General features: G+C 35.0%; 3 protein-coding genes, 1 long non-coding RNA gene and 1 pseudogene across 4 annotated transcripts in view; 3 read left to right on the top strand and 2 right to left on the bottom strand.

Moving 5' to 3' along the window:
• The window catches only part of LOC120177157 (mediator of RNA polymerase II transcription subunit 19a-like), a 4,851-nt gene extending 1,719 nt beyond the window's left edge, over positions 1-3,132 (bottom strand). The window contains exons 1-4 of the mRNA XM_039183383.1: positions 2,757-3,132; positions 1,637-1,758; positions 332-621; positions 1-147 (exon numbers count right to left, since the gene is read on the bottom strand). The exon at positions 1-147 is cut by the window's left edge and continues 87 nt beyond it. Coding sequence (XP_039039314.1) covers positions 1-147; positions 332-621; positions 1,637-1,667 — 468 coding nt within the window. The 5' untranslated portion in view covers positions 1,668-1,758; positions 2,757-3,132. The remainder of the gene's footprint in view (positions 148-331; positions 622-1,636; positions 1,759-2,756) is intronic.
• A 34,693-nt stretch (positions 3,133-37,825) lies between these two features.
• Positions 37,826-40,978, top strand: LOC120177278 (GPN-loop GTPase 3-like). The gene is made up of 9 exons (XM_039183485.1): positions 37,826-37,870; positions 37,945-38,053; positions 38,133-38,214; positions 38,790-38,875; positions 39,044-39,147; positions 39,264-39,394; positions 39,470-39,566; positions 39,851-39,900; positions 40,646-40,978. The coding sequence occupies exons 1-9, from the start codon at positions 37,826-37,828 to the stop codon at positions 40,692-40,694; spliced, it is 753 nt and encodes a 250-aa protein (XP_039039416.1). The 3' UTR covers positions 40,695-40,978.
• A 1,178-nt stretch (positions 40,979-42,156) lies between these two features.
• Positions 42,157-44,566, top strand: LOC120177261. Its single transcript, XR_005521398.1, has 3 exons — positions 42,157-42,351; positions 44,088-44,163; positions 44,475-44,566. It is a non-coding gene; the product is annotated as an uncharacterized LOC120177261 (long non-coding RNA).
• A 742-nt stretch (positions 44,567-45,308) lies between these two features.
• Positions 45,309-46,450, top strand: LOC120177277 (annotated as a pseudogene).
• Positions 46,451-50,334: 3,884 nt separating this feature from the next.
• LOC120177203 (peroxisomal membrane protein 13-like) lies at positions 50,335-58,832 on the bottom strand. The gene is made up of 5 exons (XM_039183424.1): positions 58,751-58,832; positions 58,219-58,455; positions 57,837-58,108; positions 50,875-50,967; positions 50,335-50,715 (listed from the first exon to the last, which is right to left on the bottom strand). The coding sequence occupies exons 1-5, from the start codon at positions 58,773-58,775 to the stop codon at positions 50,518-50,520; spliced, it is 825 nt and encodes a 274-aa protein (XP_039039355.1). The 5' UTR covers positions 58,776-58,832; the 3' UTR covers positions 50,335-50,517.
• Positions 58,833-72,089: the final 13,257 nt, after the last annotated feature.

The following is a 72,089-nucleotide window of genomic DNA, read 5'->3' as shown; positions in this document are numbered from 1 at the left end:
TCGATCTTTATCTTTATGACGGTGCTTGTGCTTCTTATGCTCTTTATCCTTCTCCTTATCTCTGTCTTTGTGCTTTTTATGCTTCCTCTCTTTATCTTTGGCTTCACTCTTTGATTTTCCAGCAATGGTAGGAATCCCTTTTTCATTCTATCAAATAAGCAATTGGTAAGAAATCTGACCGAAGTGCTGACTATCGAAGAAAATATCGTCAATAAGAAGGGGGTACACACTGTATGACCATTAAACTTTTACCGTTTTACTAAACATTGACATGCCGAGGACTTCCATTTAGCTTAAATAAAAACAAATCTCAAAGTAGTAAATTTCTTACGGCTGACAATTCAACAGGAGTAGTTTCTCTCAGGAGGAAAGCCTCCTTAAGAATATCTAGATCAAAAGGCTGAATGTAGGTATTAGCTTCTCTGTTATGAGATGCATTCTGAATAAGCTGGTCCAACTGCATCCTTTCTCCTTTTCTAATTTCAATGTCTCCCACCACATGATGAAGATAGTGTGTGTCTGAAATGGACAAAGGAAGAGGTCTCTTGCAGAAGAAGTCATGGTGAGGCAACAGCTTATAATGGCTTATAAGATCAACAGCACCAGTAAGTTCCTTTGGTCCTAAATTTATTCATATAAGAAGTTTCTCGTCAGTTGAAAATTACAATAATAAAAATTCAACAGCAAACAACTGGAATTTCAGTAAACTAACTTGAAGCTTTCAATCCAAAATCTAAAAAAGATAAGTGACTGATAATCATTTTAGGTGGCCTATGGATTTTCTGCAAGTAATACAACCGATGGAACATGGATCATGTATGACTTTTGCATCATTTTGAGTAACATAGTTAGCAAGTAAAGGAAAGCGGATCTTATGCTGGTATTAGGTAATTATTTATAAATGAAATGAATTTAGTAATGGAATACTTATGAAGATGGTTTTCAGTTTGAAAAATTATATAAAAGATGGTTTTAGGTGTAAATACATGGCAGTGATTAAAAGATACAACCAAGCAAAATAATCATCATGTATGAAGTTAATGGTTTAGACTTATACAATATTGAACAAATCCTGATGGTGCCATATCATAATGATAGTGACTGATATATTAAAGCAATGTCGTCAAACAAATTTCCTTTTACGGGAAAAGCATATAGTCCACAAACTTTACAGATTTAACATATCACATACATGGTGAAAAGGAAAAGGTTTACAAGTATATGTGTCAGAAGCAACCCACTACAACAATTAAGATTCTTAATTCTTTTCCTATGGTTTCCTTATTCGGGTAGAAGGGAAGATGCTTGTTAGTCTACTTTTTAACAACTGCTGTTTAATGGAAATAGAAAATGATAACCAAAACTTGGAAGAACAATAGGTAAGATCATCAAGATATGAATGATCTCCCAGTGATGAGTGCATTTGTTTCCTGAGGGAATACCAGCTCTTGAACCTAGAACTTGGAAGTTAAATGCCAGAGCAATTAACCTACAAGGATAAGAGGGAGCCAATACCATGGAAAAGTATTATGATTGATACAAAGCTAACAGAAAATCCAAAATCTTGTGTTAACCAAACAAATGCAATGAGAACAACAAGATACAATAATAAAGCAACACTTTCAACACATTGTACCTCTTCCAAAATTTTTGCCTTCAGGATCCATAAGCTATCGATTCATGAAACATATATCATCATCAACTGAAAATTTGAAGCCAAATTCAAGGAAAACATCAATGAGCATCAGGGCAAAACATCTGCGAAGGCAAAAAAACCTTTTCAAGTTCATCATTCAGTGTAAAATCTCCAATTCTGACATTTTAGAATTGAAATGCATAATGCCTATACGAAGCACACTTCTTTTTCAAACTGTTCCCTTTTTGTTCCATGCTAGCAACTTACAACTTTTAATTTCTACAGTCAACTTTCACATAGAATCTACGGTTTCTTCAACATAGTATTTTTTTTTTGCCATCGGAATTCGCACAAGTGCCAAAAGATAAATGATTTTGTTACAGAAAAAAATGTTGTTCCCAATTAGATGGAGTCAAGTGAAAGCTGCCTTTAGGAGGCCTATTTAAATAGACAAATTTTTGGTGAAACAAAGGCAGACAACTAGTTTTTCCTAGGAAAAAACTCCTCATATTTCAACAATTTAACAGCCGACATAATGCACAATAGGGCAAACTATATGTCATGAAAATCAGATAAACGCCAACTAGGTAACCAAACAACCCTCGCATTTTAGATAAATCTGGATTAATATTTACATTGAACCACAGAAAACATTCATTGCCTCAAACAGAAATCTAAGCAAAGCTTCATGGTGGATTTAATGGGAGGCAACAGACCAACATCTCCGAAAACCATATTTCACGTTTGAATTTATAAAAAGACCACAGTATTAAGTTCTCAAGAAGCCAATTCAATAGCATATTCCACTTCTAAAACAAATTCTAAATACATCGTGAACATCAATTTACAAAAGTTTCCAAGTGATGGCTATACTTGCAAAAGCTGAAATTAATCTCATATATTATGGAATACTTTACCGCCACATAGCATCAGTTTATTTTAATTATAAAAGGTTTAGAGTTTAGTTGTCGTAAACTTCTTATTTCGACTACTTTTCTCCTCGGAATCTCCATAGCTATACAAATTTCCAAGATAAATAAAAATAAACAGGAACAGTTCTAATTCTAGAAAAGAAGAATCAGGGGAGAAAACCTCATTTTTACGTAAAAACCCAGAATACCTCTAACATGGATTCGCACTGAGGTACTTCTCCAGATCAGAACAAAGAAAAAGACAAAAATCTCAAGCACCTTCCTCTTCTTCTATTCAAGTCAATTCTTCGCGGTCAAGTAAAAGAAACCCTAAAAATCAGAATGAGGGAAATTTTAAACAAGGAAAAGGTTGAGCAATCGATCATGCAATAAAACCAGGGAGAAGGGTTGAAATGGAAGGGAAGTTGAGCGGTAGTGAAGAGTGTAGAAGGGCAGAATCGGTAGATCGGAGAAAGTTTGAGAGAGTTCTGGAACAAGGCAAAGAATAGAACTCGTTACTTTTTAGGGTTTGGAAGGGGGGACGAACGACGACGAAGACACAGATTTTCGTGTTACCTCTCACGGTCTTCGGTTCCGCAGCTTCTCTGGGTATCGGGGTGTATAAGTAATTATCTGTTTTTTATTAGGGTAAACTACATAAATGTTTACTAAAGTTTTAGTAAGTTTTCGTTTTTCTACTGAAGTTATAAAAGTAACACATTGGTTATTAACATTATCGATTTGTAATAAATCGATCACTTACCATTAACAATTGCTACTGGGGTAACGAAATGATGACATGACATGTTAAACAGATGACCTAGAATGTTTTACCACACATTTGACTCCCCAAAACATTTGATTGATTTTTTCTCTATTATTCTTCATTCACTATGCAACCACCACCGTGAAGAGGAGTATTGCAAAACTCACCGATGCAACAGCTTATGACCAGTGACACTTTGAAGTTTTGCGTCCAACTTTAACTAAGTTGGTCATAATAAAAATCTCATCCTTCAACTTTTCGTACTTGATTGTTTCTATCGAGGCATAGAATAAAGGACTGAAGAGGTAATCTTATTCATTTTGGTACATTTACTGTACTCTCTTATCTTTTATATCACTGGTTCCCTTACTCTCCCTTTCTAGTACTTCTTTGATATCCTTCAGCTTTACTTAAACTTTGTCTATAGCTTCTTTCATAGTCATTGCAGAGACCAGGCCACAATAGTCGAGCTCAGATCTATTTTAACTGTAACACCCCAACCCGTACCCGACCCGAATACGAGTCCGAGGTGTCACATTGACTTTTCAAATCTGGACACTTAAAGAAAATACCCCGGGTAATTTAAAACTTTGTTTAAAACAAAATACTTTAATTTACATCAGAGAGACCACAAAATACAAGTTTGATCAGAGTATTCATAATTAACGACTTATTACATGCCAACACTCTATACACGCCAAAATACATACTTGTTGATTACTTCTGATATGATCTTCAAGTAATAATACTATCCTTGCTACTTCTATTCTTACTCTTCACGTTTCTTGGTACCTACGTGTAAATCACTTACACGCTAAGTCATAGACTTAGTGAGGCAATAAATAAACATTTAACAACAAATTCATGAATGTGCATTCTTATCATTTGATCATGACATTTCAACATGCATGTATCTATCACATGATAACATATATAAGCATGTCAAGCACATGTAACACTTACCTTCTTGTGCCACTTTCACTTTAATTTATCTTTCAATTGTATTGCCCATGTATATTATTGAGAATAGAGGTATGTGAGTTCATTGAGGTTGTGCACAAATGCTGTCACCACAGCTCGTATAAATTCCCTCATGGGGCACCGAACATTAGTTCAGTATTCGTCCCGAATGACTGCTATATATGTCCCGTAGGACCACTACGTCCCGAAGGACTACGTCCCGAAGGACTACGTCCCGAAGGACTACGTCCCGAAGGACTACAGAACCCTCGACTCTTGGCATGCCAACTATACCTATAGCTCTCGTATCATATACTATGGGCATTTATGATGAATACATTTCTCATCACTTGTTCTTTCTCTTCTGTCACATACCACATGTATGTGTAACCATGTATTTCATATCATATCACATGTATCACATTTTGCATATTCATATGTCATTTCATATATTCACATAGTTTTTCTCATTTCACATGGTCATGTCTCATAGCATAATCATGTGCATGTATATCATGTAACATTTATAATAATCTATACACATTTCATGTATTCATGCACATATAAAAATCATGAAATCAAATAATAATTTAGGAGTCACTTCTTACCGTAGTAACTCCATCACTGGCTCATCGCAAGCCAATGTTCGTTCAATAATATAAGTACAATAAAAATTGCACTCACCTTAGCCTTGTTTGATTTGAATCAATTCTAATCCTTTGATTATTCCAGAACTTGTTTAGGCTCAATATCTACATAAATATAACATTTCAAAACAACTATCAGAAGCCTAAACCTTAAACTTGATGTTAACAACTTAAGCCAGATTATTGAACCTAATTTCATTTTTCCTTTAGGGGGAATCGATTCCCCCCCCCCAGGGGAATCGATACCCCCTGGACATTCTGGAAAAATTTCATCCAAGAGGGGGAATCGATTCCCTTCATAGGGTATCGGTTCCCTCTAACCAGAATTGGTATTTTAACCCCGAAAATCATCAATTCTTCACTTAATTCTTCTATTTTAAACCCCTATCATGTCATTAAATTCAACTACCATTACTTAAACCAACTTATATCCATGAAAATCATCTATAACTTCAAAATCCTATCCTTCATATGAAATTCAAGAATCATACTCAAATTTCAATATGTTCTAAATACAATTCTAACACTTCATATTCCTTAATTAGGATGATGACAAGTCAAATTTAACTTTAAATTCAACTTATCAACTCTTTTCCATGATTTCATATAAAAACTCATTTTCTTTAATCTCTTATAACTTCTTCATCTTTTGATTATAAGACAACTTAAGCTTTCCTTAAGCTTAGTTATCATCTAATGATCAAAACCTAATCTTTAATTTAACAAATAACCAACAATTTAGAAAACCTTACCTTTGCCCTGCACGTTGGAGAAGAAGAAAAGAAGAAGAAAGAGTTTTCAGAAACTCTTTCCCCAACTCACATTTATCTCTTAATAAAGAGATAAAAAATATCTTTCATGCTAAATGACCATTTTGCCCTTTAATTCCTTTGATAATTACTAATAACTTTCAGGAAATATTTCCGAACAAATCATTGGACTGTACAAATATCCTACTTAAATCACCAAACTCTGAAATTTTACAATTTAGTCACTAACCCGTATTTTGGAATGTTACATTAACATCGAAGAAAGGGGGTGAATTATGACGCATTCGAAGATCTAAAATAAACTCAACAAATTCTTTATAAGAGCTTGTATCAATTCTTCCTTTTTTTTATTAGAATTTAATGTTGTTAAAATGTTTTGCAACTTCCATGGTGTGCTCTTAATGTAACATCCTAATCTGATCCGACTCAAAGTCTGGAGGATTCGAATGTCACACAAAACTACCAAAGTGGCTAACCATTTTTTTTTTGAAATCAATAACCATACCTATCATTTAAAATCAATAGGTAAAATACACTAATAAAATACTTTTATAAAATTGGAGGTCCATGACACATAATTTAAATAAAATAATACAACTCGAGTTTACAATCTAAAATGGACAAGTAAGGGTCCTATGAATACACATGTCAATTACAAGTAACTAAACAGTACTCTATGAGGAATATTGAAAGACATGCTACGACGATACTCCTCGAACGGCTCGATATACTAACCTGTGAATAGAAACATTCGAATGTTGAGCTTACAAATCCCAGTAGTATAATCGATAATTTAGAGCAGCATATGAATCACATAAACATAAGCATGCTAGAAGACATGGTAATAAGCAGTAGATACAAGCATGATCCTAATCAAGTGCTACCTACTTAAGGCTTGACAGTTCTACCTCTTTAGAGTAAGTCTCACGCTTCCCTTAGTCTCTACTAAGGGCCTCGCTATAAGTAAGCGTATACCAGACCTCTAACCTCAGTATAATCCTACTATGCATCATCATGCAACATACAATGGTAGTACCCGATATCACAAGGATGCCAGGTACAACTATAAAACAACAAGTAAGCATCATGGTGTAGCTCGAGGTCACATAGCATCACAGAACTCACACCCCTATTTGCTTACTAGAGGTACCTTAGGAGAGACTTGGATCACACAAAATCAGCATCTTCCAAGTACTTCAAGCGAGGTCCAGGTCATACAACACCTCCAAAATACCTTAGGCTAGGCCCGAGTCACACATCATCGACACTTTGTTTGGCTAGTCTACTCCGTAGAGTACTTGGGACGCCTTTGGGTCACGTAACATCAGAGCCTACGTCCACCTAGCGTTTAAAGTGCCCTCACACTAATTTGGATATATCAAGATATTTCTCAAACAATTGGACGATCCTCATATATACACAAGTAACTCGAGTGTCCTCATCGTTTCCCGAGTGGCAAACAAAGGCATAAGTTTTATCGAATCTTATCTTATAAGGTTCTTATGGTTATCACACATATACTATTAGTATCAGTTATAACACCAGTAGGGGAGATAACTCCCTGACTTACTACTATTTCGTTTGTTCTCTCTCTTAGAACGTTATACAAGGGCTTAATAATATTTTGGTGTTTTATGCCTTCAAGGAAATTCATATTCATCGTTATTATCTTACTATATTACAACTAGACCAACACTTGATTTGAGGATTAGTTCGTTGACAATGAGTCCCTAGTAGCTCTTGTCACATTTGTCATCGATTCGCCCTTAAACCGGTAGGGTAACTTACACATCTTTGATTATAGAAGTTCATGTGGTATTCATTTTCCTCTATCACTCTAGTCACGTTGTTCATCGTCTCACATGTTGGCATATCTTTCAGAATGATCCTTCATTCAAGATTACTCAATGCATGTTCGATTTAAGATACTCGGAAGTGGTTCATCTAGTATGGTTACTTTGGTTGTAACCCACTCCTATGAGTGGTTTCCTAGCCCATTTGGCCATTTATGTCCCTCACGAACTAAGTTCCACCATTTCGGATAATCCTTAGCTCTTATGGTCCTTAACAAGGTTAATTCTAACCATCCAAAAGGGGTAATATTGATACTCTACTTGTAGTATTGATACTCCTATGAGTACTAGTACCAAAAATAACTAATGGATTATAAATTTTACCCCTATTATTGATATCGTTACCCTTAGTATTGATACCAGGGATGCGATATCGATACTTCCACTTAGAGTATTGATACTCCCATTATAAAATGCCAAAAAAATCAACCTAGTTCAACTGGTATCGATACTATTTATCCAATATCGATACCCTAACCATAAAACCTAAAAAATAGGCTCAGAAAACACTTAAAAATCCTTCCAAACACTTTAGTTTGGTCCCAAATCAACTTCTAAAACTTTAAAGGTTTGTTTAAGGTCATTTAACACTATAAAACACAAACTTTACTCTAAAAGCGTCATCTAAAACAAGAATCAAGTAAAACCCCAAATATGCTTAAATACCCAAATCCCCAATAATAACTCTCCAAAAGAGTTATCATTTAAGATATTTTTACCTAGGTTGAGCTTGAACTTTAGTATTTTTATGATCATATTAAGACCAATTTTATATATTTTTCATGATTTGCATTATGAGAGTAAGTTGGTGGAAGTTGGTTTGATTTTAATGTTTTATGCTGAAATTTAGTACTATGATATTGGGGGATTAATTGAAACCACATGTAATGCATGATACAATGTGGTGCCAGATTGCTTAGCAAATTGTGTAGTAATCGGTGACTCATCAAGTGATTTGAGGAATACTCTAGAATGAATAACTGGAAGAGGGCAGCTATCAAGGGATCTAGAACCACCTGAAATGTGGAGAAAAATCATTGGTTGAGGGCCTATTCCCTTTATTTATAAATAGGAGAGCACCTTGAACCATTATCAACATCGAAATTCATTCACATTCATATTTCTCTCCACCACATTTGATCTACAATGACAGCCTAAGTCTTTTGCAAAGAGTGCACTAGCAGTAGTGGAGTAGTCGTGTAGTAATGGTGACCGATCGAGGTTCAACCTTACACTTGTGTTATTGACTTGAGAAGGGAAATACACTTTGCTAAAGTTGAATGATTAATTTTCTATTTTTAGTTCGTACCGAACATAAAGTGTTTGGTGAATATCTTAACTTATGGTTTTTTCTTTAAACTATATGTTTATGAGTTGAATTTTAATTAGATGTTATTAGAGATAATTTGCATCTTAAAATGTATATTATCTTGGTAATTTTTAGAGATATAGATTATTGAGATTGCATGCTACTAGTCCTAGCATTGGTGTTTATGAGAGTAAACAATTTCATATAGAGATATATGATGCCAAGTGTTATGCTTTGTTAACCAATTAATATAAGGCTTTAATGAGAATTAAATTTGTTAGGTTAAGGGTTAATTGTTGCATAACTCATAAATATATTACTACAACTCATAAATATATTGCTACAACATATTTATTCTACCAGCAACCAAGTAAAACAACACTATAGGTCCATCGGTCTGATTGCTCTATTATTTGCTGCAGTATTATCTTGATTGTTTTATTTTTCTACATGTTTGTTAGTTTACCAAACCAATCAATTTTCCTTCACTTAACTCTTTTTCAACTTGTTTTGCTCTCTATAGGATTCTACACTCATAGTTCTTTTAAGCTACCACTTTATTACTTGAACGATACATATACTTACGTAATTACTATATCATCTTATATAGTATCAAGTTTTTAGCACTGTTGTCGGGGAACATCAATTTTGCATTATAGTTAGTTTTATTATATACTTATTTTTTTTCTTTTTATATGTACTTTTTCATCTTTATTAGTTTTGTTGGTTTATGTTCCGTGGTGACAATGAGATAGAGCCTTTTGATTTAGAAATAGAATGAAAAATCCGTCACTATCAAAGAAAAGCTATGAGAATCAATCAAACATGAATGTTGGAAATAGTAACAATGCTCTACCTCCGCTATAACATGAAAATAACGATGAGATGCCAACTAGAGCTAGAATCAATCAGCAATAATTTTATAACCAGGATGACCGCATTCGGCCTATTCGAGAGCACGTGGTGCTAACACTTGATGATTTACATCTTGGCATTGTATGACCAGCAATACATGCTACAATTTTGAGTGAAAACCAATGATGTTTCAAATGCTACAATCCATGAGGCAATATAATGGTTCATTTATCAAAGATCCTCGAGCACATCTTCGAGCATTTATGGAAGTATGTGAGTCATTTATTCAGCAAGGAGTTCCTGAAGAGGAACTAAAGCTGAAGTTGTTCCTTTATTCGTTGAGAAATAAAGCTAGAGCATGGTTGAATTTGCTACTACCTAGTGCTATAGCATCCTAGAACAAGCTAGCATAAAAGTTTTTGGTGCGATTTAATCTACCAAATATGAATGTGAAGCTGTGAAATGACTTGATATCTTTTAAGCAATTAGAATATGAGAATTTGTATGAGGCATGAGAGAAATTCAAAGACTTGTTACGAAAAGTACAATGCATGGATTCTCACATTGGACGCAAATGGAAATGTTCTACAATGGGTTGAACATGCAAACTCATATGGTGGTGGATGCTTTGGCCAATGTAATGTTACTGGATAAGACACACAATGAAGCTTATGATATTCTATAGAGAATATCAAATAATGATTACCAATATCTCAATACGAGGAACATGTTTGGAAGACGCAATGTTGCAGCAGTGGATTCTGACGCTTTCAATTTCATGGTCTCTTAAATCTCAGCATTAACAGATATGGTCAAAAAGCTACAAAAGCCAGGGATTATTTATGAGGTAAAAACCACATCTAGTCTTTCTTGTGTTTATTATGAAGATAATCACAACTATGAAGAGTGCCCTCAATGTAACATCCTCAATATCGAGCTAGTGACTTAAAGGTGAATTTTGAAAGTATTATGTTCAATTTCGAAATAAGTTAAAAAGTTCAGAATTTTAATTGGAGAATTTTGAGGTTGGATTTAATAGTAAATTTTGAAAGTAATAAGGGTATTATGGTCTTTTCTAAGAGAAGATTTTTATTTCTCTTTTAAGGGATATAAAACGTGGGAAATGAGGGAAATGAGTTTCCAGAGTTTTCTTATTCTCCTTTCTTCTTCATGCATGGAAGCCAATAGCTAAGGTGAGAATTTTTATTAGTTGATTATTATTTGAATTCTAAGTTTGTTTTGATTATTTGGAAAGTAAGAAAGCTTAAGGAAGTCTAAAGATAAGTAAAAACTCAAAGATGAAGATGTTAGAAGAGATTAAAGAATATGGGGTTTTAAGTGAAATTTTGAATAAGAAGGTTTAAACGAATTTGGAGGATGAATTTGACTTGTCATCTATAAGAATAAGAAGTTAGAAGCGTTATAATTAAGTTTAGATAACATGGAAACTTTGGTATGATTATTGATTTCCATAAGAAAGATGGAATTTTGAGGTTATAGATGAGATAAATGAATATTAATGAGTTTAAGTATGTATATGTAAGTTAGGAATATGAAAGGGGATGAAAGATGAAGCGTTTGAATTGAATCAAGTGGATTTTCGAGCTCAAAAATGATTTTTGGGCTAGGGGGAATCGGTACCCATTCAAAGGGGTATCGATACCCTGTCAAACGAGCAGAATTCCAGAATGTCATGAGGGTATCGATACCCCCTAAAGGAAAATGGAAATGTTGATTTCTTAAAGTCGTTTAAGCTATTAGTATCAAGTTATAAGGTTAGATTTTGATAAATTGCCTTAAATTGTATATTTGTGTAGATACCGAGCATAAATCAGTTTCGGAACATTTGGAAAATAAGATCGATCAAGGGAAATATGAGAGATCAGTATTAACTTAGTGAGGCCCAGGTGAGTGCATCTTATTTTATAGGATTATAAGGAAATTGGACTTGTGATAAGTCTATTTCTGATAGTTGTTTTATTATGCATGAAGTGTTGATTATAAGTAGGTGAATGACATGAAATGTAGGTATGATTGATTATATGAGCTGATATGTTCTTGTATGTGTTATAATTTATATAAGTATAAAGAATAAGTCCTATGATAAGATCTACGTAATATATAGAATGGAAAATATATGTTTATGAAGAGTTATAAGAGAACCTACATAAATCATATGATAAAGGGAGTATAGGATTATGAAATAAAATATGTAAAAATAAAAGAATATGATGAAAGTGAATCCACGAGAAACGATAGAAACTAGGTAATTATGTGGAAAAGTTATATGAATAATGGGATTATGAGTGTACATAGTGGTATAATTAATTATGAGAATTTAATATAATAGCGTTAAATGATTTAATGTGAATTGAAAGAAACTAAATAAGATTGAGTTATAGAATGAAATGAGAATAATGTATCAATTAGGAAACTTGAATATGGAGTGATATGAGAAAATTATAGTAGTTATATGAAATTGAATTAAGTAAATTGATTAATTTGTATATAAAAGAAATAATAGAAGTAATATATATGTTTATCAGTATAATATAGGTTATGTAATATAAGTGCATACCAAGAAATAAAGAATAAGATAGATGATGCGATGTAAATTATATTATGAATTAGTGATATATGAATGTGATATAAATATGTAATAAAACTTATGTGTTGTATGATAAATATGAACATATGAGAAGAAGAGATAAGATAAGTGACTTGTGATAGGAACTATATGACCATAAATTATGTAAATAGGAATACTTTAAGTGATATGTATCTATGAATATTTGGATATGTATATAAGCGATGTGATATATGAGGTCATATGAAATATTATATTATATGACTATGTGAGTATATGAAAAAGAATGTAAGTACATGTGAATTATATAGAAATGATTTATGTAAACATGTTTGATATGTATTACATGTATGTGAATATAAGAGAATAGAACATAAACCATATGAAAAGATATAAGTCCTATGATACTACCTATCTGAATATATGAGAAAGTATAGGAGTTATATGTATTACATGATATGTGTGATTTCATAAGAAATGACATGAGCTATGTGATTACATGATTATAAGAGATCAGACATGCGATAAGAGATAAGTAATATGAATATGTGAATATGAAATGAAACAAATGATAATGCCCATGTTATGTGTCATGAGAGCTAGGGGTATAGTTGGCATGCCAAGAGTCGAGGGTCTACGCGGTCCTTCGGGACATATATGTATTCTTTGGAACATGTATGGGGTCTGTTGAGACACCTATATGATCCTTGGCATATGTATATGATTCTTAAGGAATGATATGTGGTCCTTATAGACATTATTAAATGGCACTACGGTGTAATTCTACTTGGCACTACGGTGTAATTCTACGTGGCACTACGGTGCAATTCTACGCGGCACTTCGGTGCATTTATACGAGCTGTGGTGACAGTATTTGTGCATAACCTCAATGCACTCAAATATATTTAGTTCTCACTAGTGTATCATGGGCTACTAAAGAAACCATAACAAATATTATATATATATATATATATATATATATATATATATATATATATATATATGATGGATATGTTTTTGATTATACGAAATGTGTTATATGAATTGTATGATGTTATGGGTGTTCTAGGTGAAATGATATATGTCTTATATGATATGCAGAAATGATAAATACAAGATCATGTGATAAATAATTTGATGATAATGATATAAATAATGATAATAATATATATGATAATGCTAAGAAAGTAGATGATGATATATGTACATGAGTGTATTTGTTATATAAAAAGATGTGTGATTTTGTATGAAATTGTTATATGATTTTGTATGATAAGTTAGTATTAAATGTTCATGTGTTTTGTTATATAGAATGTTTTATGATTTTTATTATATGTTTTATTTGTCTCACTAAGTCATCGACTTAGCGTGTGATTGTTTCACACGTAGGTTCGAAAAGAATATAGAGAGCAATGTGGAGCTAGACAGGTCAGTATCTCCTTTACAAAGTACAGATCAGAAAATATATGTAATTGGTATATAGAGGTAGTTGGCATGTAAATAAAGTTTTGGAATTTGATATGCTCTAATTGGTTTGTAAAATCATATGATACTACTTTTAAGTAAATTAGTTAATTGTATTTAGTAAAAGTTTTAAAATTATTTACTATTTTGTTCAAGTAAAGGTTTTGAAAAGTCAGTGTGACATCTCGGACTCGTAGCCGGATCGGGTACGAGTTGGGGGTGTTACACTCAAAATCCCAAATCCGAATTCTATGTGAGGAATTATAATATGAATGAAAATTCCTATGGAAGCACTTATAATGCTAATTACCGCAACCATCCCAATTTATCTTGAATGAGTTAAAATATTGCAAATCTTCAGTAGCATCATTACAATCAGCAACAGGTGATGCCACAACCTAAGTTATAGTAACAGGCCACATAACCATAACATAGGCAGAGTTATCAAGGATAATCTTCAACACAATCCACCAATGTTTCTTCTCTTGAAGTCTTAATGAAGGAGTACATGGTAAGTCAATCAACATCAATAGGAGTTTTAGAGAATCAAGTTGGTCAATTGGTGAATGATTTGAGTAATAAACCACAAGGAGAATTGCCCATCGATACTGAAAATCCAAAAGAGCAATGGAAAGCTCAATGCAATAAGCATTGCAAGGCCATTACTACTCGAAGTGACCTTCACATTGAAAAACCTGTTGAGGATCCTAAGAGTACTATTGATGAATAGGTTACAAAACATGAGAAGGCCAACAACATGGAAGTCGATCTTGAAATACTCACTGTTAGTGTCACAGCAAGAAAAGTAGGACATTGTAGTAATTTTAGACCATTTCCAGTAGCAATGCCTACTATATTGCCAGACGCCTCATCAGCAACAATGCCACAAAAACCACAAACAAGGATACCTCTACCATTACCTCAACGATTTAATAAGATCAAGGAAGATCAACAATTTAAGGCATTTATTGATGTACTTCGACAATTGACAATCAACGTTCCGTTGATTGACACATTGAAGCAAAACCTAAATTACATCAAGTTCATACGAGAAGTTCTTTCCATGAAAAGAAGATTTAGGGAATTTGAGACTGTTGCACTTACTGAAGGATGTAGAACTATGACAATGAGTCGATTGCCACCAAAGCTCAAAGATTCAGAGAGTTTCACTATTCCTTGCATTATTGGTGATTTGTAACATCCTCAATATCAGGTTAGTGATTAAAGTGTAAGATTTTAAAATTCAATGGCCATATTAGATAAATTAAAAAGTGAAGGAATTAATTGAAATGTATTGTGTAGGATGAATTAACAAATGAATGAGAAGGAAAGGGGTAAAAGGGCCATTGAAGAAAGGAAAGAATAAAATAATAATTATTGGGTATTATAATACCCATGTGGAGCATGTGTAGTAAACAAATGTTTCCAAATAACTCTTATCTCTTCTTTCTTCATCTTTTTCTTCTCCAACCGTGAAGCATACAAGCAAAGGTGAGTTTCTTATTAGTTGATTATTTGTTAAATTAAAGGTTGGGTTATGATCCTTAGGTGATACTTAAGCTTAAGGAAAGCTTAAGTTGTCTTATAATAAAAAGATGGAGAAGTTATAAGAGATTAAAGGGAATGTGTTTCTAAATAAATTTCTGGAAAAGAGTTGATAAATGGATTTAGAAGCTGAAATTGACTTGTCATATGTGTGAATAAGAAGTTATAAGTGTTAAATCAAAGTTTGGATAACATGAAAAATTGGGTATGATTCTTAACTTTAAGAATTTGGATGAAATATGGGAGATTCTAAAGTGTTGGAATGATATAAATTAGTTAAAGTTGTTATAGATGAGTTTAATAGCATAATAAGGGTTGTATACATGAAAATTTGGGTGAAGTGTGGATGATTTTCGGGTGAAACCAGTTTATTATTGATAGGTGCATCGATACACTATGAATGGGTACCGATGCACTAAGACCAATTTTGAAGGTGCATCGATACACATCGGTAGGCATCGATGCATGAAAATTTCGAAGCTATTTTGGGTACCGATGCACCCATAGTGCATCGGTACACCCCTAAAGGAAAATTTGAATATTAATTCATTAAATTCGTTTAAGCTATTAGTATCAAGTTATAAGGTTTAGGCTTTTGATAATCCTCTCAGAAATTATGTTTATGTAGATATCGAGCCTAAACGGGTTCCGGAACAAGTGACAAGTAAGATTGATCGAGGGAAAGGCAAAGAGATATAGGTGAGTGCATATGCATAGCATGAATATAGTTGTATATTCAGTTCTAGACTTGTGATAAGTCTAGATTTAATATATTGATATATAATTGCATTCCATCTTATGATACATGACATAAATTCATATTATATGCATTATGTGACATGGATATGCAGGAAGAGTTATATGAGCTATGTGATAAAGGAATGGAAATGATATGTCTACAAGATATAAACTATGTGAAAATTGAAAGCCCATGTTATGTAGATGAGAACTATAGGTATAGTTGGCATGCCAAGAGTAGAGGGTCTACGTGGTCCTTCGAGACATATATGTATTCTTTGGAACATGTATGAGGTCTTTTGAGACACCTACTTTATCCTTTGTATATGTATATGATTATTAAGGAATTTATATGTGGTTCTTATGGATAAATCTTATATGGCACTACGGTGTAATTCTACGCGACACTTCGGTGCAAATTTCTACGTGGTCTTTCGGGACAAAATTCTACGTAGCACTTCGGTGAAAATTTATACGAGCTGTGGTGATAGCATAGTGCACAACCTCACAGTACTCACATACCTCAGGTTCTCAATATTGTATCATGGGATATTGAACTTATTGATTTGAATTCATGATGGATAATTTAATAAGATCATGGGTAAGATACATGGTTATGTGACTTGCATGGATTGAATATATGATTTCATGATATTGCATTTCATTATGACATTTTCATTATATTTTATTGTCATTATTATTATGCCTCAGTAAGTCGATGACTTAGCGTGTGAGTGTTTCACACATAGGATCATAGAGGATAGACAAGCAAGGTTAGACAGTTGGGACAACATTACTCCTATAACTATCATATCAGAAGTAAATTAAACAGTATGTATTATTATGTGATAAATTAGGTTGGCATGTAAACAAAATCTTTAAATTAAACATGTGTGCTCTGATCAAGTTTTGGAATGTTTTAAATGTATTTATGTAAATGGTAAATGTATAGTGATGAAAGTTTAATTTTTATGAGTTTTATATATAATTTGAGCTGAAGTTACTGTAGCAGTGCATCAGTACACTGTAGTAGTGCATTGATACGCAATTTATATTAGATATTTTTATGCATCGGTACATTGTAGCAGTGCAACAGTACACTGTAGCAGTGTATCGGTACACTGTAGCAGTGTATCGGTACACTGTAGCACTAATCATGGTATTGTTCATTACTATTAACGGTACTGTTCATACCGTATATTACTATTCATAAAACATTTTTGCCTTAAATTTTTATAATGAAACATAATTTAATAGTATATTATTGTATTTTCTTAATATAAGTTCAAATGTTTTGTTATTTTGTAAGAATATTGTTTTAAAAAGTCAATGTGACATCTCAGACTCGTATCCGGGTCGTGTACGGGTTGGGGGTGTTACATGATTATTTGTAGGAAGAGCTTTATTTTACTTGGGTGCTAGCATTAATTTAATGTCATTGTCAATTTTTAGGAAATTTGGAAGTAAAGAAGCAAGGACTACAACCGTTACTTTGCAACTTACCAATTAATCCACCGTGCATCCTAGTGGCATCATAGAGAATATGTTGATCTGAGTAGACAAGTCATTTTCCCACATACTTCATCATTTTGGATTGCGAAGCTGACAAAGATGTTCCCATCATACTTGGTTGCCCATTTCTTGCCACCGACCGAACTTTGATTGATATGGAAAAAAGGGAACTTACTATGTGTTTGAATGATGAATACATTACTTTTAATGTCTTGAATAATGTTTCATATGTTGATAATAATGATGAATGTTATTTGATTGATTTGATTGATGTGTTTATGCAAGAGCATTGTAATGAATGCCACAACATACATGATGCTACAAACACTGTAGCAACAATTGAAGAAATAGTTGAGGACGAAGGAGCTTAGGGCAATTGCATGCAACATTTTAAATCATTCGAACTCCTTGGTTATCCTATTTGTACTTTGAAAAACTCATTTGAAGTATACTTATCTTGGAGACAATGATACTTTGTCATTCACCATTGCAGCAAAGCTTGAAGCATCACAGGAAGCTAAGTTGATTATTGTTCTGAAACAACACAAGCGATCAATTTCTTGGAGCATCACTGATATTAAAGGCATTAATCCAACATTTTGTATGCATAAAATCTTTTTGGAAGATCCTAACAGTAATTCAGTCGAGCAACAACGAAGGTTAAATCCGATCATGATAGAAGTTGTTCAAAGGGAGTATAAAATGGTTGAATGATGGAGTCATATACCTAATCTCAAACAGTAATTGGGTTAGCCTTGTGCAATGTGTTCCAAAGAAAGACGACATTACTATGGTGACAAATGAAAAGAATGAATTGGTGCCAACAAGGACCACTACTGGTTGGAGAATTTGTATGGATTATAGGAGGCTCAAGAAAGCAACAAGGAAATATCATTTCTCTTTGTCATTTATAGATCAAATGCCTGATCGTTTAGTCGGCAAAGTTTTCTATTGTTTCTCATATGGTATAGTGGTTACAACCAAATTGCCATAGCACCTGAAGACTAGGAGAAAACTACTTTCAACTGCCCTTATGGTACTTTTTCATTTCGAAGAATGTTGTTTGGTTTGTGCAATGCTCTAGCAACATTCCAACGTTGCATGATGGCGATATTCTCTGATATGATTGCAAACTACCTAGAGGTATTCATGGATGACTTTTCTATTTTTGGGAATGATTTTGACTAATGCCTTACTCATTTGGCTGTTGTGTTAAAACAATGCGAATAAACCAATTTCGTTTTAAATTGGGAGAAATGTCACTTCATGGTAACTGATGTCATAATGTTGGGGCATCGTATCTCTAGTCGTGGCATTAAAATAGATAAGGCTAAAGTTGAAGCTATTCAGAAGCTGCCACCTCCCACCAATGTGAAATCAGTTAAAAGTTTCTTAGGATATATTGGCTTTTATCGAAGATTCATCAAGAATTTTTCTCAGATTGCTAGAATATCCAGGAAACCTATAGACTAAATGGGCAGAAACACCTGAAGTGATCTCAACTGATTCGCACGTTCTTGAAGGGGAGGGGGAAAATTGAGTCATCTACTCAAAAATGGACTTGAATAAGGAAATCCTAAGTTTGAGGCTTGGAATGAGCAAGATTCGTTGGTGATCTCTTGGCTGTAAAACTCTATGGTGCCCAAAATTAGTGACACTTGTATGTTCCTTAACACAGCCAATGAGATATGGGGAACAATGAAGCATACATATTCAAAGGTCCGAGATGCTGCACAAATCTATGAAATCAAGACTAAGATTTCATATACCAAGCAAGGAAGTTATTTTATTACTGAATATTCCAACCTATTGCAAGACCTATAGCAGGAAATTGATCATTATCAGTGCATCCAAATGAGATGTAGTGAAGATGCAACACTTCTTAAAAGGTTTGTTGAAAAATATCGAATTTATGTTTTTTTTGTGGGACTAAATGTTGAGTTTGATGCAGTAAGGGTTCAAATACTTAGAAATGAGGACCTACCATCACTAAATGAAATAATATCAATTGTTCAGGCTGAGGAATGAAGAAAATAAGTTATGATTAAGAATAGTTAGGTGGAAGGGTCAACCTTGATTATAAAGATTGTAAATGGAAAAAGGTTTGGGGGCCTGAAACAATCAACCAGTAAAGATAGTAGACAAACTGAATTCACAAGGCTACTAAACAAAAACTCTCTCTAGTGCATATATATTGCAAGAAACCTCGCCATACTAAAGAAAAACGTGGAAACTCCATGGAAGGCCACAAACAACAAATATAAATTTTTTTGCTAAAAATGGGCAACCAAAGTGGCAAGGGCAGACATACACAGCGAAACAATAGATTGGAGAGAGCAATTCTCAAGAATCACCTGTAGAGTTAAATATAGAGGAGATTGAGAAGCTAAAGAGCCTGTTGGGATTACTTTAAAACCGTCTTCAATAGGTACTTGCAGTTTAGCTTTTTCAGGTATATCCTATTTTCAAACTTCTAAAGTCTCATATATACCCACCAAAAGTTCTTGGATCATCGACTCAGGAGCCACATACCATATGACCCACCCTCATAAAACTTTATCTTATAAACACCTTATCCTAGTAATAAAAAAATAATTATTACTGATGGTTCAATAATTATAGTGCCTGATCAAGGAGATATTGTTGTAAGCGAAACCCTCACCCTTAAAAATCATGTTTCCTTTTTTGTTTAAAAGGTTAAAAGTTGAAAACCTTCATTGTGATGTTTGTGAACTTGCAAAACACAAACATGCTTCTTTTCCAACAAACAATAAAAGAACTTCTCCTTTTACTCTTATTCATAGTGATGTCTGAGGACCATCCTCTATTCCAAATATTTTTGGGGCTCGGTGGTTTTATACTTTATTGATGATTGTATCATGTATCTTGGATACTTGTTTTAAAACAAAAATTTGATGTAATCTCTACCTTATAAACTTTTTACAATATGATCAAAACCCAATTTGGTGTTGAAATTAAGAGGTTTCAGTCAGACAATGCCAAAGATTATTTCAATCAATTTCTCTCACTATACTTCCAAAAAAAGGCACCATACATGAATCATCGTGCGTTAGTACACCCCAACAAAATGGTATAGCCAAAAGAAAAAAATGGACATATTTTAGCTATTACAAGAGCTCTATTATTCCAGAAAAATATTCATAAACAATACTTGGGGGAGGTTGTCCTAACTACTACTAATATGAAAAATATGTTGCCTACAAAAGTCCTTGAGTCTCAAAGTCCTATACAAGCTTTAACAACATTCTTTCCTAATTTCAATACCTCAAATAACCTCACTCCTAAAATATTCGGTTGTGTGGTATTTTTCCATGTACATTATCAAAACAGAGGGAAACTTGATCCACATGCAATCAAATGCATCTTTCTCGGTTATCCTTCCACCCAAAATGGGTACAGGTGTTATCATACTCCCAAAAAAAACAGTTTGTATCTATTGATGTTACTTTTGCAGAAGAAGAAATTACTTTACCCGTTCTTATCTTCAGGGGGAGATCTCATTCACAGAAGATAAGGACAAAGATCTCTTCCTCTTTGATTTTTCAGCTCTTACCCTGCGGTCTCTTATTACACACCAACAACCCCTTACTACAATACCTACCCAATAACCCCTTATTACACACTAGCCTACCAACCAACCTGAGCCAGCCTAAGTTGAAACCATACAACCTGAGACAGAACCTTATACCCCAAAAACACAACAAAGGATTCATGATACTACTTGCCCTCTACTAGTTTATTCAAGAAGGAAGGCACTAGTGCAGGTTCAACCATCCTCCTCTCCTATACAACCTGAGGTAATTACTGTTGAACCTAATCCCAATAATGGAAATACAACTTCCACTGAAAATTCTGATTTAAATGATTTTCCCATTTCTATTAGAAAATAAACTAGAGCTTGCATAAAACCTCCTTTATACTTATTCATGTCATAAAAAACTTATCCCCAACCATAAATCCTTTCTTACTAACCTAAACTCTATCCCTATTCCCAAAACTGTATCTAAGGCTTTAAATGATGAGAATTGGAAAACTGTCATGAAAGTTGAAATGGAAGCACTTAAGAAGAACAAGACATGGGACTTGGTGGAGCTGCCAAAAGGAAAGAAATCAATGGGATGCTGATGGGTGTTGACAGTGAAGTACAAATTAGATGGTTCTTTGTAGAGGTACAAAACAAGGCTAGTTGCTAAAGGATATACTCCAATGTAGGGAATAGACTACCTCGAAACGTTTGCCCCTGTTGCAAAGATGAATACTGTGAGAGTGTTGTTGTCAATAGTTGCTAATCGAGGATGGAAATTACAACAATTTGACATCAAGAATGGCTTTTTACATGGTGAGCTTGAGAATGAAGTTTATATGGATCTTCCACTAGGGTTTAGTCCAAATATTGAACAAGTGGTATGCAGGCTAAATAAGGTTTATATGGACTAAAACAATCCTCGAGAGCTTGGTTTGAAAGGTTTACCAAGGTAATGCACAAGTTGGGTATAAACAGAGCCAAGGTGATCACAATCTGTTTGTAAAACACTCATTTTTAGGGTGAGTGACAACCTTGTTAGTCTATGTAGATGACATTATAGTGACAGGAGATGATTTGGAAGGAATGAAAGATTTGAAGAAACGCCTAGTAAAGGAATTTGAAGTTAAAGAACTTGGTAAGTTGAAATACTTCCTCGACATCGAAGTAACACATTCTCGAGAAGGAATCTTCATATATCAGCATGAATACATTGTTGACTTGTTGACAGAAACAGACACGCTGAGATGCAAACCAGTAGAGACTCCTATAGAGATCAACCACAGACTTAGAGATGCATTAGAAGAAGTAGTTGTTGATAAAAGTTCCTATCAGAGGCTAGTGGGAAAGCTCATATACTTGTCACATATTAGGTCGAATATTGCCTGTGAGTTGGTGTGGTAAGCCAATTCATGCACAACCCCAAAGAGTCACATCTTAGGTCTGTGTACGAAATCTTATAGTACTTAAAGGGCATACCAGGCAAGGGAATCTTATTTAAGAAAGAGGAGAAACTAGGTCTTGAGGCCTATACTGATGCAGATTACATAGGGTCTAAAGTTGAGAAAAGATCAACCTCGGGCTATTGTAATTTCCTAGGGGTCAACCTTGTGAGTTAGAGAAGTAAGAAATAAAATGTTGTGGCTAGATCTAGTCTAGAAGTTGAATTTAGGGCAATGGCATTTGGAATTTGTGAGTTGTTATGGCTAAAAATCATTTTGGAAGATTTGAAAATCAAGTGGGAAGGTCCAATGAAACTGTATTGTGATAATAAGTCATTCATCAATATTGTCCACAATCTAGTGCAGCATGACCGTACAAAGCACATTGAAATTGACAAACATTTTATCAAAGAGAAAGTTGACAGTGGCCTAATCTATACTCCTTATGTGTCCATTGATGGTCAATTGGCAGATATACTTACCAAAGGATTGTCTGGAAAGATTTTCCAAAAGTTAGTGAGCAAGTTGAGAAGGGATGATATCCACTTCCCAGCTTGAGAGGGAGTGTCAGATTCCAATTTCCTAAACAAGGAATATTGATTGTACTAACTAGGATATTCTGTAAATATGTTAGTGATTGTAATTCCTAACTTTGAGGGATTTATTTTACGTCAAATATTTCTAAAATCAGTCTCTTTCCTAGTTTAGAGTTTCCTAACTTAGGCTTATGAGGTGTATATGAACCAGTGTAAAATTCCTATGAATGAATTAATCGAATCAAGTCACTTTTGACACTTGTTCATCCCATGCATGCATAAAACGGAGAAAAGTGTACATGTGCTCTTTTATCTCTGTACTTAGTTTTGGTGCTTATAAGTATTGCATTTTCACTTGCAGAGAAGCATGGAACTTGCTCCTCTTCTGTAATTCGAGATGAATACACTTTTTTAACAGCCCTCAATGTTTACTTCAAATATAATGTCACGGTAAGTTTTAGAAAACCTTGTTTAATCTTATACACCCTGAATCAACCCTGTGTTTCTCGTTGTACCCTAACTATTCATCTACGGGAGTTGCTAATTGCAATTGCATGTAACACTTTATCTGGTTGAAAGTTTTATACTAAAAGCCAAACTGTAGAATCAATTACATGTTTTTGCATTCTGATTGGGGTTAATACATACTCCTATGATGTAGCCCAAAGTATGAGATGATAGTGAAATTCATCACTTCTTTTCCTGATTTTTTATGATTGAATTCTAACTGAGAAAAGCAAACTTTTTATGTTTCATGCCTGTGACATTTTTGGTTTTGGGACTGAATGTTAATTTTGTGATTGTTTTACTAGCGAAAGAGTTAACTGCACCTGCCATTCGGAGCAACTAATTTAGTGCTACAATCAAGGAATGAATCTGTAGGTTCTTTTACATTTCAAAATATAACCTTTATTGCTATAAAGGTGTAGTTTATGAACTTGGATTTTGTAAGGTTTGCTTAGCATGTATCATGCGGCTCCATCTAGTCCATAACCGCATTTAGTTGAAAAAAAAGATGAATATTACTGATTTTTATGTAATATCAAAATTGTTAAAGTTTAAACTCCTATTAGACATTAGTTAGTTTTTTTCTACTTGCATAGAAAATATAATTGCACATCTATTTAACTGATCAAGAAAATATTAACTATTGTGATTGCTACCTATACCCTTGATGCGATACCCTGTTTCCTTGCCTAGTGGTTACAGAGTAAAGTTGATTCTGTCATAAAGTATAAAGAACAGATTACAGATTTATTCCTTAAAAATCAGTGACTGTTGCAGAGTAAAATTAATTGTCATCTTTTTGGTTGTAGTTTGTAATAGATTTTATGTTGGAATCATATTCCAGATTACTTAATATTTGAAACAGTTTGTTTTTTACCTGTTTATCAATTTGACTAATAGTTCACTTGTACAATCATTTGATGCCAGAAAATATTGAATGAAGCTGGATATGTTCCTTCTAATAGTGAAAGGTATCCCCTTGGAGGCATTGTCTCTGCCATTGAGAATTCTTTCCGGGCAACACCAGAAGTGATTTGTTCAAAACATGATGTGGAGGAAATTCGTTTATGCTTCTATAAGGATTTCAAGGTTCGATTTAGTACGCTTTGATCTGTACCCCCATGTAGTTCAAAGTCGAAGTACCTGAACTGTTTACAGTCAACATTCTTTGCATAGATTGGACTTCTAGCTAGGAAAATATCATATTCGCTAGTGGTTCCCAGAGCAAAAAAAAACTAATACATCATGCTTTATCTCTGGAGTTTCCTTCTAAAAAACCTCACCTTTTATCCTACTTTTTGAGTAACAAATTTGATCATCTGGACCTTTGCTATGGACTAGCAGAAATATCCAATATGAATTCTTGAGTATGTGGAAGAATCTTAATTGTACTTCAACATTTATGTATGTATATTAAACTTCTCTTTTTATCGTAGAACTGATGCATGTGTTGAAATTATTTTTTTCTGTTACAACCTCGGAACTGTTTGGCTTCAAAGACGTCATGTCCGAAGTATGTTAGCTTGCCAACATATGTGGCGTTGGGTAAGTTAATACTGCTTCTTGAAGTTTGTCATTATTCCAGTTCTGCTAGAGGAAAACTTAAAATATCTCATAGAAAAGGCTTTTGCGTTCTAACCTACATTAACATCCTTTCATATTATGGTACTAGTCTTATTTCAAACACCCTATTCTCTTTAGCCTCCATTCATCACCTTTTTCAGCCTTGTAGGGCACGATGAATCTGATGCGGCTATCGAATTGATATCTGGTGATGAAGCTCTGTAGGATCTGGCCTGTAGTTTCAGAATCAATAATGTAACATATTTAAGTTATTCAATGGTTTGTACTCCATTTAAATCTTCAAACTTATTTCACTTGCTCATCAGAAAAAAATGCTCTAATAAAATTGATCTCCCCCATCCCCCCTCTTTAGCTTCCTTCATCGGCCATTTTTGTCCTTGCTGGGCAATATTGAAGGGATATCTGGTGATGAATCCCTGTGAGATCTGGACTGAAGTTTCTGTATCAACACCGTATTCCAATTAGATACTGGTTTGTACTTCGTTCAGCTCTTGGACTTGTTTGACATAATCATCTGAAGAGATGTCTTCAATCAAAACATACTTTTTTCCCAACCAAACCAGATGGTTGATGCTATATCTTGTAATGTCAAAAACCTTCATAAAATCATCTCGGACAATAAATTCTCAGGATTTCATTATTTCATTGTTTCCCCCCATTCTGATAAACTAATTTTTGCAGACAATTTCAAGAACAGATATCCAATACAAAGTCTTGGATCAGAAACAGAAAGAGAATTTCCCTAATTCCGGGTGTTGTAAAAGCACATTTTTTGCCGTGTGCAACATGCACTGGCATGGTAAAAGGGTTCAACCTTATGCACCGGGTCGAGAAAGCTCAAGTGCTCGAATGGGATTTTATTTCTTGGCTATTGAAACTAGCTAGCATAGTAAGCCAGATCCTACAACCTTTTGAAATTCTGGGTATTTGCAATCAGCAAAAGCCTAACATAAACAGTAATCAATTTCTAAATAACACAAGAGAAAATGGAAATAACTAAACCGTACCATATTTTGCCCCAATCAGAAATAAAATAAAATCCGTACAGTGAAGCTCTGTTATTGATATTGTACAAATAATTAAGACAAAATAACCTCAGTGACCGAAAATGCCTTATAACATACGATTTTAACCAATTTTTTTTTGGATTTACGAAAATGACCAACAAATTCGCAACACGATCTCAAATTTGCAACGCGAACTCTAATTTCGCAACCCAGTTTCCAAATTCGCAACGCGAATATATGAACCGCATTGCGATTTTCCAAATTTACAACGCGAATATGTAAATCGCAATGCTAATTTGTAAATCGCAACACAGAAGTCAAATTCGCAACACAGAAGTCAAATTCGCAACACAGAAGTCAAAGCGCGTTTATTTTCGCAATATTAATTTCGCAACACAAATGTAAACAGTATTATCACAAATCATAACTTAAAACCCTAAATCACAACTCATTCTCATCTCCATCTCTCACTCACTACGGCGACATCCGTCCCAATCTCCGACGAAATTCGTCCCCGTCTCCAATGAAATCCGTTTATCTCCATCTCTCATAGCAACCCTCACAACCATTTACGGTCAGAAATGGAAAATCTACCACCGAGGGTTATTTTTTTAATCTCTTATTTTTATTTTGAAATTTTTGTATTATTATTATTATATTTTTCTTATATTGATGATAAATTTACTGGTAATTTCAATATATAGATTAACAATTTCACTTAGATTGCTTAGTAAATTCATTCGGTTGCTGTCAATACTACTAAACTGTTTAGTCTTTAACCCAGTGAAGTTAGTATTTGTCTTTTGGTTGAAGTAATGCAATTCATTCAAGTTTCAATTTGCAGAAGAATAGTTTTTGAACTTAAATTCGCAACACGAAAATGAAAATCGCAACACGAAAATGAAAATCGCAACGCAAATTTAGTTTCGCGTTGCGATTTTGTCGTTGCGATTTTCATTTTCGCATTGCGATTTTCATGTTCGCGTTGCGATTTTCATTTTCGCATTACGAATTTAAGTTTCAGAAACTACTCTTCTTCTACAAATTGAAACTTGAATGAATTGCATTACTTCAATCAAAAAACAAAGACAAATACTAACTTCACAGTGTTGCGAATTTAAGTTTCAAGAATAAACTACTACTCTTTATGTTGTCCTTGAACCTGTGCTAAACCTATATGTTGTCCTTTTAAATGTTTTATAAGTGCTTACTTCTGGAATGTTATCTGATGCATTTTGTGAATTATGATAGAATAATGACTTGGGTGAATACCGTGCTAGCTTGAATTATATTTGGCTTTTTTTTCACTGTTTAATATCGTGTCTGTTTATAGGTTCTTAAGGAATAAATTAAGCCTAGCCACTAAAATTGCGTCGACGCTTACACCTTTATAATGAAATTTGTTTGAGGATACTTGCTTCGGGCCATGGATGAAAGTACAACATCCGGGTGGAGATGCTATGTTGACACATTTGTTTCTTTAGACCATGACTAACGATCTACCCAAGAGGATACAACGTGGTGATGAAGAGATATGGTTTCATTTTCCTCCGGTGATACTTATTTTGGGCGGGAGGAGTTTTGCTTAATCACTGGTCTACGCTTCAGATACGATGAAGTAACCCGATACGCTAGTCATATCTCCCGCCCATCATGGTTATCTCGGGTTTTTCCTGAGCTGGAAAAGTTGAAGCCGAGTTTACACGTCGACGACTTGAAGAGATTATTTGTTAAAGATGGTTTTACTCGGATGGATGACCTTGATGTTGTCCGAGTATGCCATTTATTACTTTTGCATGCCAGCTTTTTAGGCAAAGAGGGCAGGCAACCTATTTCTGAGGACCTAATATTATTGGTAGAGGACCTAAATGCATGAAACCTATTTCCGTGGGGTTTATATCTATGGAAAACTACCTGGAAGAAGTTGTCGTCTGCCTTTGAGGACCGAAAAAGTTTACGGGGCGATGGTTCTAAATACACTTTGGCAGGCTTTATTTGGGCCTTTAAGGTAAGAATTTCTATATAAAATTTCCAAATTTATAATTAATTATTTAACAATTATTGATGTTTGTGTATTATATTGTTTGTAGATTTGAATATTTGAGGCTTTCCCCAGCATGCAGACATATGCGATAAAAAATTCAAATGATATTCCTAGGGCTATTACCTGGAGGAGGATCCGCCTGTTGGATTGGGAAGAGTTACTCCCATATACGACGATAAATGATGTAAGTTAACACACAAATACTACCATATATAAACAAGTTATTACTAGTACACGTTTAACTTTGTTTGAGCTTTTATATTGTTAGGAGGCCAACTATCCATTACAGAGGCTGACACCCACAGAGGCTGAGCTTGCCACTGATTAGTGGCAAGCTAGTAAGCGTTTTTTTGATGGGACGGATGATGAGCACCCCCTACTTCGAGAGCCATCACCTGATCGGGCCGATTCTACAGCTCGACACCCAGAGCCATCACCTGATCGAGCCTCTTCTCCACCTCCACCATCACTTATTCCATCACATCATCGAGCCTCTTCTCCACCATCACTTCATGATAGGTGATCGGTAAAGATGCCACGACATTTATCTCCCTGTTCTCCACCTCCACGAGATGAGTTAGGGGAGTTACGTGATAAGGTCGGTGCTTTGCGTCATGAGGTCAGTACTTTTCGTGAAGAAAATGATGCGCTAAGTGATGAGGTATGATCTTTACGTGGTGAGGTGGATGTTTTTCGCGATGAAAATGGTGCGCTACGTGGTGAGATATCTACTTTACGTGATGAGGTAGCCGCTATACGTGAGATTGTTTCATCGTTGCAGAATGAGGTTCATACTCTACGCAATGAGGTAAATTTGTTTAATACTATACTAAAAATGTAAATAATCTTTTTTCGGCATTATTTATTTATTTATTTACTGATTTATGTATTAATTTATTTTCAGCGGCCCGATAAAGTAGATGCTTTACGTCGGGTTTTTCTTGCACGATGGGGTTCACTTGTTATTCACTTTGAGATCATCCAGTAGGAATGATAAGAGCTCTTTAGGCAGAACTTTTGGTCTCAGCATTATAAAAATGGCATATGTTCGAAAGATTTATGAGGATATCTTGCATGCAATGCACATTCCTCACCCCATGAAAGAAGTATAACATGAACGATTTCCAAAGCAAAAGTTGCAAGGTCATTTTACCACAACAAAACACGTAAAAACAAACATAGATGGTAAAGGAAAGAAACTCACATAAGTCCATGATGTAGAAAAATCATCAGTTGATAGCAACCAGCTTCCACTGCCAGATTGCAACCCCAACCTGCTATCTGAAGCATCAAAATCGAGCGGCACATTGTCATAACTTCCATCACGATCAAAGTCCCTTCTCTTCTTTCTTATTTTCTTTTTCTTCTTATGCTTATTTATTGATCGATCATCTGCTTCCGATTCACTTTCATCCAAAGAGTCTTCATGATGAAGCATAGAGTATTTATCAGCTGTTCGAAAACTTATCCCATTAGTCACAAATAAAGCTTCCCAGGATCCTGGTGTCTGGCATTCCTTTGACAATCTGTAATAGATAACCCGAGAATATAGCCCCAGTAATTTTATAGCTTCTTCGGGTTTTGCTTTGGTGCACTCTTTAAGGATCGAAGCCAAAGTATAGGCATTAGGGGATGTTTTGGACATTTGTGATACAATATCTTTGACTTGCTCATTTTCATCCTGACATTCTTCATCATTTACAAGCCGAAGAAGTTGTCTCCTCTGATTGATGATAGCATTTAACAGAAGAAGCGTATCAAAGGATTCTGAATCACCGCACTTGCAAAGTATAAACTCCAGGAGGTAAGATGGGTTACCAAAATCCTTATGTTCTATCCTTAGATTGATATATCTAAGAAGCAATTCCAGAAAGATGTGGAATTCACTCTCTTCAAGAGAGATAAGAAGGTGATGACACAACGATGAAAATGGTTCCTCCTTCAGAAATTCACTTATTACATCCCATATTAATTTAAATCCTCTTTATACGTCAAATCAACAAAAAGTTCCACAAAGAACTTTGTATCCATGAATAATAGAATCTCACCATCTTTTAGTGATACAACAAACACATTGGATGACCAAAACTCGGGCACATTTTCAAGGAAATTTTCAACTGTTCGTTGGACATCTAAGTCAAGAAAGTAACGAGGCCTTGTCGCAACCATTGCAGGAGATTGCCCATGTTTTCTCTTCCACTCAAGCTCCTCCCAACAGATATCCCTATTTACAAAAACAAATTAAGACAATGCCTTTGCACCTTTTTTGTGCTCCAATCCAATGCCACCTCCAAAATTAGAGAACCATTGCATGATTCGCTTAGGGTTCCCTGCATTATTCAACCATTACTAAAATAATCAGAAAACCATAAAAGTCCACACTAATTTCAAACTCTACATGTATAACGATAATATTTTAAGGTTCAAGAATAAGCTAAAATATACATGGTGCTTAGAGAACAAGCCTCGACCAACCAATTAGTTTGCATGCTCTTCAATTTCACAAAGGGCAAACAGTGCAACAAGATCTTATAAAACGTAATATGTTATTGAACCACAATATAGAACCAACATGAAAAAATAGTAAAATCACATGAATCTCAACCTCTGAAATTCTGGTGAATGCTTTGTGAAAATCAACAATAGGTCGAGGTTCTTAAAACAATATAATAAAGAACTATGTTGGAGCCAACAACTAGCCTCCATGCTACAAAATTCAATTTCACAAAGGGTAAAGAGTGCAACAAGATTCTTGTAATGACTTAGATAGATTAGGGAAATAGAGAAGAAGAAAAGCAGAGAGAAAGCAGTAGAATATAGATGAAAGAAATCTGAATTCATTCAAAATATGCTTGATTTGTTCTTTACACATTACTGTTTTATTTGTTTACAATGTACCATAGAATCTAACTAAATGCCAATTGTTGTCCTTGAATAACCGTTCAGTTATTTCCTCAAGTATTTGGCCACTAAATGGGCTAGTTGATATGTTTGTGGACTTCAGCTCTCTTGTTGGGTAATTAACTTCCCCGTGCTCCTCACGTGATCACTTATCAGGTAATTTATCCCCAATTCACTATCAATCCATAACCCTTGACTTCTACTTTCCTCAATTTCTTCTTCGCGTCCTTCGTTTCTTCTCCCTTCTCCCCCGATCATGACAATACCCGCCGCTGGAGACGATCCTTGTCCCCAAGGATCAAAGCCTGAAAACTGGCCTCTGAGGACAATATAATCCTCCCATGTATCGCTTGTCTTGTCGAGGTTCGTACATCGCACCAATAACTGAGTCACAGGTCTGTTTTTTCGATTAATTATTCTTTTGCCCAAAACTTTATATGGTTCGATTCGAATTTGATCATCTTCATCCATGGTAGGAGGATCCATGGAAGAAACTATTGAATCTCCGATATGTTTCTTCAAGAGACTCACATGAAAGACTGGATGCAATCGCGATGTCTCTGGTAAGTTCAAACGATAGACAACTTATCAAATTTTCTCTGTAATTTTGTAAGGCCCATAATGTTTTGCTGCTAACTTTAAATTTTTTTCTCAAGGCTAGTGAAGTATGGCGATAAGGTTGCAACTTCAGGTAAACTGTATCCCCAACTGCAAATACTCTTTCTGACCTGTGCTTGTTTGCTTGTTGTTTCATTCTGTTGCTTGCATTCTCTAACTGTTCTTTCACTAACTGTCGAATATCCTCTCTGCTTTCTTTGTTGACTTCCCATATAGTTATGATATTCCCCTTCCCTTGAAATGATCCTTGTCCCCAAGGATCAAACAATTTCTTCCTTACAAGGACGTGCATCCCATTTTGTTCAGTCTTTGTGAAAAAAATTTGCATACAAAACTCATATTTCTCGAGCAATGCCCTTGCCAATGTAAGCACCCACTTGGTACTAGTTTGATTTGCTGCCCCGAATTCTAAAGATAAATCACTTGGCTCCTTGAAACCATGATTAACTCCAACAAACCTCGAATCAAGCTTTGAATAAGAAAACTTGTTCAAACCATAAAATTCAATGCATTCTGCTCCAATATCATCCAAGTCTCTTCTCACATCACCATTTGGAAGCACATCTCTAGAAAACCTAGGAAGTGTGATCTCTAACAAGCCTCTATAATCTGATCTGAGTAGCCATCTCTAAATGTCATAACTATATGCATGTACTTCAATTTTGAGCGCCTATAATCATAAAATCACTCCGTCATACCACCCTTCTTGCTAACTTGATCATCTTCCAAAGTTATGCAATCCAGTCCATCAGTTCGAGCAACTCTTGTAGCAACATCTATGTCTCGGCAGATCACCGTTCTACCAAACACCTGTTCAAAGGCTGGAGCAAATTTGGAAGAAAAGTTCAATTTCTTTAACAGAGGTATCACATCAGAACTTTGTGGATACGTAACATGTACAGCCTTCACGCGGTTAAGTGGTATGAAAGTAACACGACCTCCTTTCAGTGAATTAAGATGTTGAATTATCTGAGTTGATGTCTCATCCATTTCAACAACCACATGAAATAAATTGTTTCCGGTAGTTACTTCAACTGCAGTGAAAAACTTCTCATCATAATTAAGCAGCTCAATAATTGGACCAAACACTCCATCTATATTATATTCTCTGCATATCTTCCTAATAGAATTCAACCCGCTTCTTACATCTCCAGGAGTTGCATGATCAAGGCTCTTCTCTGTTTTCTTAACTTCTGATTTCAGCTTATCAATTTCAGCAGAAAGCTTACTTTCTTTCTCCCATAAGGACTTCCTTTGATCCTGCAACTTATCTCTTTCTGTTTTCTGAGAATTAAACCGAGACTTGGAAATTGAAGATTCCAACTCTTTGATTTCAGCTTTGCGTCTTTCAATAGAACTATCCAAGCGTTCCAACTCCTCATTAAGCCAAAAAATTTCCTACTGAAGCTTTTTCTCCTGCGATGAATTTGAATAAAGCACTTTTTCCAAATCCTCAATTTCCTTTTGAAGCCATTTATCACGAGCAGCTTTACTAGAAAACTGAATAGCACGACCTTGTTTTTGATAGAGGATGCTAAGTTGCTTTTCACGCTCTATGATCCATTTTGTTATATTCTCCTCTTTTTTTAATTGGTTGTCATAGAGCGGTTTAATCCTGTTAAGCTCCTCTGTTGACTCCTGTATTTCATTCTGCAACATTCGAAATTGTTTGATTGCATCATCTTTGGCTTGCATGTTACCAGACATCCTCTCTTCTAAATCTTTTACATCAAGCTCAAGTGCAGTTTGCTTCTTTATTGCTTATGCTTGTTGAATTTCCAACATATCTTTATCTTTGTTTAAACCTTGAAGCTCCTTTGTTAGATCTTTAGACATCTTTCTCAATTGATGATGGTTTCTCCTCCATCCTGTATCATAATAAGTGGAAATTCTCTTTCTTAGTGCATCTGGAATCTTCATTTGATGTTGATGTCCTTGTTCAAAATTTAACTCAGCCCTCATAACAACCTTGTCATCTTCCATGGTTTGTTTCTGCTGCAGCCGTGAATCAACCTTCATGGAACCGGTGATGGATGAGAATACCACATGATCTACTCTTGTTGACATTTTATCAAACACTTGCGAAACATCATATGTTTCTTTTATTGTCACTGATAATATTTTTTTAGGAGTAAAGAAGGGTTTAGACTCACCAAGTGAAAGCTGACCATTTTTTTCTCTCCATGAATTGCTCAGTTTTCGGGCTTAGTGGTTCCTTATCATCTGTCCTTCCTGACAAGTCCTTTAGAATCTGCTCCAAACGACCCTTGTTCATTGCAATCCTTGTCTCTAGGTATTGATCTTGCTTCACTAGCTTTGATAAGTCTTCAATCTGTTGTTGAATCGCAGAAAAAACAGAGGATGCAACCATTGCTTTGCCAGGAGTTGTGGCTCTGAATACCAATTGTAATGACTTAGATAGATTAGGGAAATAGAGAAGAAGAAAAGCAGAAAGAAAGAAGTAGAATAGAGATGAAAGAAATCTGAATTCATTCAAAATATGTCTGATTTGTTCTTTACACATTACTGTTTTATTTGTTTACAATGTACCATAGAATCTAACTAAATGTCAGTTGTTGTCCTTGAATAACCATTCTGTTATTTCCTCAGGTATTTGGCCACTAAATGGGCTAGTTGATCTGTTTGTGGACTTCAGCTCTCTTGTTGGGTAATTGACTTCCCCGTGCTCCTCACGTGATCACTTATCAGGTAATTCATCCCCAATTCACTATCAATCCCTAACCCTTGACTTCCACTTTCCCCAATTACTTCTTCGCGTCCTTCGTTTCTTCTCCCTTCTCCCCCGATCGTGAAACAAAGAACTATGTTGGAGCCAGCAACTAGTCTCCATGCTACAAAATTCAATTTCACAAAGGGTAAAGAGTGCAACAAGATTCCACAAAACATACTAATCGAACTGCAAAATAGAACCAAAATGGAAAACCATTAAATTTACAGTAATCTCTACCTCTATCCGAAATCCTTTATCATATAATATAAGATCACCAATGCTTTAAGGTACTTGAACAAGCTAATAAAGAACTAAGTTGGAGCTGCAAATTAGTTTCATGCCACAGAATGAAATTCAATTCCGCAAAGGACAAAGAGTGCAACAATGTCCCACAAAACATATGAATCAAACAGAGATATAATCAACTTGGAAAAAATCATAAAATTCACAGTAATCCCAAGTTTCCAACCTCTAAAATTCCAAAATTCTAGACAAAGAATGAACAAACAGCACTTGAACTAATATAAACCATGGAGCTTACCGTAATTGGCACAGGAAGAAAATTCACCTCAAAAGAACATAACAGTGCAGAGAAAAACAAAATCAAAGAAACCACAGAACCCTAAAGAAGGAACAAAAAAGGAAACTCGACTTCCCTTGGAAAAACTTCTCGAGCAAGTAACTTTTTTTGACCAAGATAGAGCCAGCTTTCCTTGGCCTCTTCTCAAAAACCAATTGCAAGAGTTGAGATGCAAAACTCTTCTTTGTTGGCTTTGATGCCAACATCTTCATAAAGATATCTCTCTTATGGTGAGGAGAGATTGAGGTTATGCTCGAAACGGCATTGCAAAGCCATAGTGACCAAATAACTGAACCCAGTTTACTTAAAAGCGATATTATCTGATGGCTAGCTTCATTATCTCCCTTTTCATCCAAGTTTGGCTCAGATAAAACAAGGGAACCATTTTCTTTTCCCCGTAAACTCCCTGCATTGGAAGCAATTATCTAAATTCAGCAAATGGATTGAAAGAGAAATTGATAAATATACCGACTTTTAAAACTTATGATGGCATTATCAAGAATCCAAGTAAGAAATAGCTTCGAAATCACAGTTTAAAAGAAATTACAACAGAAACCCTCGAATTCGATAGGTGTTCTTATCATAACAAATCAAAAAGTAAAGGGCAAGAACCGACCTCTATCAAAATTTTCAATAACCGGATCTGAAATTTTTTTCTTTTGCTTCTCGTCGCCAAAAAAATAACACTCCGGGGTTGAACGAAAAGAAAAAACGAGGCAAAGTAAACAGAGCAGGTTTACCCCAAACGGAAGGTAAAAATACAGTTTGAGATTTACTTGTTCTGACCCAAAAATATTGCTTTCGGAGTATTTTATACAAATGGAACAAGTGAAGCGCCCAAGACAAAGCCCTTAAGCGGTAAAAGCCTAAAATTTTTAGGGTAAATTGCATTCAATGGTCACTAAAGTATTAATAAATTATTTTCTCCACTGAAGTTTTAAAAATAATGAAACAATCATTAATGTTACAAAAAGTACAAAACGATCACCCAATCGTTTAGCTTCCTCAATCCTCATATGACTAACGTTAGTTTGACGTGACGGATGGTGTGACATTTTTAGTATATTAATTTTTATAAATAAAATGATAATACATCACATTATCTTATTAGTTAAAAATTTTAAAAATATGAAAATACTTAATTATTGAACAACGTAATCTACATATGTACACGAATTTATATTTAGATAATTTTTTTAAAAAAAATTTAAGTTATTATAAAAATTGTTTGAAAATAATAATATAAACTTGGGATTCAACTTATCCTCTTTAAATAAGACTCGGTGTTCAATAACTAAGATAAGCTAAAACTTTAATATATTTTTTTTGTAAAAGTAATATTTAAATTAAATTAGGATATAAATTAATTATATCTATTTTAGAAAATATATTAATTATATCATTAGTTACAAAAATATTGTAACAATATATTTATTAGGACCAAGAATTAAAATTAATCTAAATTATAAAATGTTATAAGAATGTTTATAAAAATATAATTTATAAGAACATATTTATAACATCATTAACTTAATAATTAATTGATCATTTTGTTATCTTTTATAATATTAATAATTGTTTCCTTACTTTTAAAACTTTAAAACTTTAGTAGAAAAACGAAATTTATTAATTCTTTAATAACTATTATGTAATTTATCCTATTTTTTGTTTACTTTTATATAAAAATGGTAACTGGTTTTTATTCTCTCCTATTTTATTCACTGTACTTTTAATTTTTTTAATTTACTCACTAAATTTTATAGATTAAATTTTTTGGTCAATCCGCCATTAAAGTAATTAACGATGTTACAAAAAGGCAACTTACATCAAAACGATGTCTTTTGAAATTCCTGAAAAATAAAATTTATTCTAAAATGACATCATTTTGATTAAAATACGATCGTATTATTACGCCGTTAATTATTTAACGCTAAAAAAATTCAGTCTATAAAGTTTGATAAATAAATTGAAAACATAGAAAGTATGATGAGTAAAGTTGAGTTACCAAACATGTAATTTACTCTATAAAAAAATAGCTCGCAATTACACGAGTGAGCTGGTAGCCCGTTTGCTTCCCCATTACAAAAGGTTCGGCTTCCCTTTGGTTTCAACTCCATTGTAAAATAGGAGAGTTCAGGTAATCTACTGGCTTTGATCTTATTAATATTTCCTTTTCGCCTTTTTATATATTTGGGTTCTTTTTTGATAAGCTATTTTCATTCTTTTATTATTTCGATTATGTTGCAGTTCTTTGGATGATCAAAATTCTTATTTTGGATAACCATAATTTGTTTCTGTATTCCTTTGTTAATGGATTGTCAAATTTGACTGTATTTTACACTTTCCTTTTTGTTTTTTCATTTTTCATTTATTTCACACAATAAACTAGATGAAGCTGTTTTCTTTTGTAAACCATTAAAAGCAGTTTGTTGATCAGGGTTTACAACCCAGCTGCAACATTGTTATCTGCTCATTTCCCCAATTCAGTTTATGTTTTATATTGTTTTATCAACATTCCTATCGATACTAAAGGCGAATTGTGTAATCAAAATTTGATTCCGGTTTCCTCTTTGATATTGATGAATCAGGTTATCTAATATTGCATATCTCCCTCACCACTGTTTATGGGCCACTCTGGTTTCTTGAATTTGCTGTTCGCTGTTAGTGTGTGGTGTGCCGCATATATTACTGTCGCAATTGTTGCAGCCTTGCGGATAGTAAATTCCATCTGCTCATTCTGAGTTAGTGAAACTGCTTAGACTAGCGTGAAAAGCTGTCATGGGATATGCACAATTCGTTGTTGGTCCTGCAGGAAGTGGAAAGGTGAGTTAGTGTATTGAGTATAAACTATTCTATTCAATTTATACTGAAGTGATTATTCTTGTTTTTGGAGTTAGTCAACCTACTGCTCTAACCTGTACCGGCATTGTGTAACCCTTGGACGGTCAATACATATTGTGGACCTTGATCCTGCTGCAGAAAATTTTGACTATCCCGTAGCCATGCGTGATTAACCTTCTTATCTCATTGCTATTTTATCTTTTCTTATCTGACTTTGTTGCCATTGAGTTTTTTCTATTTGCAGATATAAGAGAGCTCATTAGTTTGGATGATGTCATGGAGGAACTTGGATTGGGTCCAAAGGGTGGTCATATCTACTGCATGGAGTATCCTTTCCTTTTTATCTTATCTTGTTGTATAAAAGGAAATTTACCTTTTACCATTTTGCCATTATGCTGATTGTTGTTAACTGAAAGCCTTCGCGGCTATTATTATGGTTACCCAGATGCTGTTATGTTGATGTATCATTTTGGGTTGTTGCTCCTGACCAAAGTGTTTAAATGTTGTATCATGTTTGGCTGTTGCTTCTGACCGAAGTGTTTAAATACACTGAATATTTGTGGAGTTTTTTGCTGACTAATTGATTCCACTGCCAATGTTCTCAGCTTTCTATTTTATCATTTGAAGAGTTGCGTGTTGTTCCTTCAATTAGATTTTGGGAGCAAATTGTAAACACTTACTTTCGCCACAATATTGTAAACCTTTTTTTTATTCTAACTTGGGTGTGAGAGTTGGATACTAGTTTGCGTCTGACATGGTATGTTCAGTTTTTCCCTAGTCTTCCCATGTATGATGTATTTGGATAATCCTTGGAGATTCATATCCCTTACTGATGTCGGACATGGATTACTTCCAACAATAAGATTTGGAACAACATATGTAAACCTTAACCTTCAACTAGGCATCTTGAAGAAAATTTGGATGAGAGGCTGACTGAAGAATTGGACAATTACTTGGAGGATGACTATCTGGTGTTTGATAGTCCAGGTATCTATTATTGTTTGGATATGTATTCTGGTATTTTATAACTAAAATCTTGAAATTCATTCATAAGTTTATTGTGTTACTGCATTAGGCTTTATTTTGTAACGTATTATTTTGTTGAACTTACTACAACCAAGGACTAGTTTTACTAACTTGCAGTTATTTTTATAGGCCAGATAGAACTCTTTTCACATTTACACATGTTGTGTAACTTTGTGGAACAATTGAAGCGCGAGAACGTTAATTTTTTTTGTGTACACTTGCTTGATTCCCAGGTTTGTCTAAGCTATGCATCTTCCCACTTACTGGCTTCCTTTTCAAGTTCCATTGGTATATCTTTATCATTGGTTATGTGCATTTTTATCCATCTCTAAATTTTTATTTGTCTCAGTTCATCACGGATGTTACAAACTTCGTTAGTGGATGCATGGCATCACTTTCTGCAATGGTCCAGCTTGAGTTACCACATGTTAATATACACACGAAAATTGACCTTGTAACAAACAAGAGGGATATTGGAAAGTGAGCATTTTTTGTCTTTCTTTTTTTCTTTTCTTTTTCTTCATTTTTAACCATTTTTCTCTATGTCGTTCATAGCTACTTGGATCCACCAGAACCTCGACCTCTGCTTTTAGAAATGAACGAATGGATGGCTCCTCGGTTTAAAAAGCTAAATAAATCTTTGATTGAATTGGTGAGATACTTTTCCATTCAAGACCTATAAGGTTGTCTTTGTGATTATTCTATGATAATTTGATACTACAATTTGTGACACTTCCGAGTTGAGTGAATGTCTTTGGAGCAAAGTTTATTTATTTATTTTATTCTGAGTTGAGGGATATTTTCACCTTTTGGTAGTTTGGTTATTCCCTAGTATGGAGCCTTGTTGTCTTTGTACTCTTCGCATAGTATTCTTCAATTCAAACGGGGCTCTTTAAGAATTCCTAAAAATTGCTTGGATTTGTTATTGTGTGTTAGGTGGATCAATATAGCATGGTTAGCTTTATTCCACTGACGAAGGAAAGCAGGTAACAGTCTAACATTCACTCTTTGACTCTCTTTCTTCGTATGTGGTCTTGGATGTTGGATTACAAACATCATGATTGCAATCATAGCATGACAAAGCGCATGAGCATCTCATGGGTACTTGCATTGCCAAGTGTTTACATTCTCTATGACTCCCTATCTTCTGCTTTCCGGTTTTGAGACATTACAGTAGAGTAGAGACTATAATCGTAAATAGGCCAATTTAGTTCATATTTAAGTTGTAAATTGAAACAACTTGAGACTATACTTTTGTGTTTAATCTGTCCCTTAGAACCCTAAATGATTCTGTAAAGAACATTATTTTTTTTTCTTGGGAGTTCTTATGCTTGAGTAACCACTTTGTGTGAGTTTGTCTTTCTGGGTTTAAACTCATCTCCTCATGTTCATAAATTAGCCCTATTTTCTTCGATGAACTTAAACTAAATGTAAAAAGACATGAACCTAGCAATTTTATACATGGCATATTACTGATGTGTATAGTTTTTTGTATACAATACTTTAATACGATCATGATACGAGAAAATAGCCAGCATACAAGGATTGTCAGGTCCAAAAAAGACTTACAAACACAGAGAAATTAGGTTGTTAGTGATGGATAGTGAGATAGGTGCTTAGGAGAAACAAGTAATTTTTGCTGGCTTGACTGGTTATTCTGTTTAAAATTTGTATGTTGTTTCTTGTGTTTGTCATTGATGATGGTGGCCCGGCCTGTTCTCTGCTTAACAGCATACAGTATGTAATGGGGCCGACAACGATGACGCATAAAGCCTGCTAATTCTTGCTTGCTTTGAAATCGTTACTGCTGTTCCGAATTTCAGCGTATATTGACGGAAAATAGAATGGCATTTTGAGTGGAGTCGAGCTGAGAGCCTGTTTCAAGTTGGGATCGAACTCTTAATTTATGGATTAAATTGCAGTGTGGGAGATGTAATGGCAAAAGTTGTGATTAGATTTGCTTGTTTTGATTGAATGCTATGTAATTGACGCGTGGTTTCCCAACAGCTGCAATTGTAATTCAGGATTACTTGGTTATCATTTCTGCATACTTTGGACTTTAAAACAACGGATTCAATAAATAAATTGTTGGAATTTACGTATTATTATATTTTTTTAAATGCATTGACGTTATTAATTAAAGGGTAAGATTCCCCTCCCCTTTTAAACTTTGTCGGTACACCCCAGTGTTTTGAAAATCCAACCGGTTTAACCGGAAATTATTGTTTAGTCCGGTTTAATCTACACCGATTGAACCGTTACTAATGAACCGGTCAGAACCGTTCGAATCGGACCGGCTGAAAATCCGAAAAAACAAAAAAAAACCCAAAAAAAACTGGAAATTTTGTTTTTTTAAAAAAATTAAACCAAACGACGTCGTTTGTTAAACGAGCCAAGTCGAACTCTAGTATTGCTGAACTCGACTCGAACTTGAAAACTTTAAAAGTAAGCTCAACTCGACTCAAACTCACGAGCTAAAAATTATCAAGTTCAACTCAAACTCGAAATATAATATTGAAACTTGAACTCAAAAAAGCTTGAACTCAAAAAAAATTTAGAAGCTCGATTGAAGCATAAAATTCGAGCGTGATTGAAGTGAAAGAATAATTCACTCAATGCTCATCAAAAGGCTCTATGATTTTAAATGTCAAATTACATCTATTATTTATAGAAGTTAGTTGTGATGCTCTTCTATGTTTCTTAGCCATGTGAGATTATTTTTAAAAAAAAAATTAAACCAAACAAATATCATTTTATTATGATTTTTTTAGCCTTAAATTTATTTTTTAATTATAATTATATAATTATATTTATTATTTAATATGTTTTACCTTAAATATTATGTTGTAGTTAATTTAAATCATTTTGTTTCACTTGATTTTATGGTTTTTAACTTATATATATATGTTATAATTTGCTTTGAATATGACTTGTGATATAAAAAATTATTTTTTATTAAATATTTTTAATATTTTTATTTAATTTTTTAAATAATTATAACATTATCGGTGTAAACATACTAAGCTTTGCCACGTGTAAACATGACCCCTTTGACTTTCGTTTCTCAAATGCTGTATTTATCTTCATCCCATTTTACTCGAAGATTAAATGAATTATTTCCAATAAAATAATGATAATTCTGAATTGTTCACATAAGCAGATAACTCTGCATTTTTTTTATATTTTATGCGAATTGTAATACAAACAGATTAATTAATAATAAAAGAAAAGAAAAACCCTAAACCAAGACAAATACTCAAGTGGAAACGCATCCTCCTCCCCCAAACCCTCCTCTCTGTAAACCATTCTTTTCTCCGACCACAAAACCTCCGATCAACGACGATTCTGCTATATCACAACCCATCGCCGTTGAAAATGGTCTGTGTTTTATTCTCCTGATTTCCAAAGTGGATGTCCCAAGCTGACGTCTGCTACAGGTATTATTCCCCTTTAAATCCTTCTCCTCGTAATGCTTCGTTTACGGGATCATCTGGGTTTTCAGTCAAGTCCAGAAATCATTGCATTTTATTAATGAATTTTACCTAAGTTGTCAGTTATTTAGGAGGGCCGAATCATGTATTTTTAGGCTTTTAGCAACGTAAGAACTACTTAGAGTATATTTGTAACAACCCAGAATTTGAAAAAAAAAAAAAATTTAATTGAAATTTGAGGATTTAATTAATTAATTTGGTGAAATTGTAGATTAAATTGAAAGTTTTCAAAAAATTTGTAGTATGTTTTAGAATTTAAGGAAATTCAGGGACTAAGCTCTGAATTTACTCAAAGAGTATCGGCAGACACTCTATTAAATGCTTTGAATTAGATTTACGAGGGGATTCATAAGCATAATTTACTAAAATTCCTCCCCACCAACTTTAACTTCCAACCACGATCTCGACGTCGTCCGAATTCCGATCGTCGTTTTGAAACCACCATCGTATTTGTCGTCGAGCGAGGTACAAACCCTTTAAATTAATTGAAGTGAAACGTTGTCAAACGTCGTGAATTTTAAGTCAAAGTCTCGACGTTTTTTTAGCACCATCGTCGAGAAAATATTAAATTCATCGATGATCGTTACTCCGTTTTCGACACCTCCCGCACCATCGTGTTCTTTGTGTCGTTTAGAGTCCTTCGATGTCATCCCTGGTCTCCGTCGATCGGCGACGCGTGAGGAGGTGAGACGGTTAAAGTTTTCGATTTGTTGAAACCGAGTTCTCCGATGTTCAAAATTTTGAACCGAGCTTTGTAAGTACCTCGAAATCGCTCAAACTAATTTTTAGAAATTTTTCTGTGAATTTTACGATGCCGGAGGAGGTCCCACGCGTCGTCACTGCCCGTGGGGAAGATTTAAGAAACCGGTTTGACCGGTTACAACCCGACCCGACCTGTTGACCATTGACCGAGTGATATTTTAGTAATTATTTTTAAAATAGTTATATTTTGGTAATTATTTTAAAAATGGTGTTATTTTTATAATTATTTTTAAAAGGGTGATATTTTCGTAATTATTTTTAAAAAGTGATATTTTCGTAATTATTTTTAAAATGTGACAGTTTCGTAATTATTTTAAAAAAAATTGATATTTTTGTAAATATTTCTTAAAAAGGTGATAATTGTGTAAAATAGTTGATCATCTGTTGACCACCTTTGACCATAACTTTAATCGGTTTTGACCGGCCGTTAATTTTTTTCGAATATACTTATTCTGACATTTGTCAACGTCCAAAATCCGTTTTTGGGGTTCGTTTCACCAAATTCGAACCCGAAAGTCTCTAAATCGTCAGTCAAAGCTGTTGATTTTGATTTTGACCAAGAATACATTTTCGAAAGGTCATATTTTATATTTTTCGACGTCCTGAATCTGATTCTGAAATCCATTTTTTCAAATTATGACCCGAAATCCCTGAATCGAGCATGTAAACCCAAAAAGTTTAATATTTTAATGTTTTGATTATTTATTTGAGTTTTGATTAAGGAATTGATTCAATAAAATATTTTATGAAGGTACTCGTGTTTCACCTGAGAGGGGATCAGTTAGGTCCGGTGTCGTCCGTTTGTTAAATCAGCCCGAACCGCGTAATACAAGATTTACCCGTAGTTTTTCGTATATTATTTAAATAAAGATTAAGATTATTTATATTAGGATTTCAATATGGATTTTTTAAATTCGTAGGATTTAGCGCTGCAGCAGAGTGTGATCGACAAACCCAGTAATAAGCTTCCCTATATGATTTCTTAGACTGTTACAGGTGTGTTTCCCGACAATATTACATTATTACTGTTTTAAAATATATATCTTAATATTGTGTATCTGATATCTGATTTACCGCATATTCTGATATGATTTCTGGTTACGGTATTTTATACCGATTTTCTGAATACTGATTATACGATATCTGAATTTCTGTATACTACTGATTTGTCTTCTGATTTTCATATTTTTGTATATGATTTTCAATGAACACTTTTATGTTTTAAAGAATTAATCATTGTTTTCATTTAAATACATTGATGAACATCTCTATCATTGGGGGTATTATTGAAGGAAGTATATCTGCAGGTTTCTCGGCTTGGTGCTCAGGGTCTTATTTGTTGTGTGGGCTGGGTGTATGGTTCTGGGGAACCTACCTATTCTGTTGTGATGGGCTGGGGGTAGTGTTTATATTTTTAACGACATGATTGCATAAACCGATTTTACTGGAATATTTTTATCAGTATGTTTTAATATACATTGTATGGAGCACACTGAGCTTTTTAACTCATTCTGTAATTTTAACCCTTTTCAGATAACAGGAGAAAATAAGCTAGCAGATTTGACATCAGGAGAGATCAACTACTTTATTTTGTACGAACGTATATCTCTATATATTTTTCAGTTGTATTTGGTGACATGTATTTTGCTATCGTTTTGGATATATTTGTATTATTGATATTTTGTTCCGTATTATCTCTAATGTTTGTTTTAAATATTAAAAAAAATCTCTGAATGAAATATGTGACCACTTAAGTTTGGGTCTAATTTACAGACCGGGTCTGGAGTTACAATATTGATAGTTTTGTTTGTGAAAAAGATTATTCATCAATCGTCGAATGAAGATATCTTGTATCAGTATCACTAACCCAGTAACCCGTAAAGAAGGGCCATATCTCCTTTCTGTCTGTTGGTCTTAGTCGGTTCACGTAAGTCGATGAGGTACGTTGTTTTCCTGTTAGCTGGGGCCGTTATCGCTTAAAAACTAAACTCCTCCTTTGCCGTAAATGCGGTGTTCATATAGGGTACGGGTACGGCGATGTGTCTGCTCTCTGGGTTTTGACTCTCCCGATTCATCTGACGCCGTTTATAAAAGGTTTACCATAAAGATCCGAGCCGTACAGCCTTCAGAAGAGTGCTAACATGGATGATTGCCTCTGTTTTATTTTCAATTTTCTCGGCAATAGGACTGACCGAGAATCATTTGGCCTAACTTGCCACCGTTGGCTTAATATTCAAAACTTGCAACGTCGGTCGCTGCAGTTTCCATGTTCTTTCGGCTTTGTTGGACGTTCCTCGTTATCTCAAAGCTGTACCGACATCAACTCATTCCGTTTTCAGCATTTAGAGTATTTATCCCTTTCCCGTTGCACAGAGCTAACGGATTCTGCCCTAAACTACTTGAAACCCTATTGTTCAAGACTGCAAACCCTATGTCTGAACTGTTGTTTTAGAATCAGCGATTATGGGATTTCCCTGGTTGGTTGCGGTTGCCCCTCCTTAACTACCATAAGTCTTATCAATGCAACATTACTGATACGGGGCTACAAGCTTTAGCTAATGCTTGCTTGTCTTTGAGGCGTGTGAATCTTTCTTATTGCCTACAGATTTCCGACTTCGGGTTGAGTGTTCTTTCTCAAAGATGTCGTGAGCTTCAAACAATTAAGATATCCGATTGCAGGGGTGTAAGTGGTGTTGGCTTAAGAGGTTGTTCATCAACGCTGGTTTACATTGATGCTGAGTGTTGTAATCTTGAACCCGAAGGAATAATGTCCATTGTTAGTGGAGGTGGGCTTAAGTTTTTGAACATCGCCGGTTTAAGTTGCTCGAACTTCAGAAATGGATTGGAGGCAATCGACAATGGATTTTCGGCGGGGCTTAAAATCCTCAGTCTTCGAATGTGTAGAAGTGTTACTGATGCTTCTATTGTTGCAATTGCAAAAGGGTGTCCACAACTTCAGGAGTGGAACCTGGCATTGCGTCGTGAGGTTAGGGTTTTTGGATGGGCTTCCATCGGATCAAACTGCCATAATTTAGAGAAACTCCACGTGAACCAATGCTGGAACTTATGTGATCAAGGGTTGCAGGCTCTGATAGAAGGGTGCAAACAGCTCTCCTTTTTGTACATGAACCAGGATGACTGGATATCAGATACAGCGGTGGAGTTGTTTAAACTGTACAGATGCGATGTGAAGATTAGGTTCGAAGAAGTAGGCTCGATAGAGCTTCCTATTTGGGGCAACTTAGATAGCGATGAGTATGAGATTGATAATCTTAATTTGTGATGAAATAGAAGAATTTGATGTTAACATGAGGCAATTTTCATACTGCATGAGACATTGCTTAGGTTTTGTTGTTTTTATCTGTTGCATCCAGTTAGGACAAGATATCAAGAAACTAAAGTCACTACTTTACTTTATGCTACCCGACACTTGTGTTCTGGTCTATCAGAGGCTCCCTCTGCCTCCTCTTTCATTATTCTTCAATTATTCTGTTTTTTTTTTTGGAAGCTTGTGTTTGCTTATTCTATATTTTATTTTTATTTCTTGTCCCCAAATCCATTTTTTTTATGTTGAATCAAAGTTTTGAGTTTTACGTGCTCTGTGTTCATCTAGCTAAGAAAGAACAAGCAGCTCAAGGCAAAGGGTATCTTTGTCGAGGGCAAGCAAAAAATGATTTGATTGGTAAGAATCGAAAACATTTTAAATTTTGAGTTATTAGATTTCAGTAAACGGTTTTCCAAATTAATTTGATTTTTTTTCGATTTTTTGAGTTTGAGTCTAATTGAATTTTTATAATTCAAAGTCGATCAAATCGAAAATAAAGAAGATTATAATTTACCCACAAATTAAGTTATATAATAATTAATTCTTGAATTGATTAAAATTTTAATAGAATTAAACATTAATCAAGTAAATTATCAAAACTAGTGTAGACACGTCATTTCTGTCACATATTTTACACATATATTATATTGATTATATATTTATATATTCATTATTTATTTGTTGTACAGGTTCAAGACTAACAAATCAGGGACAAGGCCCAACAACCAAAACCCAAATGGTTTAGGACTCGTTTCAAGATCAGGGTTTCTAGAAAACCCTAGTGCATTGCTCTCCTTACATCGCCTCACTCCAACGCCGCTTCAAGACTCCAATAGCCCGCTCCCGCGTTTCACGGCAACATGTCCCCACATCCGATTTTCACGACGCCAATCACCAACAACCATGCAACAACCATTAGACTTTAGGAATCAATTAGAAGACTAAAAATAGTATTTTATTTTCCTATAAATGTAACATTTACATACGAGTGAAGGGGAGGAGAGGGACGCACGATTAAACACAAGAAAGCACGAAAAAAACAAAGGCAATATTGTAATCGTTCGGAAATAGAGAAATAAAAAGAAAGATAATATTTTACCTTTGTTTCAGTCGATCCTTGCTTGCATGTGTGGTTTTCCTGTCACTTTCTTTTCGAAATCTTTTTCCTAGATCTATGCTTTTCCGGGACGATTTTTGAAAAAACGTTTTGATTTTTAAAGAGAAAATCCGAAGAGTTTTCGAATTTTTTTTTTAAGTTTCGCCGCCGATGACCGACGGTCGACGCCGATCAAAGGCGGCCGGCGAGGCGGCGGGCCACCAGGTTCTGGAAACCACGGTGGCAGTTCATCCATCGGATGAACGTGAATAACAAAATAGATAAAATGAGTTGGGGGCTTTTGATCCATTTGAAGAGTGTTTTAAAAAATGAAATTTGTTTCTATTTTTTGAAATATATACTAGACCTATGGAGCCCCATCGACCCGGCCCGAAAGACATGCAACCCGCGTGTTTTTCAATTAAAATGGATAAACCCGCATTTGGTCCCCCTGTTTTTCAAGTATTTAATTTCCCCCCTAAATCAATATTTTTTGCTTCGAAATTGGCCCATAGATTTGTTTTTCCTTCTGATTCGGTACCTTACATTTATGTATTAATTATTATTATTATTATATATTTTATTATTATTATATTATATATATATATATTTCATTTTTTATTATTATCGTTATTATTTTTTTACTATTATATATTTTATTATTATTATTATATATATATTTCACTTTTTATTATTATTATCGTTATTATTTTTATTATTTTCGGTTATTTTATTTATTTATTACTATTATATTATTATGTTTTTTATTTATTTTTTTAGATCTTTTGTCTTTATTATTATTATTATTATAAATATATTATTTTATTATTATTATACTATCTACACAATTATTATCATGACCTATCTCTCCCACCACTTTTATCTTTACATACCAAAATTTCTCCCCCATTTCGGTGAAATGATGGGGAGTTGTTTAAATATTTTTATTATTATATATATATATATATATTATTTTGTTTTAATAATATATATATATATATATATATATATATTATTTATTACTATTATTTTTGGTAGTCTTTACTTATGTATATATATACATATTTTTATACAATTTATTTATTTTATTTTATTTACTGTATATACACATATTTGTTCCTCCTTTTTTTATTTAAATACTATTTTTTGCTTGGATTTTATTAGTTATTTGTATTATTTTTTTAATTTCTTATTTATACATTTATTAATAAGTATTTTATTTATATCTATTATTTTTTTTGTTATCATTGTTTTTTAAATTATTTTATTAAACTCTATATTATATATATATAGGGGGCCATTTGTCCTTTAAATCAAATTACCCCTCACTTTCGGTGATGAGGGTAGTTGTGTGACTTTTTTTTGTATTATATCTTATTTTTTTATTATTTTATTTCTATATTATTATTTTAGTTTTTTTCCTTTAATATTTAATTATATATATATATATATACATTTATTATCATTATTATATATATATATATATATTTCTTTTCCATTTATTTATATCGTATTGTATTACTTTTTTTCTCTTTATTTATTTAATATTAATATTAGTATCTATATATATTATTATTGTTTTGTTTTCTTTATTTATTTTATTTTCTCCTCGCTTTTATTTATTTATTTATTGTGTATATGTTATTCTTATTATTATTTTCATATATTTAATTTATTTCATTTTATAATTTTTATTATATTTTATTTACATTATTTATTTATCTCTTTATTTTTTTGTTTTTTTTATTTTATTTATTTATTTTAATCTGTTTCTTTATTTACATGTTGCTTATTTTATTTACTTTTTTTATCTTTACTTTTATTTCCTTTCTTTATTCTTTTTATTTTACTCTCTTTATTTTATTCGTTTATTTTTATTTGTATTTTCTTACCTAACACATTTCTCGACTTTTTAAGGATATCTTCAAATCAATCTAGGGTAAGTAATTTGGATCGTTATTTTACCTTTTAATTTGAACTTTCAATTTTTTTTATTAAAGACAACTGAAAATTACATAGTACCGAAAGGACAGTTCAAGGGTGTTAATCATTCATTGACTGTAACCGACTCTCGAATCCGACACATCTTTGGTAAGACGCAGATCATGTAAGAAATAAGGTAACCGATCAACCCATTTGTTTTAAAATAAATGATCGGTGGCGACTTATAATCCATTTATTCAAGTTGAAGCCCAATTCCGGACCCAACCGAAAGACGATTTCGACACCTAGTAAATTGTATTTCTTTTTTGTTCATAAATTTATAAAAATTATAAAACAATATATAATTCCCATAAAATTTCATTAGAATTTTAAGACGTTCTCAAAACAAATTAAATTATAAAACAAAATTTTAAGTTAATTAAATTTTTAACAGATTTAAACAATAAATAGATAATCAAACCTAATTTAGCGTATTGAATTTTATCCTTTTTTATTTTAATTTGAAATATAGTTAAATTGTCAAGAAAATTTAAGTTTGATCAATTCAATTTTTTACTTTAATTCAAATAATTCAATTCGACTTAGTTTTTCTAAAATTTAACTAAAAAAATTTAAATAAAATTTAAATGATAAAATAAAACTCATTAACTCACAATATTCTCTCTCAACTCAAGTCAATCAAATAGACCCACCACTGATCACTGTGACTTCCCTTGTTTTCAAAAGAAAAAATCTACTTTTATTGCCTTCACATTCAAGATCCATACGAGCACATTTGATAGCTATTATTATCTCTTATCTCTTTTTTAACAGTAGCGGAATACTTGCTATATTTAGACACTTGCAGGAAAAAACTTGGCCACTCTTCAGATGAGCATATCATCAAGCAGAGTAGTAACAGGTGCAAGTAGTTGTTTCTGTCTCCTCTGTGCTGTGGCCACGCCCTTTGGAATTTCAGGTCAATCTCGAATTGTTGATCGTCAAACTAATTTTCTCCCCATACATTGTCCCATGCACCACTTGGAGCAGACTTTGGGCCCTCAATAAAGTTTTGATTCCCATGAAGATTATGGGGTCCAGGAGGACCTGGTTGATTAAGCTTTCGGGGTTTCGTTTTGACTCCCAGCAGTCTTAACACAAATCTAGCCAATTCTCCGTACAACATTCCCCCACGATCGAAAAGCTGCAAATATCGATGCCATGAGTCAACAGTAACAAATTTCACTCATGAATACGGTATTGGTTGATTCATCTATTATTATATATGAAAATCAACTCCAATTTGATAGATAATTCTACATCAACTTGGAGAAATGGGGAGTTAAACAAGCAAAAGCAGCACCTGAAGAAGGGCGGTCATCAACATGCGGAATGCTTCTGTATTCTGGTCTATCAAAATAGATACCCGGCCAAAGAAGTTAACAACACCTTGCATCTGCAATCAGTAAAGGAAGCAATTATCACTATGACTCAGTGAAAATGCAGCTTGGGAAAGCAAAATTCACACAAAGGTATAGATTCGTAAGTATATGTCATGCAACAGAGGCCCCAAATGTAAAAGGATAAATTCTCTCTTTTTTAGTGCACACAATTCCTTCTAACCTTGTATTCCCAAAATATAATCAGCCACAGTAACCTAGAATCTAAACAGATATTCTGATGGCAAAGATGGAGAGGTTCTTGGAGGGGGTCTTGGTATGCGTTCGTTGATAATCTTAGTAGGAGAGTGAGCAGAAGAACTTTAGGGGAACATTTTAGTTATCATGGAAAAGTTATTAGGGTGTTTATTCCTTTTATTAACAACAGACCGAAATACAAGGATTGTACGTTTGCTTTTGTCCATTTTGCAAGCAAGAAGGATCTGTACAATGCGGTGGAGAAGATGAATAATGTCAGGATTGCCGAGAAGATAATTTCTGTATCAGTAGCTAAATATGACAAGTTATCTGAGACGAAGAGTCGTGAAGGGGCTAGTGTGGAGGGCTTCAAAAAGGTCGAAATAGGAGAGTTGAAGGGTAGAAGATTGACTTCTCCAGCACAAGGGAAAGAGAAAATGGAACGAATGAGCAAGTTCCTTGATGGAAGGACTCATAGAGACACGGTGGTTGGGGTGAAAAAAGTTCCAGAGGGTCATCAAATAAGCAGTCAAAGGAATACTAAGGAAGAGAAGAAATCTTTGGAAGTCTTTATCCCGATGGAAGAGAGATTATGGTTGAAATCTTCACTTACTGGCATTTGCAAAGATATTTTTGAAGTAGAATTTGTGCAGAAAGCCTTACGAAATGAGGGCTTTAAAGTTAAGGTGATGAGGTGGGGATATGCGAAGAATGCGTGTCTGGTAGTGTTTCAGTCGGTTGAAGAGAGAAGGATTGCAATGGAAGAAAAATGGGAAGCCCTGATGTTCTGGTTTGAAATATTGGAACCAGTGGTAGAGGAGGGGGCATTCCATTAGCTTATTGTGCGATTTCAATGATTGGTGTACCATTAAATTGTTGGTCGGTCCCATTCTTTTCTAGCTTAGCATCCAGATGGGGCAAGGTAGTAAAAATCCAAGATCAAACTGCACATAGAGTGGATTGCAGAGTGGCGCAGTTGTTACTAAGGGTTGAGAGTCCATATGACATTCCAGAACAGATCATCATCACTACGTATGGGAGAAAATTCATGATCAAAATTAAAGTTGATGGTGCTGAGGATTTTTTTCCAGAATTAACAGATATGGAGGTAGAAGAAGTTGCAGAGGAACCATGGGAGGAAAGCTCTTCCGAGTGGAGCAAGGAAGATGTGCAGAATAGGCAAGAAGAGCAGGTGGGAGTACAAGAGTTTTCAGAACCCCATAATAGGATTGAGTGTTGGATTAGAAGTTCTCAACAAGGCAAAAACACAACTACCGAGGGAGGTTTGAATTTAAACATAGGTATGGAAGATACTTTTGTTTTGTGCAAAAATGTGACAGAAGTAGGGGATGTCTCCATACAGCAGGAAAAGTCAAAAGAAGTTAATGAAGGGAGAGAAAATGGGAAAAGTCTGGGAGGTGTTCCCATAGAGCATGAAAAAGTTGACTGCGGAAATGGGCTTATTAGGGGCCCGGATTTACATTTGAGGAGTGGGCTGGATCAAGAGGAGGAAAGATTAAGCAAGGGATGTTGTTTTGAAACAGCAGAAAATAATGTTGCACATTGTCAAACTCCAGTGCAGGTGGGGTCTGTTTCCTTGTCTTCTTATAGAAATTCGGGGATTGTACCTGGGAGTAGAATGGGAAGGGGCAAATATAAACATGTTTATTCAAGATCTAGGTTGAGGGGAACTAGGAGCTGTTTAGGTACAAGTTCGGAATATGAATATAGAAATGAGGAGGGGGATGGGGCAGAGGCATTGGAGAGCTGGAATGTAAGTAAATTGTTAGGGATTTCATTTAGAGGGGGAAAAAAAGCTTTTATGAACAAAGCAAATTCATTGGTTAAAGGGAGAGGAGCGCATGGGGGGAATTAAGGGGTGATGGATTTCAAGGTTATGACTGGATATAGATGACTAGTTGGAATTTACTGTCTTGGAATGTTAGAGGTTTGGGTAGGAGGATTAAGGCTAGAGCTGTAATGAGGGTTGTTAAGGAGAGAAAGCCTGTAATTTTATTCATTCAGGAATCGAAAATTGAAGTGTTGACTCCTCTGGTAGTGAGGAAAATGGGTGGTAATTTGTTGACAGCTTCGGCAGATGTAGGTTCTGCTGGAGGTCTGATTACTTTATGGAATGAAAAAGAGTATAAGATTATAGAGGAAATCATTCATAGGAGGTTTGTAGCAGTTAAGGGTATTATTGATGGGTTACAAGGATCCTGTTGGTTCATAAATGTGTACGGTCCGAGTATCGATTCAGAAAAGGAGGCGTTTTTCGGGGAGCTGTTATCATTCTTAGAGAATATAGACTGTTCAGTGTGTCTCGGAGGAGACTTCAATGTTGTAATGTCACAGGATGAAAAAATGGGAGGTGCAGTTAACTTAGTTACAATGTTTTCTTTCAAAGATTTTATGAGCAAAGCTAATTTACTGGATTTGCCTTTGGTTAGAGGTCGATTTACATGGTGTAACAATAGGGATATCCCAACTTATGAGAGGCTTGATCGATTCCTAGTGGATCAAAGATTTTTATCATTGTACCCTATGATAACTCAAAGACTCCTTGAAAGGTCTGTTTCAGATCATAACAGCATCTTGCTGGAAAATAGGGGCTGGAATTAGGGCCCTAAACCGTTCAAATTGTTTAATTATGTCTTGGAAGAAGATGGATTTTGTAGGATGATGGAGGGAGAACTGGTCAAGCTTTGTAATGTGGAGAATAGACAACCAATCTACAGTGTACTAAAAGGAGTGCAGGATGCAGTGAAGAATTGGTCTGGGAAGGGTTATCTTGAGATCCCCGGGAGAATAAATAGGTTGGAGAAAGAAATTCAGGAGATGGAACTCAATCTGCAACAAGGTCTCTCCATGGTGTCTATGAAGAATCTAGTGGAAGCAAAGAAAGAGCTGTGGGACTTGTATAAAAAAGATGAATTGATTTGGCTTCAAAAGTCAAGATTGAAGTGGAGTTTGAATGGGGATAAGAACACTAGATTTTTCCACCAGTGTGCAAGAGGTAGAGGAAGGAGAAATGGTATCAAATCCATCAAAGTAGATAATGAAGACATCTCAGATCCAAAATTAATTAAAGCTTCGGTGGTGCACTTTTTCAAGGGGTTGTTTAATCAGGAAAATACATTGGAAGTTGAGGAGATGGACTTGGATTTTTTACAGCTATCGAATCAGCAGAGTATGGCACTCGAGAAGCCTTTTTCTGAAGAGGAAATTTGGGGTGTAATCGCTAATTCGAATTGTAATAAAGCACTTGGCCCGGATGAACTGAATTTAGGTTTTTTAAGAAGTTTTGGTCAAGTCTGAAGGAAATTTTGCTACTATTTTTTAAAGATTTTTATGAGGGAAAGGAATGGGACATGGAAACCAATCATTCTTTCCTCTCTCTTATTCCCAAGAGGGACAATCCGGAGGGGCTTGAAGACTTTAGGCCTATTAATCTAGTTGGGGGTTTCTACAAAATTCTCTCAAAAGTTCTGGCTAGAAGGTTAAGCTTATGCATTAATGAAGTTATTAGTCCTTCACAGTTCGCTTTTATACAGGGGAGGCACATTTTAGATTGCTCGTTTATAGCAAATGAAGGCATTGATTGTTGGAGGAAAAAATGATTGAAAGGAGTTGTTTTTAAGGTGGATTTCAAAAGAGCTTTTGATACTGTTGATTGGAGGATCTTGCTGAAAATAATGAGTAAAATGGGGTTTGGAGCTAGATGGAGTTCTTGGATGTACAAGTGTGTTTCAACAGCTTCCATTCCAGTTTTGGTAAATGGCACACCTACGAAGAAAATTCACATTACTAGAGGGCTAAGGCAGGGCTGCTCGTTATCCCCTTTATTGTTCAATTTGGGAGGGGAATTGCTACATTTAATGTTGGTAAAAGCAGTGAATAAGGGGTTGTTTTCGGGTTTTGAATTAGGCTCTAATGAACGTTCTTTCATGATATCTCATTTGTAATTTGCGGATGATTTAATAATTTTTAGTAAGCCTTCTATTCATGATTTGGTGAATATTAGAAGGGTACTTTTAATTTGTGAACTGATGGTGGGTTTGAAGTTGAATCTGTCTAAGAGCAGAATTTTTGGAATTAATATGGGGGAGGAGGAACTAGTTTCATGGGCAAAGGAAATAGGGTGCATAAGGGGAGTTTTTCCTTCGGAGTACTTAGGTCTTCCATTGGGGGCCAAGAGGAATTCTTTTTCCTTATGGGAACCGGTTATACAAAAATTTTATAATAATTTGGCTGGTTGGAAGGCCAAGTCTCTATCTCTGGCTGGAAGGGTTGTCTTGGTCAAATCGGTGTTGTGCTATATTCCAATCCACTATCTTTCTATTTTTCGGATCCCTATTAGTATTCTCAACAAACTAAACTCTATCATGGCATCGTTTCTATGGGGGGGATCATCAGATAAAAAGAACATTCATTGGATCAAGTGGGATTTGGTGTGTAAGCCAAAGAAGTTGGGAGGTTTAGGGATTCCGAATCTGCTGCTTTTAAACAGGGCTCTTATGGGGAAATGGGTGTGGAAATTTGCTGGAGAGAAAAATTCTTGGTGGAAATCAGTTGTGTGTTGTGTTTACAATATGGATCCTAATTCTTTGATGATCCGGAATACTTGGACAGCTCGTAGTTCTTGGATTTGGAGAGGAATTGTTAAGAACTTCTTTTCAAGTGATGCATTTGGGGACTGTTTTAGGAGAAATTTGTGTGTTAGGGCTGGAAATGGAGAAACTGTTCAGTTTTGGCATGATGTTTGGTTGGGTTCGGCTCCTCTAAAAGATAGGTTTCCAAGGTTATTTGCTCTTTTGAATAACAAAGAGGGTAAGGTAGCAGAATTCAGATTGCACAATGATTCAGGTTGGGTTTGGGATATTCAAATGAGAAGGAATTTGGTGGATTGAAAGGTTGAGCAGTGGCTGCTAATTATCTCTCTGTTGAATAGCTCTTCTTTGTCTCTAGTAGAGGAAGATTGTTGGATTTGGTTGGGAAATGGAGAGGATTGTTTTACAGCAAAATCATGCATGAAAACCTATTTTGATAGAGAGGGTATTGATCAATTAGAAAGTAATTGGGAACGGTATGTTTGGAAGGGAGTAGCTCCACCACGTGTGGAATCCTTTGTTTGGCAACTTGCTCATCATAGAGTTGCGGTGAAAGAGGAATTGCTGAAGAGAGGAGTTTCTGGGGTTGAAGACTCTGTCTGCCCTTTGTGCAGGAAGTACAATGAGTCGGTCTCTCATTTGTTTCTTCACTGTGAAGTGGTATGGGTTTTGTGGGCTAAGTTTTTAAAGTTTTGGAATGTTTTCTTTGTGGTTCCTGGTTCGGTGATGGACTTCCTAATTGCCTGGGATGACTTAGTGGCGCGATCCAATATATGGAAGTTTATTTCAAGAGCAGTGTTGTGGTCTGTTTGGAAATGTAGGAATGAGGTGATTTTCCATAATGGAAAGGTTGATTCAGCGTTGTTGTTCTTCATTTCACATTTCAAAACTGTTTCTTGGTTTGAAACATCAGTTAAGGATGTTCATTTTCATTTTGATTCCTTGATGGGGGATTTAAAACTAGCTGATCAACATGTCAATCTGAATAAGAGGTATCTTCCTTCTTCTAGGTGGAGTCCTCCTCCGATAGGGTTCTTAAAAGTTAATGTTGATGGTGCAATGGTCAAAGGTTGGGATAAGGGTGGAATAGGTGGCTTGACTAGAGATGGCAGAGGGATGGTGCTTGGGTCTTTTTCAGAGAAGGTAGGGGGAGGTCCTCCCTTACTTGCTGAGCTTTTGGCGATCAAGAGAGGGTTGATTCTTATTGAGGAAGTTGAAGCTGATCTCTTTTCAAATCAGAGGATCATTTTGGAATCGGATTCTTCTAATGCTCTGAAATGGATTAATAATCCGAACCTTAGTACTACTTTGTTTCATTCCTTGGTAAGGGATATAGCTTCTACTGTGGAGAGGAAGGGTATCATCACAAGGCTCATCTCGAGAGCAGCAAATTGGGAAGCGGATGAATTAGCTAAAGCTGGTATAGGCTGAACTTACGTTTTGTGTAATGGTTAAGGTGTTATGCCTTGGTAGTTCCTTTTTAAGAGTTTCAGGGTGTGTTTTGTTTTTAGATTTATGGTTTTCTGTTTTGTAAGAAGTTGTTAGCTGTTGAGTAGTGGAGGTGTATTATTGTTCTAATTAATAAAAGTTAGAGGCACTCTTTTCTTCCTTCCAATGTCCTTCATGTTATGTTTGTAACATGTAGGATAAGAAGGGAGTTTTTAATGAGGCCTTATTTTATCAACAAAAATAAAACGTTAAAGAGTTAAATAACAGCCCTCAATTGTTTCTGACATTTTAGAGTTAAAGACAAGTCACAATGTATATGCACTCCATAAAGATTCTGAGCAATCTTGAACCAAGCCAGAAATGCTACCAATACCCATACCTCCTCTCCACATGAATATTTAGTTCTTTATAAAATGAACAGTGAAATGATGAAATACGTGAATATTTCCTAGAGTGCACAACTGCATATTTTGACCTCAAGAACAGAGAAAACGAAAGAATAGGAGTCAATAACTAAAGGTGGAGGGCTTCCATTACAGCTAGGATCGGACATTCTAAGTAACAGATGATATTGCTTACATTTAATCAGATAAAAATTAAAAGAAAAAACAAGATTCAAGATAAATTACCACGCGGAGGAAGGATATCCAAAAGCCTGGTGGGGATGGGGGAGCACCAAAAGGATTATTTGGATCTTGCTCACCATATGGACCCATGCCCATCCCATAACCACCCACTGGACCCCCAAAACCACTGAGACCACCGCCATACATTCCACCACTGTAAATTCCAGAGTTCCCGTAAAGACCACCATAGCCTCCTCTATACATGTTGTTGCCATACAATCCACCGCCATACGATGAACCATACCCTGAGTTGTAGTTTAAGCCAGAACCATAACCTGCATTAAACACCAAATTAGACAAGCTCCACAATAAGTAGTCGTCGATATTGTAATAGATGAACGAACTCTTTACCATCAATATTGTAATAGATGAATGAACTATTTACCTCCATAAGTGCTTCCGTAATTCTGTTGCTCCCAAGGCCTGTTGGGTAAAGGCCTACCAACAGCATTTCCATTCACAGCAGCAGTAGCATCAGCAGTTGAAACAATTTCACCTGGTCTAGCTGTTCCAGATGCCTCAACCACATCACTTGTGCTGCCAGGCGACGGTGGCTTAAAGGGTCCGGAACCAGCCGTGCCCCCGGCTTGCTCCCATGGTTTAGGTGGAGAGCCACCTGTAGCTGCGGTGGAGAATGTCAATTACAATCAAATTGCACAAAACAAAAACAAAGGAAAAAAAAGATCAATTGCAAATAATTATATTTGTTAACACCAAATCCAAGTTAATTATCCTTCAATTTCTTAATCTAATTCTATCATTTAAAAAAAGTAAGGAAAATCCATAATTTGAAATATAAATTACACGGATTCTTAATTTACCGTAACAAAACCACCAATCGAATTGATCAATCGTTGAAAACACGATGATAAAACCTAACAAAGATCAAAAGAACAACGAAAATGAAGAAATCGGACCTGGTTGTTGGGAATTAGAATCCATGGATTCTGGGTCAAATCAAGTGAAGAAGGAATTTGAGGAAAGCGTTATTGCGCCTCGGACAAAGAAAAAGGAATAAATACCGCGACTACTTTGGCGATTTTTCTGATATATCACCGTTGAATATTATATTTCTCGATCAGGCACTGTCTAAATTATATTTTTCGATTTTGATTTGACACCACGTGGTCTTATGCTGACATGGTATACACGTGTGTACAGGGGTATAGCGCGGTGCAAGGACCGCGCCTTACCCCATAATTTGCCACGCATTAGTAAGACGCGCCCCCTGCGGCACACATTGAGTATAATTACCCACCTACCTGACATTTCACACCTCAATCCCCCCTATAAATAACCTCATCCTCAATCATTTTCATCACACCAAATTCTCTCAACTTCTCTCAAATACTCTTATAATCTCTGTCTAAGGTATATATTTTATTATATTTTTAATATTTTATATTTAATTTATTTAAGTATTTATTTTATTTAAATGTTTATTTAATTAATTTTTTTGTAGATATAAAATGGAAGACGATCTACTTCGCTTGGATGGAAATCATATATCTCGACACTTTGCTGATACGGTAACATTTTAACGTTTTAATTTAATTTAAATTATTAGTAATTATTTGTTGATTTATTTAATGCATGATTATTAGATTAAGAATTATTTTTTTGTAATTATTTAATTTTAGGAGAAGGACCGTATATTAGATCCATTTATTAGGAATCTTAAGTTAGTGATACCTAGCTGTGTCTTGCCGTATTTAGTAGAGGTTGGATTCGGTTACATAGGTAGATATCAGGGTCACTGTAAGATAGAACCAGACCTTATTTATACCTTAGTAGAGCGGTGGAGGCCGGAGACCCACACATTCAATCTTCCGTGCGGAGAGTGTACGATTACACTTGAGGATGTTGCTATGCACCTGGGGCTTTCGGTGGATGGAGATGTGATATCAGGGATCGCGCAGTGTTCCTGGACTGCTTTGTGTCGGGATAATCTAGGATGTGTCCCGGAAAGTTTTAACGGTGGTCGGAGACCGTTAAATTGGTTAAATGCCAATTTTCGGGAGTTGAGCGAGGACACGTCAGATGATGAAGTTAAAATGTATGCACGGGCATACATACTGCAGCTGATAGGAGGGTTGTTGATGCCGGATAAATCGCACAACCAAATTCACCGTATGTGGTTGCGACATCTTGTCGACTTTCGTCTGGCCGGATCACTCAGTTGGGGCTCGACAGTTTTGACTTTATTGTACAGGGAGATGTGTCGATCCACTGACTACAGGAGAAATGCTATCGGCAGATGTCTTCTCCTACTGCAGTCTTGGGCATGGTATCGATTGCCCTTTTTATGTCCCGTTATGAAGAACTCATTCGTATTTCCGCTACTCTTGAGGTAATTATAAAATTGATTTCGCATATTAATCATTTTATATAGCGTATAATAAAAACTTTTCTTGAATAAGTGGTCTATTGATAGGAAAAATCATCAGGAGCTACCTGATGATTTAGAAAAAATTAGGGTGCTCATCGATCAGAAGGCTGGCACACAGGTATGAATTTAAATGTTTAAAAATCGATTTTAGATTATAGTTATATAATTAGATTATTATTTTGATAAAAATTATATATATTTGTTTTAGTTTGAATGGGTGTCATATTCTAATGATGATATGAGGACGATGATCCCACCTGAGTTGATGGGCCCATCAGATGTTTTGATGGCGATGACCCCTTTGATATGTTATGCGACCGTCGAGTAGCACTCCACTGATCGCGTGCTCTGGCAATTTGGTTGTTTTTAACCAATTCCTGAAGCACCTCACAATATGGACGACTTGCATACCATATATAGACGCGACAAGACCGATACAGATTGGCTGGTGAGACATCATGAGTGGGTCGTGTTGTGGGAGGATCGACATCGGTGCCTTCCCCGTAGAGAGCCCATTTATGTTGATGACTTGACGGTTGGTGATGATTATTATGAGTGGTTCAACAGAAACGGGAAACTGTTTCTGCTTCCCGAGGATGCACGAGGGCGGACCTTTCCACGATGTCGACAGAGACGTTCACCAACACAGCACCATCATCCCCTGACTCGTGGACGGAGAGCAGGTGCTTCCGGTTCATCATCAGATGCACCAGCAGGACTTTCACAGCAGCCATCATCTGCAACGACTTACATACTGCAGCCATATATGATATCGTCACCGCCTTTCCATTATCAGATGTTGCCGTCTTGATCTGGTTTTATGACCCCGCCACATTCATAGAGTTTTATGACCCCTCCTGGAGACTATTATGAGTCTATGTTTGTATATCCGACTTGGGGTTCATATGCTAGATATTTGGCGGGTTCAGCCTTATCACCCATGGCCGCAGCACAGATACCTCCTGTACAGTTTTCACACTTAGCGATGTTTGGGTTTTATGAGTTTTCCCAGTTTTCGCAGGCCGGTGGGATAGTCAGTCATACACCTCCAGGGTCCTTATTCTATGGAGGTGCTTCATCGTCATCAGCTCCTCATCAACAAAATTTAAATGCTCAGGACGACGACGATGATGATGGTGATGACAGCGAAGAGTCATAACTAGTGATACGAAGAAATCCTCCTCGAGACCGACAACCACCGCCCTACGAAACACATTCGCGTCGCATGCATCGATAGATTTTGTTTTTTTATTATATTTGTATTTAGTACTTTTTTATTGTAGTTGTTTATTGGACTTTTTTATTGTAATTTTTTTTATTATTTATCATTTAATACTTACTTTAATTCATTAATATGGTTGGATTTATTTTAATTTATTTTGATAAATTTGTTAGACTTTTTGTTAATTTATTTTGCTTAATTTTGTTTATTACCATTTAATATTAGTTATTGTAATTTGGTTATCATTTACCATTTAGTACTTACTGTATCATTAATATCAGTTATTTGTTAATATAACGCTAACGTCCAATCTCGTATAATTGTATCGTTTTTTTAATCTTCATCAGCGGTTATCGAATAACATTAACTTTAAGTAAATGCAAATTAAAGTACAACAATTATTAATTGATAAACAACTACATCATTTCCTCATCAATTGTTACTTGATGACAACAGAAGTGGACATGTTTTTCTAGTGTGTCCTGGGTTTCTACAATGCCCACATCTTTTGTCTTGTCTAGATCTTTTCTCGAATATCCATATCGCAATGAAATCGATTGGATTTTGGACGACCACGCTCCCTCAATAAACTCAGATTTGGTACAATCGGAAGCCAATCTTGAACCTCATCAGGGTCTTTGTCATTATCTATGGGGGGGGAACTCAAATTCGTATACCTTAAAAACTTTAGATAGTAGGTATACGTGATCCGCAAAATGGTTATAGTCTTGACGTGTATGCGAGCAAACTGCTATCACATGAGAGCATGGATATTTTAGAGCTTCAAAAAACCCGCAGTCGCACGTTCTATCCCTTAGATTTACTCTTAACGACACATCTTCAATCCCTTGAAGAGGTCGCGATAACTCTGTGACACGAACATTTCATGCCTTCTAGAGAAACTTGTTACACACATCTCATTTGATGCAACAATTTTTTTTATGTAGATCTGCAACTAATCTAGGGTGATACACATGACCGCCTTGCATCCATGTTTGAGCTTATCCCTCGAGCTTCGCAAAAAGCGCCCCAAACGAAAATATGTAGTCTTTACCAAAGCCGCTACAGTAAGTGACGTTCACCCTTTAAGGTTGAATTGATTGCCTCTGCCAAGTTGGTCGTCATGTGTCCATATCGATATACACCATCATATACATTCGTCCGCATTTCTTTATCGATGAGGCTGATGTAATCGTATCATTCCTCATTCTTCGCCCGCAAATCTTGAAGCATTGATTCAAGGATTCAAGGAAGTAGTTTGCAACCTGATCAAAAAATGTATAACTTACTAACATGATCAAAAGGATCGAAAGAAAACTAAATACATCAGTTTCACTTACACATGCGCACAAGTAATTGACGCTCATCATTCTTCTTGTATCTTCCATGGTAGTTCGTAGCAATGTGTCGGAAATAATACCTATGTTGGACAAAGGGTGGTTGCCATATTGGACCCAAAGAATCCATTGTTGCTTTGATCCCAGCTCTGCGATCTGAAATAACACAGATTTTTTCCCTCGCTATAACATGTGCACGTAAATTTTTAAGGAAAAAAAATCCAAGAATTTGTATCTTCTCATTCGACAAGAGCAAAAGCAACTAGAAGAATGTTGTGATTGCCATCTTGGACAACTGCCAATAATAAAACTTGCTTGTATTTTCCATACAAGAAAGTCCTATAGATCTGGACCCGGTAGAATTGGCATCGATCGCGGAGAGCTCGATCATTATGGTATGCATAGGAGGTTTCGAAGTCCACAATTGTCCTAGGATTCAACCTCCGCACTAGCCTAAACCAGCCTGGAAGTTCGTAGTAAGATGCATCCCATTCGCCATGAAGTTTGACAATGGCATTTTGTTTTGCCAACCAAGTTTTTTTATAGGAGACAATATACCCATACTGTGATTATATAGCTGAAATCAACACAACAACAGCTATAAGAGAGCTTGCTTTTACCATGGGCATGATGGCTTGGCATATCACTTCAGAGTCCAAGTTGGGATGATCTTGGTTGACCCCTCCAACACAACATGTGTGAGGACCGTTGTATACTGTTAGTTCACATCTGTTGTTTTTCCTCTTCCTCTTCCTCTTCGATACATGAACCATTCAATTGCATCCATTTTCGCGTCGGGCACAGTAGCATACATATTTTTATGTCATGGAGCAGTCGACTCTCGATTGAATAGAATTACATATATTATAATTTTTTATATCCATCATCGCTTCTTTTTTGCTTGAAAACTCCATGCCTAAATATAACTCACCATTATTTATTGATGAGTAATATCCATAGTCACTGAGATGAGGCATATCCACAAATTCTGGCTCATACATTGCACCATAATCAGCCTCATACATGTGTGTTGGAAGGTCAGTTTGTGCCACATTCGCTGGAACTTCATCCACATCATCATCATCATCAAAGTTGAATTGCGGTGATTCTGGGTGAATGAATAGTCCAGTCTCAACACCATCCGCACCAGGCTCATGAAACGGTTCTTCTGGTGGAGATGATGGTTCCTCCATGCTCTCCACATTTAGGTTGAAGAACCTACTACTTGCACGCCTTTCCCTTGAACTGGAAGGCATATCGACATTGAGATCGAAAAGCTCATAGTCGAATGCCTCCCCTGGAGCTTGAAGTCATCGTGTCAAATGGAAACTACACAGATTGTTGCGTCGATGGCATCTTCATATTAAGATCAAAGAGATTTGTAGATGAATGACTTCCCCTTGAACTGGACGCGATGTTGCCATATGGATTATTCATCGACCCACCTCGGTACATATCATAAGGAGTTGCGGAAGAATGTCTCCCCATTATGGCATTAAAATCATTACACATTACTGTCGTCGGGCTGTCAACTTGATCAACTTGTTCAGCTAGCCCATAGTGGGAGCTTAATGATTAACCCCGAACAGCACACACTTTAATAAAATTTGCATACATCTCAATATCGGTGTCTGAATAATTACTTTGAGCTTCAACCATCATTTTAACATCATCATTGTTCAAAAGTTCGAACGCTGTATAAGTTAATGGCAACAATGATGTTGGAAATCTGTACTGCAACGACGACATTCTTCTACTATTTCCAACATGAATCTTCCTCGAAATCTTCGTTATCAACTCCTCAAGAGTTATGTTTCTCTTCAATGATATTTTAACACGCTCATTTGATATGAAAACAACGCCGGTTTCATCTTCTCGAATTTCTCCATCATAATAAACAATAGCTGAAAGTCGTGCCATTCTTTGAGTTTAAAAGTGCGGCAATATTATATCTGCAAAAAAAACAACTGAATGTTTTTTCTTTCTTTTGATGCCAAAGAGATAACCTTACAAGAAAAACCTCACAATTAAGGATTTTCTCAATCAAAGTCTACCCACTACCTTAGCTATCCACATTAAGGATTTTCCAACAAATTCACTAATTTGTTCTTTCTTTTGATGCCAAAGAGATAACCTTACAACACCCTCAAGAATATACCCCAATTCTTTAGAACACTCTTTTCTCAAAGAGAAGATTACAAATTTGCAAACTTACAAGAAAAACCTCACAAGGCAAATATGTTTGCACAATTCTAGAGCAAAGAAAGAACACTCAATAATAAATACAATTGAGCACAATAAGTGTTCTTGAAAGAAAAATGAATATTGAATGAAAAATAGGCTTGAAATGCTCAAACTTGAGGTTTGATGCTTTCTCTTTGATTCTCTCTTGATTCTAGTTGCTTGTTGTTTCTTTGTTATTGATCAATGGCTTCTAAGCTTGTTTAAATACACCTTGAATCACTTCTGAACGTTGAAGATGATTAGTGGAGTCAATAGAGCCATTTAAGTGCGGCAATATTATATCTGCAAAAAAAACAACTGAAACAATATTGATTAAATAAATAATATATGAACGAAAATATAACACAATAAATTTTTTACACATAAACGTAAATAATTTAAATAATATAATTATATATTATTACATGTACCGCAAAACTATTTCGACGTATATTCCCGCTTTCTAATTTTACAAACACATAAATTAATTGACAACAATTAGTATAATATTTTTTCAAATAATCATAATAAACAATAAATATAATAAAAAATTTTATCACAAAATTACCTTATAACGAAAACTCGCACGAACATCTGAATTAAATATGAGAAGATTGTTGGATTGTTGTATTAATTTTTTTTCTAATCGAGAGGAGATGTGAGGAGGAGATATGATGAGTTACCCCGGGGAAAGGGTATTTATAGCCGGGAAAAGCTACAAGACACGATACCTGCACTGCGCCTTACATAATTATATCAGATAAAGCTAAGGCGCGACCCCTGTTCCTCACCTAATAATTGTGTTAAAGGTAAGGCGCGACCTCTGCCCTGCACTTTAATCCTAGGTGGCCTAAGACGCTTCCCCGGGGTCGCGCTTTACATAAGTGTATACCATGTCAGCATAAGGCGCGCTACAGGGGGCGTCTTACACCACGTGGCGCCAAATCAGCGTAAAGCTCGTTGCAGGGGCCGTGCCTTTCTGCAAAGGGTGTTAGATCGAGAAATATAGTCTGAACGGTGCCTGATCGAAAAATATACTGTTCAACGGTGATATATCGAGAAAATCGCCGACTACTTTCGCGTATTAATTTCCTTTATTACTATCATTTATCTTTTTTTTTTTTGCTTGGTCATGGTTTAGTTAATTTTTAACTTATATATATATATTGGGCAAACTACATTAGATATCACTAAACTTTAAATATTATATTATTTATACCATTAAATTTTTAATTAACTTAATTATAACTCTGAATTTTTTTGACTTCAATTATATCACTAGGTCGTTAAATTTTAACAACATGATAATTTGGATGAATCTTTTCGTCATTATAATGACATTGGAAATTGACGTCATTTTGGTTCTACTAGTGATGTCCAAAATGATACTATTTTAGGCATTAAAATTTAGCGGGTGTATAAGTTTTGAGGTATTACATTTTTTTAAGTTACAGCTAATGATGTATCACTAGTCATCATCAATTATCATTTGCGACAAAATTGTTTGAGCTTATTTTCAACCTATGCCAGCCTCTCATTGCTTCTCTTGCCCTCGTCTTTTCCATCCGCTTTGGCACATTACATCCCTATGGACTACACTTATTATTATTATTATTATTTAGATGATCATTTTATAATCTTTTTAAAATAAAAAGAAAATCTTATAATGAGGGGACTAATTGCGTATGTTACCCAAAATGTTGTGTACAGCGTAAAAAACATTAAAAATTTGGTCCGCCGCCTCCCCGTTTGACGGGTCTACACCTCCTTTAAAATGCTTCCATTTTGGTCATTCGTGCATTAGTTGAATAAAAATACATATATATATTAATAATTTTATAAATTAATAAATGGAGATAAAAACACATATATATTAATAAATTGAATTAATATGTTTTTCTTTTTGGGTAAAGACTGAAATTTGAGTAAACTAAGCATGAAAAATTACTAAAACGTTTTTAATTTATAATAAAGCTATCACTTAATCGTTAATTTTTATTTTTTAAGTCATAAAAATATAATATGACACATTAATTTTTCTAACTTATTTTTATATAAGTTTTTTTAATTAAAGTAAAATATTAATTCGAAGTAAACATTGAGATCCGAACCTATATAAGATTGGACGATACAAATATCCATAACAACATGAACATTGTTTAGTTTATTTTCATATATTTTTCACATAGATTTAGTTCCATTAAAAATAACTTTATCTTTTACTTTAATTATCTCTTTAATTCTTGATGAAAAAATATTTTTTTTCATTATTGAATGCTTTATAGACTAAAAGTTTTCGATCAGATTGATTTAATTGTTCATATATTTGTGAGGAAAAGATAGCCTGGTTCGAGCAACTCTAGTTGCCGGGCAGTGCGTGTGTGTAAAATTAAAAATGAAATTACATTAAAAGAAGCATCTTAGATTTTCTTTAATTCTAAACTTCTTTATCGTTTATTTTCTTTCATTTCTGCTACTTCCCTGTAACTTGTACTCGCTGTTTATTTCATAAACTTGCGTTTTATTCAACCATAGTTAATATGCAGGTGTGCATCCGATTCAACCATAGTTCGCTATGCTAAGGTAGCAATGAAGTTGAAGGACAAAACAGTTCGGGATGTGGCGCTGCGTTGCAGATGGATGACTGTAAGTTGGTCACTTCATATTTTGTTGAATCTTTCAGTCCAAGCTTAAAGGATTCCGTGATATGTGTAACACCTGAAGTTGTCCTCGAAAGCATCTATTTGTATAATAAACATGCATGTGAAATTATGAATGAGCACTGCATGGACGATAAATCCTGGAAATTATACTTTGATGGAGCCTCTAACGCTTTGGGGAAAGGAATTGGGGCAATGCAAATTTTCCTAGAAGAAATCTACTATTATTTCACAAGTAGATTGGAATTCTTTTGCACCAACAACATGGCACAATACGAAGCATGTGTTATGGGGCTAAAAGCAACCATTGAGAGAGAAGTCACGACACTTAACGTATATGGAGATTCTCCATTAGTAGTGTACCAACTAAGGGGAGAATGGGAGACAAAGGACCCAAAATTAATTGATTATCGAAATTTGGTCCTCAAACTATTTAAAGGATTTGAAGATGTTACATTCAACTATTTTCCCCGAGAGGACAATCACATGGCTGATGCTCTAGCTACGTTAGCTGCGATGTTTAAGGCAAGTAGGAAAGTAGACATGATGTCAATCAAGATGCAAGTGTATGAAACCCCGACACATTGCTATCTCCTATAAAAAGAAGCAGATGGCCATTCATGGTACTATGATATCTTGCAGTATATGAGATATCAAACATGTCCACCATTTACATCTCAAATTGACAAGAAAAAAATCAGAGGAATGGAAATTGGATACTTCCTCGATGGAGAGATCTTATACAGAAAGGGTAGTGATAAAGTTTTGTTAAGGTGCGTGACCACCAAAGAAGCAAAGACAATTATGGAAGAGGTACGTGGTGGAACATGTGGAACACATGCAAATGGTTTATCTATGGCCAGGAAAATCATAAGATATGGACACTATTGGGCCACGATGCATACATCTTGTGTAGATTATGAAAGAAGATGCCACAAATGCCAGATATATGCAGATAAAATTCAGACACCGCCTTCGCCTCTACATGTTATGATCTCATCTTAGTCGTTTTCTATGTGGGGAATGGACGTCATTGAGGCAATCACATCAAAGGCTTCAAATGGGCATCACTTCATCTTAGTGGAAATTGACTATTTCACTAAGTGGGTAGAGGTTGCTTCCTATTCTAATATCACGAGATCAACAATTTGCAAGTTCATAAATAGATAAATAATTTGTCGATATAGGTTGCCAGAAAGGATCATCACAAATAATGATTATAATCTGAATAAAGAGATGATGGATAAACTATGTGCACAATTTAATATAAAACATACCAACTCCGTAACCTACCGCCTGAAAATGAATGGGGCAGTGGAAGCGACAAACAAAAACAACAAGATGATCATTATGAAGACTACTTAAACCTACAGAGATTGACATGATAAATTATCCTTTGCCCTATATGGATATAGGACGACTGTTCAAACATCGACAGGGCCGACTCATTTCTCTTTGGTCTATGAAACAGGGGTAGTCGTGCCCATTGAGGTTGAAATTCCATCACTTCAAGTCCTGAAAGAAGTAGAGTTAGATGAATCAGAATAGGTTCAATCTCGGGTTGATCAACTGAATCTTATTGAAGAAAAGAGACTGAAAGTTGTATGTCATGGACAGATGTACCAGAAAAGGATGATGCTAGCCCACAATAAGAAAGTTCGCCCAAGAGAATTTCGAGAGGGTGATATAGTGTTTAAAAAGATCTTGCCTATTCATAAAGATTTCCATGAGAAATGGGTGCCTAATTGGGAAGGCTCATACGTTGTCAAAAAGGCCTTTTCCGGAGGAGTGTTGATTTTGGCAGAGATGGACAGAGACTTTGTCAAGAAATATTACGCTTAGAAAAAAACAAAAAGTTGAAAAAGAAGAAAAAAATAAAAAAATAAAAAAAATAAGAAAGAAAAAAAATGAAAATGAGGGTTCAAGATGAAAATCCGCAAAGGGAGTATTGAAACCAAATGAAGGATTTGAGTTGAAAACCTGAAAAGCGGCTCAAATGCATTTTTGCTATTGGAGCATCTGGAAAGTAAATCCTCTCGAAAGTCTAGTTGTTCGTGAGATACTTCACATCTGTAGACAGCTTCGCAACACTAGGATCTCCCATGATCACCTCGAGGTGTCAAATTAACTGATTCATGAACACTTGTGCTATAATTCATTGGGACATATGCCTTTTATTTCTAGAGTCTCTACTAAATTTTTCGATTGCCATGACTTTGTGTAAAAACCTATATTTTTATCAATAAATTTCATGATTCACTTCAAGCTTCAGATCATTCATTTCTTCATGTCACAAAAAACCTAACATAACCCAGTTTCAAATGAGTAATTTCTCGGTATTACTTTGAATTAACCTATAAAATGCAGGGAATCCAAAGCAAGCCACCATGTTAATATTCACACTCATTGAAGCAAGTGGTTGACAGAAGGTGACATGAGAGATGTCAATAACCCGAATGACAAAATGAATAATGAAATGATAATAACACAGTTTGTTCCAAGGCATATCTTTAGTCGCTCCTGGGAAGAAACATGCATAGAATGCTAAGAGATCAATCTTGATTTTAGAAGTGAAGAAAGCCAAAATCACAGATCAAGCAAGGACCCAAAAAAGACAAGGACTTGACAAAGATAGAAAAGCAAAGATTTACAAGATAATAGAGCTCAAAATTCTAAAATGATATCATGCATTCATATTTAGGCATTTGCAAAAGTAGGATCATACACATGCATTTGAATATTTGACAATAATTCAAAGAGTCAACAAAGGAACTTGGGCTTGTCCATCACATAAGGATTTGGATCAACATCAACATTTCACTCAATTTCATCACACAAGGAGTTGGATTAACACCAACACCACGCTCGATTCCATCACATAAGGAGTTGGATCAGCATCACCTTAGGTCATACATCGCAGAAGAAGTTGGATCGACATTCCTGATAGGAGAAATTAGTAATGAGAAGAACTTGCTCAACATTTGCTTTATTTCATCACATAAGGAGTTGGAATAGCATCAACCTTGGCTCATCCATCACATAAAGAGTTGGATCAATGTCACCCTAGGTTACTCATCCTATAAGGATTTGGAACATCATTTTTTAGAAAAGAAATTCATAATGAGACGAACTTGTTCAATCTTGTCTTATCCATCGTAGAAGGAGGTGGATTGACATCCCCGACGAAGAGTTCGTAACGAGAAGAACTCGTAGCTAGACAAACAGTGACCACGTTTGAAAAATGGTGTTTTATGTCTTTGCTCTATTTCAGTTCCACTGCAATGAGCAAAGAGGGGCAGTTGTAATCACCATTTTTCAATCGTTATTTTAACATATTATTGTTATTATTATTATTATTATTATTATTATTATTATTGTTATTGTTATTGTTATTATTATTATAAATTATTATTATTATTATTATTATTTACAAACTTTGTGACGCCAGACAGAATAGTGATTATCCTGTAGGCTAGTTCCGACAGACGATTCACAAGAGAAAATTCGCCCAAAAACCAGAGAAAAAAAGTCTCTAGGGTTTAATAAAATATTATAAAATCAAACAATGCAAAAAGTAGTCCACAAGCCGGACTGTTATAGCAAAAAAATCGTCTTTATTCGAATTTTGCCAAAAGTAGCAAAATCCCGAAAATCACTCTAAATTGAAATTCGAAATAAAATAAGCAATCTCCCAAAAATCCGGCCTAAATCGGATTTAAATTGACTTCCTAATTAACAATCGAAATATTACCATAAATAGTAAAAAATAACTAAATCTAGTGATTCGGAGGGGAAAACGGCAGAATTTGAGGTTGAAAAAAGGCCACATGGAGAGCGTACGCGTCGAAAAGAGCTTTCCGGATTGGGGTCTTATGCGCGATTCTGACACCTGTAGCCAAAGTTATGGCCAAAAGACTGAAACATACTCAAAACGACCCCAATGAGGAACATGTCACAATCAATTCCCGCCTTTGCGCTGATCTGCCAACTCATGGTATCTCAGCGCCATCAACGTGCAATCTGACAGCTCAGCATCATCTGTCTCGGATCCCCCTGCATCACTTTGGGTAATGGCCCATTACCCGGAACAAATTACATTAAACCCTAATCGAACACCTAAACTAACCCTAACCCTAATATGCCTCTTCAGCCACCGCCTAAGCCTACACCGCTGCTATCCAATATCTTCTCACCTTCTAACCGTGTCGGTAAGCGAAGCCTCCATCAAGCTGGAGCCACCAAATCGGATCTTATCAAATCCAAAGAAATTAAATGGCCTCACCTACCCGATTGGAGGTCATCCCCCTGCGTGGCCGATTTCCATCATCAACAACCATGCACAGTGGATGTCAGAAACAAGTGGGATTAGAATTTGTATTGTAATAAAATCGCATAAAATCTTTGTAAAAGATCAGGTATAAAACC

This window comes from Hibiscus syriacus, unplaced genomic scaffold, assembly GCF_006381635.1.
Source record: "Hibiscus syriacus cultivar Baekdansim isolate YM2019G1 unplaced genomic scaffold, ASM638163v2 tig00112285_pilon, whole genome shotgun sequence".
In the NCBI taxonomy this organism is placed as follows: Eukaryota; Viridiplantae; Streptophyta; class Magnoliopsida; order Malvales; family Malvaceae; genus Hibiscus; species Hibiscus syriacus.
The sequence above is the reverse complement of the archived record's forward strand: the minus strand, read 5'-3'. Positions and strand labels throughout refer to the sequence as shown.

Bases quoted from the DNA above. Each gene is read 5' to 3' on its own strand.
- LOC120177278 (XM_039183485.1), top strand. From the start codon at position 37,826: ATGGGATATGCACAATTCGTTGTTGGTCCTGCAGGAAGTGGAAAG. The intron at 38,054-38,132 runs GTGATTAACCTT...TTCTATTTGCAG, and splicing joins TGACTATCCCGTAGCCATGC to ATATAAGAGAGCTCATTAGT. The intron at 38,215-38,789 runs GTATCCTTTCCT...ACCTTCAACTAG, and splicing joins GGTCATATCTACTGCATGGA to GCATCTTGAAGAAAATTTGG.
- LOC120177203 (XM_039183424.1), bottom strand. From the start codon at position 58,775: ATGGATTCTAATTCCCAACAACCAG. The intron at 58,456-58,750 runs GTCCGATTTCTT...TCTCCACCGCAG, and splicing joins TTCTAATTCCCAACAACCAG to CTACAGGTGGCTCTCCACCT. The intron at 50,716-50,874 runs GTGCTGCTTTTG...CGATATTTGCAG, and splicing joins TGATGACCGCCCTTCTTCAG to CTTTTCGATCGTGGGGGAAT.